At 53.8% G+C, this 71343-nt stretch overlaps 6 protein-coding genes across 6 annotated transcripts; 3 read left to right on the forward strand and 3 right to left on the reverse strand.

Moving 5' to 3' along the window:
- Positions 1–12214: 12214 nt before the first annotated feature.
- On the reverse strand, positions 12215–13711 carry IUM83_13074 (putative secreted RxLR effector protein; the record flags this gene model as incomplete). Its single annotated transcript, XM_067937732.1, has 1 exon — positions 12215–13711. One exon carries the CDS (start codon positions 13709–13711, stop codon positions 12215–12217), a length of 1497 nt encoding a protein of 498 aa, XP_067795689.1.
- A 2699-nt stretch (positions 13712–16410) lies between these two features.
- On the forward strand, positions 16411–20724 carry IUM83_13075 (AAA ATPase domain-containing protein; the record flags this gene model as incomplete). Its single annotated transcript, XM_067937733.1, has 1 exon — positions 16411–20724. The coding sequence occupies one exon, from the start codon at positions 16411–16413 to the stop codon at positions 20722–20724; it is 4314 nt and encodes a 1437-aa protein (XP_067795688.1).
- A 1829-nt stretch (positions 20725–22553) lies between these two features.
- On the reverse strand, positions 22554–23805 carry IUM83_13076 (uncharacterized protein; the record flags this gene model as incomplete). The annotated part of the gene is made up of 4 exons (XM_067937734.1): positions 22554–22655; positions 22736–23399; positions 23504–23720; positions 23790–23805. The coding sequence occupies 4 exons, from the start codon at positions 23803–23805 to the stop codon at positions 22554–22556; spliced, it is 999 nt and encodes a 332-aa protein (XP_067795771.1).
- A 14474-nt stretch (positions 23806–38279) lies between these two features.
- IUM83_13077 (uncharacterized protein) lies at positions 38280–40262 on the reverse strand (the record flags this gene model as incomplete). Its single annotated transcript, XM_067937735.1, has 3 exons — positions 38280–38889; positions 38972–39044; positions 39689–40262. The coding sequence occupies 3 exons, from the start codon at positions 40260–40262 to the stop codon at positions 38280–38282; spliced, it is 1257 nt and encodes a 418-aa protein (XP_067795687.1).
- Positions 40263–41087: 825 nt separating this feature from the next.
- On the forward strand, positions 41088–42116 carry IUM83_13078 (putative secreted RxLR effector protein; the record flags this gene model as incomplete). Its single annotated transcript, XM_067937736.1, has 1 exon — positions 41088–42116. The coding sequence occupies one exon, from the start codon at positions 41088–41090 to the stop codon at positions 42114–42116; it is 1029 nt and encodes a 342-aa protein (XP_067795693.1).
- A 2043-nt stretch (positions 42117–44159) lies between these two features.
- On the forward strand, positions 44160–47465 carry IUM83_13079 (uncharacterized protein; the record flags this gene model as incomplete). The annotated part of the gene is made up of 2 exons (XM_067937737.1): positions 44160–45360; positions 46738–47465. 2 exons carry the CDS (start codon positions 44160–44162, stop codon positions 47463–47465), a joined length of 1929 nt encoding a protein of 642 aa, XP_067795692.1.
- Between the last annotated feature and the right edge of the window lie 23878 nt (positions 47466–71343).

Genomic DNA, 71343 nt, shown 5'->3' on the forward strand with positions numbered 1-71343 from the left:
ACCTAGCGGTACTTCCGGAAGTCGCACCCACAACAGAAGATGTCAAGATTGAAGATCTTCAAGTGGGAGACTCAAGAGTCAACACTCAGGAAGAGATCGACCAGCTACGGAGCATCATCTGGCGCCGGCGGCATTTACTGATAGGCAAAGGCAACGCCTTACCACCAGCCGCAAAAGGGGCGATCTGCGACATAGATGTGGGGAACGCCAAGCCTATCGCTCAACGGGTCAGGAAAGTCGCACCGCAGTTTCGTGAGAAGCTCTTTCAATTGATCAAGGGTCTTTTGTCAGCCAAGATCATCAAGCATTCTACTTCGCCATGGGCATCACCTATTGTGGTGATAATCAAGAAGAATGGGATCGACATCAGACTTTGCATCGATTATCGCGTGGTCAACAGCTTGACACGCCTGATGGTCTATCCCATGCCATTGATCAATGACCTACTCGACGATCTCGACGATCTCGACAAAGTACTATGGTATTGCTCACTGGATATGGCAAGCGGGTTCTGGGTCGTATCTATGACAGATCGAGCCCGTGCGATATCAGCATTTATCACACCATTTGGACTGTTCGAATGGAGCCGAATACCCTTTGGATTGAAGAATGAACCTCAAATCTATCAGCGACTACTTGATAACGCGCTGTATGGATTTTTGAAGATCATAAACGGCCAAGATCAACAAACCCAAGACTCTGGAGATCAGGACCAACCCAACCCGGCAGATCTTTTTCGCGAAGGTGAACCCGACGTGGGGAAGAAGACCTCAGTACTAGGTCGTCAATCTTATATCGACGATATCTTGGTCACGGCAGGGTCGTGGGATGTACTGTGTAACCGAGTGGACAAACTTCTGGATGCCTGTGAGGAGTGGAATATGTCTATTAGTGTGGCGAAGAGCTTTTGGGGGTTGAGGAAAGTTGATTACCTGGGACATAAGGTCTCTGCGAAAGGGATGGAGGCTCAGCCTAAAGACTTGTCGTCCCTTGCTGGCTTGCCCTTCCCAACGACTCTGAGATCGATGCAATCATTCCTGGGTAGCCTCAACTACTATAGCAGGTTCATCGAAGATTTCGCGATCTACGCGTCAATCTTGTACGAACTCCGGGAGGCTGACTTTTTCGAAGCGAGTAAGGTGTCTCAGATCAATACCGCGGTCAACCCGACAGGGTGCGATGACGAGGAGCAAGATAAGTGGGTCCGAGCAACCGAAGCATTCGCGGTACTGAAGAGCAAGATCATCAACGCACCCATCCTGCGACATTTCGATCCCGATCGAGAACCGGTGGTGATAGTGTATGCTAGCAAGTGGGCGATCTCGGCTGCATTGGTGCAAGAACATGATGGCATTTATTACCCAGTGACCTTCACCAGCCGCACGCTCAAGGTAAACGAGATTAACTACGGTATTGTGGATAAGGAAGTGTTGGCACTGCTCAGAATGTTGGATATTTGCTACGCACAACTCGTGACAAGATCGATCAAGGTGTTGACACGTCACTCGACGTTGGCGTGGCTGATGAATTCTGCAGGGTTGCAAGGTCGGTTAGGTAGATGGGCGGCATTGCTTTCGAGCTGGACGTTGGAGATTGTGTAATGTACAAAAGGCGAAGATGAGATTTTGGGTGTGATGGCTGCAAGCATCACGCCCCGAGAGGAAGCCGATTCGATCCTGACCTCGATAGCACCCAGGAAGCAGCCTCGACAAATCATCTCGATGACCCCACCCATAGTGGAAACGGACGAGGAACTGTTAGTGGTTAGTTTCGATGGATCGGCTCGGGTGAAACGCAACGGCGGAGGCTTCAGCGCGATTGTGTGGAGCCTGCCCGGGTGGCAAGTAATCTCAGCCGCCTCGGAATATAAGACTGATCTTACGGTGAATGAGGCAGAATATCACGGCCTGCTCCTATGTTTCGATCTGCTGGCCGATCTACATGTAGACCGGGGACGACTGATAATCTGCTGCGATTCCAATCCGGTTATCAGGCAGATGCGAGGAGAGATCGAACGCAAAGCCCCGGCCTTAAAGAAATTACGCCAAACGGCCATGGAGCGACTACGATCTTGGCCTAATCACGAATTCCTGGATATGATGCGAGATTGGAATCAGAGTGCAGATCTACTGGTGAGCGCAGCCTTACAACGAGAAGGGGGTGATGTGGTTACTTCAGAATTTGAACGCAGCGAGTTGGTGACGCTCAATCGACTCAACGAACTGTTAGTCCCGCGATCTCAGGCGTCGGTAGTCATGGTCACGGCTATAACGCGATCACGACGACGACGAAACCCAGAAGCATTGCAGGAGCCACTGGTGCAACGAATGCGAATAGATCGGATATGCCGAGCACAGGACGAAGAAAAATGGATCGTCGATCTGAAGAAGTATCTCGCTGGGGACGTGCAGGAGCTCTCCGCAACGGACGCCAAGCCATGCGGCAAGATCGCAGAAGACTATGAAGTAGACGAGGCCGGATTATTATTCTATTGCCCCCCATCTAAGCAGTCCTCCGAAGATCGCGATCTCGTGACCAAATTGGTGATCCCCGAAACCTTGCAGGAAGACTGCCTTCACCATTATCATGTGAGTCTCGAAGGTGGACATCAAGGCATTGGAAGGACGTACCAGCGTATCAGGGCGAGGGCTCTACAAGAGTGTGCAACGTTATGTTGGTCAGTGTGTGGATTGCGAAACGGGAAAAGGCAGACCAACCATGGAAGGAGAGTCACCTGACAATCTACAGGTCATTTACCCACTCCAGATTATTGGCATGGATCATATTCCGTCCTTGCCTAAGTCTTACAAAGGCAACACAGAATTGTTGATCTGGATCGATCTTTTCACCGGCTAAGCGATAGCCAACGCAAGTGCGTCTCGAACCGCTCAAACCATCGCTGAGAGTTACGAAGAATGTGTGTTTCGTCGATTTGGCGCTAGCGAAGCCATACGTCACGACAGAGAGCCTGGGTTCATGGCGGATTTTTTCAGATCGTTCAACAAGGTCGTCGGTCAGAAGCAACGTGCGACGATGGCCTACCGGTCACAAGCGAATGGTACAGCTGAGCGTATGGTACAGACGTTAACTCGATCTGTAAAGATGTACGTCTCCGATGTCAATCAACGAGACTGGGATGAATATGCGGAGCGGTTGAAGTTCGCGCTCAATACGGCTCAAGATCGAATACGCGGCGATACACCCTTTTATTTGGTGCATGGGTGGGACCCACGGACCACGTTGGAAGCGATGATTCCCCTTGGGTCAACACGCCGACGAGACTGTGAGCCGCGCCGTTGGCGATATCACGTCCAGCGGCACTATCAACAGGCCGGAGAAGAAGTCAATGGGCGCATACGTGCCGCGATTCAAAGTCGCGCAGATAGACATAATGAGTCAGTTCGTCCCCATGAAATCAAAGCCGGTATGCAGGTGTGGCTGTATCTCGACAGAGTCAAGGATGGTTACGCGCGCAAGTTGGCACACATGTGGTATGGGCCATTCAGGGTGGCCGAAGTGATCAACACCTACGCTGTGCGTCTCGAGATTGCCGGAACCGAGTATCGGCTGTTTCCCATTGTGCATGTCGGCAAACTAAAGCCGGTCCGCAGCTTCCCAGACCGCCCAAGTGTTCGCCTCACGATTGAAGACCAAGATCGACTCGATTTTGACGAAGGATTACTCCCGGAAGATAGCTGGGATGCTGTTTTGGCTGACGACGAATATGAGGTGGAGCGTATAACCGATATGCGATCTGGGCGGCGGACCCGCTATGAACGCACGTTGAGAGAATTTTTGGTGTACTGGAAAGGGTATGACGAACCTACCTGGGTTGATGAAGCTGATTTGAATTGCGGAGCATTACTACATGACTACCTGCGAGGGCAGGCCAACCGGCATCGATTCGAGGTTATGCAGTCACATCAAGATCACTAGGCGTGAAATCGCGGATGAGTTGGTCATTGCGCGAATGTAGTTGGGATGAATGGCTTGTAGGAGGGCTGCAAGTCAGTTGGACCGGTGGTGTATGTGCATGTTTGTATATGGTCAATCTGGGTGTCACCTAAGAGCGACGTGGCGACTACGGTCGCCTAAGAATGAAGTTGATGCAAAGAATATGTGTATTACTATGGGGAAGAACGCAAGTCGATCGCATCGGACTAGTGGAATGGAGATTGTTAATTAGAGGTCGACGACAGCAGTGCCCTGAGGGTCGAGGGTCGAGGAACTTGTCACGAAGACGGGCGATTCTCATGGCTGGATGATTCTGCGGGCACTGCCGGTATTGGAGTCGCCATGGTTCGACGAGATCTACGATCTTGAGCGCGTCAGCGAGCGTTGACACCCCATCAGCAAATTGCGGGAACCAGTGCTTCGGGACGCGCGACTTCGGGAAATGCAAAAAGAAGGGATCGAGCAGAATGTCGAGATCACACTGGCGCTGTCGCAAAGCTGGTATGACATGTTTCAAGAGAAATCTGCGCCAGGCAGCACCCGCCCTGCTTCGCCTCTGACGCCGCTGCTCGTGATAAGCTGCCAAGATCGAATCAGTCTCGCACATTGTGTCCGTGATCGGCAGGAAGTGTGTCGATTCCCAATATGACTGCAGATGCCGTTCTTCAAGCTCCAGATATGCTTGAGCGAAATCAGGAGGCAGCGGTCGACCAAAGAGATGGGGGATGAAAGTCAATGGAGCCTCGTTGTTGTCCAGGTCCGCCCACGGTGGGGAAGGAGTATCCATCAGCGCGGTCACAGTTGCTCCAGTTATCAGTGGTTCGTATGTACGTGGGGAAGGACGAGACTCAGGATCGATCTCTGGAAATAGCCACTCGGAAACGTTCACCAAAAGCGTATTCAAAACACGGAGGTCGATCTGGGCCACATGCAGGTGACTCACGAGATCAACATCCCAGGGGGTAACGTCTGATGCGCGGAACAGTCGCTCCCGACGAAACCCCGGAATCCACAATCTTCGGGGCACCATAGTGGGTGGTAAGGTCGCATCATCAACTCCACCGATCTCGCGAGTAGCCTCCGTAAGATCACGCTCGGCACCTACACCAAACTCTGCCGCTTGATCTTGCCTGGGGGCTGGTTGTCTCGCTGCGCCAGGTCCACCTACGGTCTCGCCAGGAGCAGAAGCAGGAGGTACGTCATCGCCGGGATCAGCGCTGCCGAAATTGCCCGAGGAGCTGCCCGAAGGACTGTCAGGCGTTCTACCAGCGCCGCCCACATCGATAGGTTGGCTGGCAGACCCCGGGCCAGAGGACGATGAGCTACGGCGACGGTCGGAGGAGCGGGAGCGAGACAAGGCGGCCAAAACTTCATCATCAACCTCTTCGTCAGGATCTTCCTCCTCTCTGACACTCCCCGGGCCGACGGTGTCCGGGTCCTGCTGCTCGTCGCGGGCGATGCTTCTCTCGTCCTCGATCTCCGGTATTACATCATCGGAGAATTCGTCCGTGACCTCGATCTCTTCATCCTGGCTCGATCCCGAACAGTGCCGATCTTCGGGCCTTCGACTCGCAAGTCCCGCGACTTCGATGACGACGCCATCACTTGCAGCGTCGAGATTAGCTCCTGTAGGAGATCTGACGCTGGTAGATGTCTTCCGCGTAGGCGATCGAGATCGTGAAGTGGACACATTTCGAAGTGCCGCGGGGGACGCACCTGTGCGTGGAATTTTTCGGGCCCTCCCAATGTGCGTGTGCAAATCATGATGTGTGAATGAGGAGGGGTCCGGGAGACCAGCATCCATGCCCATGACAGCCGCCACAGCTGAGAAGCGGTTATAGGCATCGAGGTAGTCGGTCTGGAGCGAATGGTAGTCGGCGACAACGGCATTGCGATCTTGGGTGGCAGCGTCACGATCCTGGACCGCGGCATCGCGATCTTGGCGATGTAGGTCGGCCTCCTGTTGCGCGACATCTCGAAGTCGCCCGTTTTCAATGCTGGTACTACGCCACTGCGCCATCTGCTGCTCCAGTCGAGCAATAGAAGCCCTCATTGAGGTGACATGCGCCTCTGAAGACGAAGACAACAGGAAGATCAGGGTGAGCATGAGTGCCGAGATAGATCAATGTATCGCGGGGCGAAAACGAACCTTGCGCCTGCAGATCAGCCCGTCGCCTGAGCACCCGCTCGGACTCCATCTTGCGCATGTCCTCCGCCCGATCACGCTGGCGTAAAGCATCCGTCAGTCCATCTTGAAGACTGTCCCTCTCCTCCCGAGGGCGAGATACTCGGCGGCTGCGAGACTCGGTTTGTGATCGAAGCCTGGTGGCAGCCTCGACTAAGGCGATCTCGGACTCCTCGAGTGCCTGACAACGTTGCCGCGCCGTGGTGAGGGCGGTAGCAAGGTCTTGCAGCTCTCGATCTTGGGCCTGCAGTCGGCGCGCCAGAGCTGGAGGTGGGACCGGACCTATGTCGGGGTGATTCGTCACTGCCGTGATCTGGGCCTCAAGATCACGAACATGGTCGCGCAGGTGCTGGATGGTATCATCAGATTCGGATTGCCGCTGCTCCAGCTCACCCCGGCGCTTGTCCACGTGTTCAATCTGCTTACCAAGGGCGTCTACATCCGCCGTGCGCGAAACCAATAACGAGTTCGCCAACTCGAGCTCTTGAATCAGCGCGTCATGGCGATCTTGGCAAAACCGAATGAATGAATGGGCGCTGGCTTCTGCTGAATCAAGGCGGCGGTGCAGCTCGGCTGAGTGACGAAGCGAGGTCGTGTGGGCACGCTGGAGATCGGCGTGTTCATCCTGAAGTTCGCGGGATAGCGCGTCTCGTGCCACGGCGTCTTCCACGCGCCGGATCGAAGCTTGGATAGCTTGGACGGAGGTGCGGATTTCAGCGAGATCAAGAGGGGGTCGATCTACATGCACGGTCGGTGCGCAAGCAGCCTGGGCGCATACAGGACATGATGGCGGGTCTTCCAGTGACGGGTGCTCGTCGGAAGTGCCGCCAGTAGCCTCGGAGCCCACAGCAGCTGCCACCACAAGCAAGCCCAAGCCTGTCGACGATGATCTGGAGCTGGAAGGAGGCACGCGATCTGCGGAAGACGACGGAGGTTGATCCCCGGAGCCTTGATCTGGAATACCTCGATCTGGAGTGCGCTGGCCGCCGATCCATCGCCAGCAAGGACACGAAGCGCGCGAATGGGAGAAGATACTGCAACTGAGAGACGTTGGAGCGTGCCAATACCGTTGTGCGGTGTTCTCTCGTGCAGGGGACGATTGTGGTGGAGCGGGAATTAAATTATACCGCGATCTCAACCCATCGATCAAGGGCAAGGGATGTAATACCTCGGAAGAGTGTCAAGGTCACAAGAGAGGTGTCATGGAAGCCGGCGGCCCAATACCCGGCACATTTGATCAGGATCGACGATATCGATCTTAACAGGGATGACGCTGATCTTGAAGATAGACACTGAATCTCAGTCCCACTGATGACGCAAACACCGTACAGAGAGTCAGCGAGGTCCAAGGAGCCAGTAATAACGCGCCAAGATTAGTGGTGTAGGAGAACAAACATGGCCAGTACTAGGACATGGTAACACATTAAACAGAGTTGATTTTTCCTTCTTCATCACAAGTGGTCTTCGCGCTACCGGGCACGGGATATACTTTGGCCCACCCGACGTCAAGCCAAGTCAGCGACGCCTCCAAGATCGAGTCACCCCGGACGCCAGGATTTCTTGACCCAGCGTCCGTCAACCCTCGTTTCAACCCATCGCTAGAGGAAGCGGCAAGCAAGGAAAGGCAAGACAAGGTCACACACCGACCACAAGGCAACCCCAGGCCAAGATCAACAGCGGCCTACGAGTCTCGATCCAGGTAACCCAAAATCAACGACTCGAACCCATACTGGCGCAGCGCGTAGAAATATCCCCGCTGCTGCCACAAGTTCCCGCTGTCCTTCAGACAGTCCAAGTCTCGGCCGCAAGCGCGTCTTCCGAGATCACCCGAAGAGCGATCCAGCCCACCGACGGGTACACAAGGTGAGGATCAGCAACTTCACGGAAGATCGGAGTACCCCCACCGTTAGTCGGCAGTTCGGGCGCCGTGTGCAAGAGGAACCCCGCGATCTGCAAATTTCGCGGAGCCACTTCGCCACACCACCAGTACAAGTGGGTGCGCAAGTACGTCCGTGCTTGCGAGGTGTGCCAACGCGTAAAGCCTGCGCCGTTTGCGCAAGCTCCGTTACAATCACTACCGACTCCGTCGGAGTGTTGGAAGTCCATGTCATTGGACTTCATCTTTGGTCTTCCCCCGGACAGCGGAGGGAATACCGGTGTTGTGGTCTTCGTCGACCGCTTCAGCAAGATGGTACATCTTGCTGCGGTGCCGCTAGTAGTGACCGCGATGCAGACGGCCCGTCTGTTCGTCGACATGGTGTTCAAACACCATGGCATGCCGACCGACATCGTGTCGGACAGAGACCCGCGCTTCACAGCGCACCTGTGGCAAGAAGTGTTTACACTTCTTGGGAGCCAGCTTTCCATGTCGACTGCGCATCATCCGCAGACGGACGGTCAAACCGAGCGCGTGAATCGCGTGCTCGTCGACATTTTGAAGAGCTACGCTCACTCGTTCCAAAACTGGAGCGAGTGTTTGTTCATGGCGGAATTCGCCATCAACAACTCGGTGCATGCATCAACCGGGCATACACGCTGACCCCCAGAACAAGGAAAACGAGTCTGTGCAGAGCACAGACTCCACAAGGAACAAGGACCACGGGTCTGCGCAGGGCGCAGACTCCGCGGAGAACCACGCAGAGGCCGGGCCTCTTGCGGAGAGCGAGCTGAACGAGTTCAGCTCGGATGCGATTGACTTTATCAATAAAAGACAAGCCGTAATTCGGTTTGTCCAGGACACGATTGCAGCTTCTGTGGATAAACAGAAGCTGAACGCCGATAATATTGGCAGGGGCAACACAAATGAATTCAACGTGAATTTATTGGTTTTGTTATCTACTCAAAACCTGCCCAAACATGCAGTTTCGGATTTCGGAGCAAGCAAGCTTGCTCCGCGCTTCATCGGGCCATTCACGGTGATGGCACGCCACGGTAACGCATACACGCTAGACATACCATCTAGCATGCGGCTGCACCCGACATTTTATGTCGGGCGGTTAAAGCCATACCTCCAGCACGAGCCAAGTGGCTCGTCTGACCCGAAGAGACAGACTCGGCAGGGGAAACCCTCCTTTCCAACGCGTAGTCGCGCTGGAGCAGTTAATACAGTCGGGTCTACAGCCCGACCGGCACGTTCAAGGCGGTCTGGGAGACCGCCACAGCCGGGACACGAAGGTACACAGCGTCAACCTATGCACTCTGAAGGTACTCCACGACCGTCACTTGGTCGTGGAGCAACACGAGATGAAGGTCAACACGGCGTTGACCATCGGGGCGTGTTTCCACCACCTCCGCCACCGCTGCGAGACGCACGCGGAGAAATTCGCTGGATCGTCCAGCGAATTGTTGATCATAGGAAAACAATCCGAGGCCCGGATTGTTTTCGCATTCGCTGGGGAGGTTTCCCTCCCCAACACGACACGTGGGAACCACGGAACGTCCTGATGGAAGACGTTCCGGACATGGTGAAGGAGTACGAAACCCAACACGCACTACCAGCAAGAAGGTAGTGCGAGCGCTGTAGTAATCTACAACGCCTGACGACTCGCGTGCTAGATAATTAGCACGGAGACCATGAAGCTTTCAGGTATACATATAGTATACCTGTTGTGGTCGCGATTGCTAATACGCACCGCCACCTGGACGGACAGTGCGCACGACGCACGGACACCAGCCTCCACCGCAACAGCGTGGAGTTGCTAATACTTGCCTCATTTCGAGAAGGACTCGAAGTGCATTGGCGCTTGCTTACCCGATCACGGTAAGCAACAGAATTTCGCTTAGAGATGTCGACGCACAAGCGCGGTCGACATCGCAGAATCGTACACAGACACTGTGTTGTCTGTTCCCGTGGTAGCGGCGCACCTCGCCCTACCGCGCATGGTACTCAGCAACAGAGAGATTACTCTCTGTTGCAATGGTGGTCTTCAGCTTGATCGTGCTCATTGCGGATGAGTATGGAAATCCCCAGCACAAACAATTGACAAGCAGTCAATATTAATTGACGTGTCGAGACCAACACGTCTAAGCTTAACGGGGGGATGGTGTAACGGGGTTACACACACAAGTGACAACAGTCACTTGTGCATGACAACGATCACAAGTGACAACTGTCACTTGTGCATAACATTTGTCACTTATGGTTTAGCAGATAAATATCTGTTAAAGGTTTTAGATACTTCCTCACCTTGGTGTAAGTCACACCAATGGATACATTGAAGTGGGCCACCACAATTAGTGGTCCACACCTACCCAAAGATCCTATTGGTAGAAAGCAGCATCTTTCTACCAATCAGAGACATGCATATTAGCGGGGCTCTGACAGCCAGCCGCTGCCAACCCCTTTCATAGATGATAAACAGTTTTTAGCATATTTAGGAGGAAGATCAATTTACAAACAATACAGTTCTCATTTTACCTTAAACTACCTATTTGGTGTTTTATTTGAGTTATATTATACTTGTGGACTCAAGTATAATTAATTCAAATTATTAATAAACTCCTACGCTTCCTCATACACGTAGCGCGACGTGTAAGCTAATGTAGTGAGCCATAGTAGGCCCACTACAGCCGGGTCTTCCAAGCCCCTCCCGCTGCTGTACCTGTCATGGCTGACAACAAAGAGAAGCCTTCGCCTGCGCTAATGGACCTCCTCAAACGCCAGTCCGAGCAGATAGATGTCTTGATTCTACAAAACAAACGACTCGACGAGATGATGTTAGCAGTAGAAGCGCAGCTATATATCCTTACCAATGGTACAACATCATCTGAAACGGCGTGCGATGGGGTGACGGACGCAGTAACCGAGCAACAGTCTGCTCAGAACACTCTTGCCTTCTTGAAGGCACACGGCTCCTCAGCGGTCGCAGCCTGAAGGCGCTCCGGCAGATGCAGAAACTTGGAAAGCTGGACAGTCATATCGCACAGCTCCACGAGCGTGCTGAGCGTGGCGATGTAGTCGATCCTACGCCACCTGCAGCTCTACCAGCATTCATTCGACTGAAGCCCGCGCGAGGTTAACCTGAAACTACAGTACACAACATAACATACTGCCACAGACAAAGTTAAAGCACCCTTATAGCATAACACACTTCGCTCATCAAGGGACACCAGCTTAAAGTATTCCACAACACCACAGTCTGCAATGAAGTTCTTCGTATATTGACTTGCACTTGATAGCTACTATATTACAAATAACACTGCCACAACCATGAAGTTAGAAAAGGAATTCACCAGTTAATTGAGCATAATATTTACCAGCATCTCGCGTCCACGCTAGGATCGGTGCAACCTGCGCCATCTTCAGCATAATATTTGCGTCTTCATCGTATCGCGCGAAGCCGTGGCGCTACATGCTATAGCCATCTTCTCTTGCCCGACGCGTCGCCAGCACCTCCTCACAATTGCCTCGTCGGGCATCAACGCTCGTTGCGGGCTTGAAGACCAGCAGCTGCATCACGGTAGGCACGGCATGGTAGGCATCACCATGACGAGCGCCAGTATCCCGCAAATGCCCTTCTCCTCCGAGCGAGTGGCGCTCACACGGAAGCACTACCGATACAGTAGACGTCGGGCTTCACCGGCCAGGACACTTGGCAACGCCATGTGGCCGCGGACGACAAGCCGCTGTCGCGCCGCCTCCGTGGCCTCCACCCTCGTCGCTGTTGCCTTGCTATCGCCGCCCTCCTTGTCTTTCACCGCCACGGGGTCGTTGCCCGTCACGGCTGCCGTCTTCGCCGCCGTTGTCGTCTGAAGGGGGATTTCTTTGTCGCCCCACCAGCCGTCGCAATCCACTCTGTACCAGTGTTTTGGTACACAAAGTACCGGTTCGGGTTGGACGCTGGTCAGACCCGTTGGAATTTTGACGGTATGGCCAAGTTATTACCATCATCGCAGTTAGTACCCAAAAACTTCAATTCTGACACTAAATATTGCGTGTAAATTGCATTAGAGACCTAGATTGCAACATCATATCGCTTCACTGCGATGCAAGATCGCAATGACACATAATCCAACAAACTATCTTTTCCAATCACTGCGCGGACCTATACCAATTACTAGTAGTATTTATACGCGCTAGGCATTGACTTTTGGTTTGTTTGCTTTGTAGAATGCTTTGTATCCGCGCCAAATCTCCGCGTTTGGGTTCGTCATCCACGTAGCCTTCTCCATGTTCAGCATTTTCCAGATCTGAGGCGGCTGCACACCATCCCGGAGCCACTGCCTAAATTGCGCATCCTGGAACTGCTTTGCCACCTTCTCGGTGCTAGGCACCTTCTTCGCAGCCTCTAGCATCTTGGCCAGCTCTTCGTCGCCGTAGAACTTCGTGAACGTTTTGATCATCGTCGTGCCCTTTCCAGGATTCTGCGCATTGAACAGCTTCGCGTAGCTGATCCAGGTCGTCAAACTCGGGTTGGTGAGGAGCTTATCCACCCCATCGTCCAGCTTTAGTAGTTTGAACACATCATCCGTCGACTTCGCGTCCAGCCACTGCTTAAATTGTGCCTCTTGCAATCGTGTCGCCATCTTCTCCGTGTCAGGCACCTTCTTCGCAGCCTCCAGCGCCTTGGTCAGCGCTTCATCACCGTAAAACTTCGTAAACGTCCCAATCATCGTCGTTTGCTTTTCAGGGTTCTTAGCGTTATACCGACCCAAGTAGCCGACCCAGGTAACCAAGGCCGGATTGGTGAGAACCTTGTCCACATCTTCGTCGAGCTTCAGCAGCTTGAACAAGTCGTCGCTGGTTAATCCCTTTCGCACCCACTCCTGGCCCATGGCAGTCTCCAGCTTCATGGAAACCCACCGCATACGCCTGACTCGGGGCTTCGCCCCAGCAAGGAAAATCGCCGCGAGACCATCATCACCGTAGCGGGCTGTCAATGTCGCGATCATCACCGAGTTGGCGTCGTTCTTGTTTGCCATTACCACGTAGTTGTACCACGAATTCAGCTGCGGGGTCTGGAACAGGTCATAGCCGGCTTTGTCGAGCTGCAGCATTTTGAAGACCTCGTCCGAGGTCTTCCCAGCAGCCTTCCAGTTCTGCCTCTGCTGAAACGCCAGCATGGCCGCCATCCTCTTTTGGCTCGGGTCATTCAGCGCGTACTCGATCTTCCTCGCCAGAGCCAAATCGCCGTAGGACTTGGAGATTAACCCAGCCAACGACACCGTCTTGTCGGGGTTCTTCTTATTGAGAAGAGCGATGTACGTGTTCAACGTCTTGAGCTTTGGGTTGCTGAACAGCGTATCCAGTCCGCCGTCGAGCTTCAGTCGCTTGAAAATGTCATCCGCGGATCTTTTCCTCCAGAGCCAATACCGAGCCTGGACGTTGTCTGTGATCTTGGACCCCAGCGATTTCACCCATTTCGTGAACAAGGCAACACTGGGAGCGGGGACGGGGAGGGCTCGCTCTTCAGAGTCGTCATCTCGGAGGAGTCTCAACACAGCGGGCTCTTGGTATTCAGCCCCAGAAACGAGATCGCCTGAGGTTGATTCAAGCTTCCTCGCGACTGCGTCACCGTTTGTCAGCAGGACCGTGGCGATCAAGAGCAGAAGTGCGACGGACAAGAAGCGCATGGCTGGCGCTGGACTCGGCTGGAGATTCAGCTCCGAGTGATGTAGAGCGAATTGCAAAATGGGCAAGAACAAGGTAGGCTGCGCTCACCCACGGGGTGCTTTGGTTGGTCGATTGCGGTGCGAGACTCGCTGACAATGCTTCGAGACGGGAAGCGTCAGACACATGTCGAACTGGTCAAGGTGACAAAATCGCCCAGAACTCCGTTTTCTGCGCAGCCAAATCTCAAGACGGATCCAAGAACGCGATGGTGACTTGCACCTGCCTGCCCACTATGTACTGTATCTAAAGTCCTTAAGGACTTAAAAATCAACAGCCTCCACCCCAGGGAGCATCGAAAAGCTGGAGCCCATGGCTCCCATAGCTTCCGCCATAACCCCTGGACGGGGTCACACTCGAAGAAGCAATACGCAACAGTCTCGATTGCCTGGAAGGGCAGTGTTGACACTGCAATTTGCACCGTTGCCTTTAACCTGTGATGCGGTCTGTTGGTCTCCACGTGCACCCTACTTAATCCACCGCCTTGACCCTTTTGCCTTCCCCATTCGTGCTAGGAGATGTAGAGTGCCGAAAGGTGGAATGAACAGGCAGCGACGCGAATAGACTGCGAGTCCGGAATTAGGCATTTTTGCAAAATAGGATGAGGCATTCTGCATTTTCTCTTCACACACTGCCTTATTTTGAGAGGCCTGGGTGTGTATAGATAGATGATCCTGAGCTGACGTAAGGAGATTCTGCGTGATCCCCTCCTTTGCGACGCTGTAACTGCGGGCAAGTTGCGAACTGAGTTCATTAAATTGTCTAAATTTTAGACACGCAGGTTTTCGTCCTATCCTACTTCGATCTGCCCCGCAACGAGGGCACGCCCTCTAGGGCAGCACGCTCCGGCTCGCAGCACTAATGGCTCTCGATTATGACAATACATGTCATGTTGATTATGTGATGCCGCCGTTGATGCAGTACCTTGCGGCATGTTGTTGCACTCCTCGAGGCTCAGCCGGCCGAGTGCAAACTTGTCAGAGTGAGGAGAGGCGAAGGTTGGTGAGCTGGTAGGGTAGTTGAGGTTGGAGAGTGGAGGAGACTTGTGGACTTGAGAGTAAATGTGAGAATGATTCATTTTTGTTTGGAGCCTGCTATGGAAGCGAGAAAACCTTCAGCACTGCCAGGACATGTAGGAATCTAGCTACTCATACAAATAGACTGTTACCCATTGCACCTACAGGATGCAAACTTGAATTTGCGCAGTCCGGTCCAGCGGTAGATCACATTGAAGTCATCATTTGTGTCAAGTAAATCTTCGATCGCCGAACACATGAGGAAAATACAACACATGTGTCATGGTAAGTGCATGTAGCACCGTCGACGTGGTCCTCGGCGGCGTCGCTGTCGCTGTCGTTGCTCTGATAGTCGTCTTCGTCCATCACATTCGATTTGGATCGACCCTCGATAACTGGCATAACGCCTTCAGTTCTTGCTTTCAGCAAGAAGAGCAAGCAAGCTAAGATAGCGACGTCTAAATGGGAACATCCATTTCAGCAGCAGCATCTCAAAGTGTATCGAACGAGCTCACGCCATGATTTAAGCTGTCGAGAGAATTCGCTCTTAGACCAGCTGCACCTCAGGTATGGCATCAAACCTAACGGCCACCTCATTTTGAAAAGTAAACCCCGCGATTTCTCTGAACGTTGTAGTGATTCAGCACGTCTTCTGTGATCAGCGAACGTGTTCGCTTTTCGAGTTCGCATAGTTCTTTTCACCTCCAGATGGTGCGAGCTCCGCGGCCCGTTTCCCCTAGCACGGCTCCAGGCCAACGCATGACCCACGCGCAGCAGCTCGACCTGTTCAACTTCCGCGAGCGGCGCGAGAACGGCACGGCCGTGTCAACATCCAAGCAGGGGCCGACTACAGCGGGATGAACCGAGCCACCGTGAAGGCCATCTATTGGCACTTCAAGAAAACCCAAGTCGCAGTCGAGGCCGCTGCGACTTGGGTTTTCTTGAAGCGCCAGTAGATGACCTTAGGAGGAGGCGACTGAAGAGGTCAACAACGACCACAAGTTGTAGATTGGTGACGATGCTGAACAGTCGAAACCACTGCCTGCTGTATTGAGACTGTTCGAGTCCCTTGACCCCATTCCTACGTTTTCAAAATGACTCATTTTCAATTTTAAAAAGAAAAAAAAAACTCGCCTCCTGTCTTTCAATGTCGCCACAGTACTTTGCAGCCCGGTATATCTACATGTATTATACTGGGAAATGAGGGCGGGGAGGGGGGAGGGGGGGGGGGGGGGCAGTCCCAACGGATTAACTGCGTGCGCGTAAGTCGCCTTGGCGCAACCTTCGCGCCACATCAGCCTGAATGATGTCGACCCAGCACCTTCGATAGATAATATTACATGGCAGTCGAACTCTGTTGTCACACCAACAACAACTAAAAGAAAAACTGTATCAGTGCCAGCAGCAACCCTTTCCCGCACTGGTGTTCCCAGCCAAGTCGCAGACGACCTACTGTTGATATACCTGCATGGGTTTGCTAGTTGATGTCCGGTTCGACACTTGTCCTGGCCACGTTGAAGTAGCCGCATCTGATACAAATTACAAGATCAACATACAAACGGCAAGTCGAATCTTGCCCTCGCACACGATTGGCCAATCGCAAATCGCACGCGCCATTTCAAAGCCAAAAAGACGCGGGAAACGACATGGCTACAGCGGACGACGCGGCCGCGCAGCTCTGGGCGGCCGTGCGCGGCTTCTCGGACGCGGAGCTGCGGCGCGCGCAGCGCAGCGTCCGCCGCCTCCTCCGCGCGCGTGACGCGCGGGAAGATCCCGCCCCCGACGGCGCCTGTAGCCCCCAGGACGCGGCCGTGGAGCTCCAGCTCGGCGCCAAGACGCAGCGCGTGCGCGCGGACGACTTCGTGCACGTGTTCCTGGACCATTTGCACGGGCAGGTGCAGCAGCACGCGGACGCGCGCGTCTCCGCGGACGGTGGGGGCTCAGAAACCAACATGGCTACACCCGAGAGCAACATGGCTACACTGCAGGACGAGGACCAGTTCCCGCAGCTGATGCGCACGCAGAGCAACGGCCAAGTGGCCCCAGCCAAGACGCCCAAGAGGCGGATCACCACCACTCTGCTGACGCCCAAGGACTCGACGGTGGTGGCTCGACCAGTGCCTGTAGCCATTTCGTTCCCGCCCCTGGGGGCGTCGGAAGGCACGAGACCCCCGGCCTGGGCCAAACAGTCCCTACTAGAGAGACGCATGGGCTCTTCTACCTCTACTTTCAGCACTAGCTCTGCTTCTAGTGGAGCCGCCACGCCGTCGGCGTGGGGGCCGAAAAAATCGGTGCAGCCACAGCAGCCGATGGCCTGGGGTTCCACTAATTCATTGGGAGGTGCAATGAACGCGCCGCCGGTGGCGACGACCATTGCACCCAAGAAGAAGGGGGGCGTGGACTCAACAACGTCACGCCCCCCGCAGCAGCTTTCGGCGAGGAAGAAGTCCAACCAGGTGACCCATTTGCAGCCTCGTAGCCCCAAGAAGAGCCGAGTCAAGTTGAACGAGAACCAGCTAGCAGAAGAGGGAGAAGCTCCTGTGGTCGACAAGAGCTCTTCTGTCGCCAAGAAGGTCGACGTGATGCCGGAACCGGAACGTTCGTCAGACGAATTCCAGGTGAACAAGCAGGCGGCCAAGCTGTACGGGTTCCTCATCAAGGAGCGGTTCGTCAAGAGCACAAGCGCGGAGCTGCAGGTGCTCATCAGTCTGCTGTACCGAGCTGATTGCGCGGCTTGTGGTAAGGGCGGTGGGGGGCAACCGGAGAAGGCGACTTCGTGTGGCGAGCCCTCGGAATTCTGCTGGCGGGTGCACTGCCTTGACTTCGCAGAGATGGTGTTCCTTGAGATCGAGCCGGTGCTGGCTCACCTGGGCACTGATCTGCTGGGACTGGTGAAGCACAGCTTGCGGGACGCGGAAGGCATTTGCTCGTTGATGCTGGAGCGACTGGATGAAGTGTCTCGCCGGCGTGAAGAGTTTCGCGTGGCGGAAAGTGCTCGCATCGGTTGCCAGCTGCCGATCGAGATGAAAGCGAGCGCAGTCCGAGACTTCGCAATCCCGTTCAACGAGGAGACCGACTCGCGCTTGCACTTTCGGACACCCGAGGAATCGCTCCTGTATACCAACCGTGAGAAGGTGCGGGACGGATTCTTGGGTTTGCTACGCCAGTTCCAGCAGAAACAACACAGCCTGGTGGGTATCGAGAACGCAGGAGTTGCGGCGGCCGCCATTGCGGCTGCCCGAGAGTTGCTCTCTGAGGTTTCTCCCGAGAACCGGTGGTGGTTCGCCAAGTTTTTCGTCCAGGAGCTGGTCCAGGTTGGTTCTAACCCCTTCGGCGAAAGCGACAAAGACCTGGTGCTGAAGATCATGGCAGATAAGCTCGTCGTGAAAAACCCAGACCGGCTGCGGAAGCTGCATCGCCGATTCTCGAGCCAGAAGCCGACGAACAAATCCCCTCAAGCGCAGGTGCACGCGACTGGAGGTGGCTCAAACAACAACAATACTAGGCCCAACAGCAAAGTGAACAACAACTCGCTGCGCAAAACCCGACAGGACATAAAGGGTACGACGAGCGAGGACGATGCAACCAAGAGCTTCACAGCGACACTCGACCGCATGCGTAGCTTCTTCACGGATAATCAGCTCTTCTTCTTCCACTTCTTGCACAGTTGCGACAGCTACGAGTTCTCGGAGCTCGTTAAGCACCAGTTGGAACGGCAATTCTACGCCATTCGTGATACTATGCCAGCCTCTGCCGATGCTCGCAAGGACTTCACGGAGGTGGTGTTGAGGCTCAAGGTAGTGGCGAAGTTCCTCGGGTATCTCCGGTTTTCACCTCAGTGGCAAGTGACGTGCTCGATTCGCCAACTTTCTGCGCACAACGCTGCTTTTAAAGCTGTTGAGCGCGAAGGCATCAGCACGTTAGAGGTAGCTCGCGACTCCAGTCTGGACGTCAAGAAGTTGCTGGAAGACAGCATCCTGGAATCATCGATCTCCAAGTGCATCCCATGGCTCTGCGACTACCTGTCCATGCTGTCGCTGGACAAACTCTCGTTCGGGACGACATATTTCAAGCAACTTGTGGTGTTGCTGCATCTTCTGCTCCGCTCATCGCGCTTGAATGCTCTGGGTGAGACTGGATTCTACGTCGCGCTGCAGATCGAGCGCATTTTTCGTGTGCTGAAGCTGGATGCTGGTTTCCTGCTCGGCGAAGATTATCAGTCTGGTGATTTGCTTCCGTCCTCGCCTGTGCGCTTGGCGCTGGCGAGTGAGGACGATCTGTTACCAGAGTCTGGAGCTGGAGAGGACCACTTGCCGTTTTTGTACAGCCAAGTCTTCGTCCAGAGCTGCGTGAGTGAGCTGGAGGATCTTCGCGGATTCATCCAAACTCGCGCACAGCCGACACCGCGGAGGAAGCTTTCGATCGGCTCCGGGACGATGATCACTGGTCACCCAGTCGCGCTGATGCGCAAGCTCCGACCGTTGCAGGTTGTGATAGAGGATGACCACGGTGTCGACAGTACTTCCTCGTTCGTTGCAAAGCACAGCAATGTCGTACGCGCTGCTAGTCCAGGGATGAAGTCACCCGCGACCGGGTTTCCCAGCAGCTTCCCGCCGGTGCTGGAGGAGAACGACGAACTATCCGAGGCAGTTTTTAAGGTGCATCCGAAGTTGAAGACAGTGGTGGAGTTTGTCGTCGGGTCAGTTACGACGGATATCTGTGAGCACGTGATGGCGCACGTGGTGACGCCACGAGCTGATGGTCTCGTTGATCGATGTGCGTCGGAGAGTGGGCTGCTGACTATCGGTCGCAGTCCAGCAGCGGTTGGCGAGGATGCTGCTCTCGCTGCTCGAGCATCGTTCCAGATGATGATCACCTCGAAAACTCGCCACGAAGCGAACTTTGCTGTTGTAGCTTCACTGCAAGAGGCCCTGCGGCTAGGAGAGGAGCGTATCAGCGCTGCGGTTCCTCCGTTCATACCTCCGCCATCGCACCCAACACTGACCAACTCGATTGTGTTTGTGGCGCTGCAGCGCACTCGCGGAGCCTTGAAATCGTTGGTACCGAAAAGCTGTCAGACGGAATTCGTGAAGCGCGTAGCCTTCCGGAACAAGAGTTTGCTGAAGGATCTTGGCGCCGGTTCTAAGGTTGCCGCTGTTGCTCTCCCTTCTACTGCCGTTGGTGCAGCGACATCAAGAAGGAGTGACACCGAAGCTACCAACCTAGAAGATAAACAGCGACGACTAGAAGATCAGCGTCTTGAAAAACTGAAACGATGCAGCGCTGCAATATTCAAGAACGCCAGCTCCAAGAGTGCCAGCCTTGAAATCTGGGAACGCCAGGTGGCAATCCTTTCGCAGTGTTTGGACGATTTCTCCAGCTCATTAAGCGAATGCGTTCAAGCTGGAGATGTGACTCAGTCTGCAACTTCTGCGCTGAAGAGTGAGGCACTGGCGCTCTGGGATCTGGTGTGGCGTGCCGTGACATCGTGCCTGAAGTTTTGGGGCTCGTCGCTGGATGTGTTCGCTGCATGCGAGCTGATTTTGACGAGGGCAAAGCGCGTGCAAACTGTCGAGGGACTTTTCAATGAGTTTGTGGTTGGTCTCACACAGGTTCTCAGTGCAGCGGTGGAGTGCATTGGGGAAGGCTCTGCGGTTTCTCGAGTGCAGTCCACACTGACGTTCGTTTTAGACTACGTGATGGGCCTGCCGTGTCGTCTTCCTACCACACCTGAACATGTCGAGTTAGTCAAGCGATTCGCGGTCCAGGGAAGTTCTCAGGTCGTCATGAATTTGCGTTCAGTGGTATCAGCTCAGGATTCGGATCGTCGACTAGAATTGAACTGGGAGCAATGGGCGGAGCCACGACAATCGCTACAGAAAGCTGCACTCTCTCCTGAAGCGCGGTTTCGATTAGACGTGTGGAACGCCGTCGCGTCCGCTACAACCACTGCCGCGTAGTTGTACGCTAGAAAATAATACGTGTAAACAATTTTGAAACTTTCGAGCGTGCTCGAGTTGTTCGACCTTCGCATGGACCTCGAGTTGCAGGCGCCCGCCAGTTCGCATCTGTCGTGGTCTCAGTGTGTAGTAACTTGGCGCTGTAAGAGAATGAAAATCTACATATATTGCGCTTTACTGACCGCTTCACTCTATCAGGTGAACGAGTATGCCCGGAAACTCCTCATCGTAAGCTATATAGTAGGCGCGCCAAATATCCGCGTTCGGACTGGCGGTCGAGTCCAGCTTCAGTATTTTCTTGTAGATGACGCCCGGGGTATTATTTTCGGACATACAATGCTTGAACTGAGCGCTCTGCAGGTTCTTCGTAAACTGCTCGGTCTCCGGGTTCTTCGTGGCCGCTTGAGTCATTGCCGCCAGTTTCTCCTCACCGTAGATCTTGGTGAACGTCTGGATCTTCGTCGCCTCTGCGAACGGATACTTTTGCCTTCAAGTGTCTGACCCAAATATCGAGGAGTGGATTGATGAAAAGGTAGTCTCCAGCCTCGTCAAGTTTCAGGTGCTTGAACATGTTAGCTGGGTAGTCTGGATTAGCCCGCCATGCGCCGGTACCGTCATCCAATGTACCCAAAAGCTTGACGGTACCCCTTTCTCCGTAGGTCTCCGTGAAGGCTTCCACCTGAGTCATCGCCTTCTTCGGATTCTCCTTGTTGTAAGCCTCTAGGTAGTTCAACCAGGTAGCATACTGAGGACTATCAAAGAGCGCGTCTGTATCCTTTTCCAGCTTCTGCGTCTTTAGTATCGAGACTAGAGTGAAAGAGCGCTTCAATCAACGACTAAGCTGTGCTGCCTCCAGTGTTGCGGCGAGCTTGGGTTCGCTATTGCATCGGCCATCTATTGTGAGAAGACATGACAGCCCAACTTAATAGGCTCTAAAAGTATTAATAAAACAGCTAGCTGAGCTCGTTTTATATGAACATAAAGCGTACAAGTCGGAGATAAAAAATGACATTGGACAACAATCTAACCTTTTTCGACTATAGTTGTTGCAGGGAATACTGGTGACTTCGACCCAACGATCGGATGCTGGAACCTACTAGTACCTGATAGTAAATCACTCCGAAACTCAGTTTCTTTGTTTCCTAGTACCAGTACCTGCACCCAGGTCCCGTAATGTGCATCCACTACATCGCGCTGCTCATCGCTGGTCTCGTTGCGAGCACCGGTACTTGCGCTGACCAGGGCGGATTTTAAAGTAGGGGTTGCTGAGAACTCACAAGCGTCAAGATGAAGAAGAGAGAGCTGGGTTCTTTACGAGCCTCTACCTGGGTCATTGCCCCGGCGAGAACTTCCTCGGGATCTTTTTGATTGGCCATCTTCACCTACCTCCAGCAACTGGGACTCCTTGTATGTCCGCGTGTAGAACCGTGAAGACCTGATCTGGACGCATTGACAGTCTGTCCTTCATTCTTCAACCCGTCAAGAAGAAAATTCACCTGCACGCTGTCGACTTTGATCAGAGTAGGGATGGTGAACACAGCTGGGGTGTACTCCACTTCTGGTAACACGTAACGCAGAACGGATCCGTAATACGTTGAGGGACTTTAGAAACGGGCGAAGTGTCTCTCAGCACTAAAGAAGCGCGGTCAAGTAAAGAACCCCAACATGATTTAAAACTACAAACAGCTTGATAGCGCATGTAGCGCGTTGTTGCTTCGTGGCGTCGATGGAAGTCTTCTGGAATCTTCATCTCTGACGTGCTGTAGTCAAGGGAAAGGATACAACTTTTTCTGGGACACATTCGCCACAACTCAAGTGCCTCGAAGTATCTAGCGACGCGGAGGGATAAGCATGGGTTTGCCTCCGTTTGCGTTAGGCCCAGCGAGTCCCATGTCTGACAGAAATGTATCCATACGTGCGGCCTCCTTGGCCTATCCGTTGACAAAGCAATGCACGCAACATGTTAGCCCCAATCAATCGCAAATATTTCTCTCCGTGAACACACGAGTACCTTAAGTTCCGCGAGTTTTTCCTGCTGCTCGTCCTGCTTGCGGCGCCGCACCGAATCCCGCTGAGCCATCCGACGCTTCAAGTCATCGTCGCCGCCTCCACGTCCGCAACCCATGAGGAAATCATCACTCAGGTCGAGTCCGTCGCGTGCATCCTCTCGATCTCTCGCGGCGCCGTGCAGCTTCACGCCGAGCTGCCGTCGCTTCTCAATCTGGGCCTCTCTTCCAGTTGCCTTCGGCGCCAGCTCCTCCATCACCGCATCGCGGTACTCTCTTTCTCTTTTACGCTCCACTTTGCGTCGTTTCCTGTCCTCGTCCCGGTTGTCTTCGTCCTCTTTTTCTTGGCGTCTATCACGCTTGTTTTCGCTCGTCTCCTCGAAGCGCGATTTCTCACTCTCCCTCGACCTCCCAGAGCTCAGCAAATTCTCCTTCCTGGTGGCCACGCCCACCGAGTCTTTAGCCGTGGCCAGCTCGAACTTCTCCTTCTCCCCAAGTTTGGCAACAAACTCCCAGCGGTGGCGGGTGCGCTTGGTCTGCTCCACGATTGACTCCGGCAGCCCCTCGTAGAACATTTTGGCCAGCTTGCCTCGGTTCCATTTCCTGGCAAACTCGTCGGTGAACAACTCCGTTGCCTCCTCGGTGGACAGATCGTCGACGTACTTGCCCCTACATGATAATAAAACAATAAAATAAAACAATCGATTAGAATAAAAACACGATCAGGTTTCTTTTCCTCTCTCTAAAAATAGAGTCAAGTTTTGAAGTCGCACTTTGATTGGGCTAGCCAGACACGAAATTCGGTCTGGCGCAGGAAATAGTCCTCCTCCGCGACCTGTTTAGCGCCTTTGGGCAACTTCTGCTCTTTTTCGTGATGGCGGCTGCTTTTGTGGCTTTTGGGGCGGGACGACCGGCCCTCGTCGTCCCTGCGGCTGGAACGGCGACTGGAGGAAGACGAGGTCTTCCTCGAGTCCTTACGCTCCTTGTCGCCTGTGTGGGACAGCAGTAGCAGGGTAGATAAGGGTGAGAAGAAGAGGGAGGAGAGAGATGCAGACGCACGGTGGTCTCTGCTCATTTTTGGGCAATACGGCGGCTAATTGCAATATTGAAATATGATGGTATGATGCAAATATATCAATGCTAAAACAAAATTTGAAATCTTCATGCGCTGCTTTTACTCCACTTGGATAAGTTCCCTCCACTCGACTAAGTGCGAACATTAGTGATTCGCCATGACATCCCACGTTTTCTTGCTTAGGTTTTGCTAATTATATTCGGCGTTTTTGAGATGTTCGACTCCCCTATTTCTGGTATTGGGTGTTGTTGAAGAGAGAGAGTAGATGCGGCTCGGTCCACTCCGCTGCAGTCGGCCCCGGATTGGATGCTGACTCTGTTGGTTGCTGCCACCTTCCGGTTTTCGTGTCACTCGCGGAAGTTGAACAGGTCGAGCTGTTGCGCATGGGTCGTGCGCTAGCCTGGAGCCCCCCCGAGGGACAACGGACCGCGGAGCTCGCACTATATGGAGGTGAAAAGAACTGCGAACTTGAAAAGCGAATACGTTCGCAGATATCTCAGAAGACGTGCTGAATCACTACAACACTCATAGAAAACGAGGGGTTACTTTTCAAAAGGAGGTAGCCGTTAGGGTTGATGCCATAACCGAGGTGTAGCTGGTCTAAGGGCGATACTCTCGACAGGGTGTAATACCCCTTGGTGGGCGGAAACGTAAATTTATAGCGATAATTTCAGTTTTTGCAGCTGCAGTAAAATGAGATTTGCTCAAAAATTTACACTGGTTACGGATTTAAGCTAGTTTCCTCACAGAGTGAGTAAATCGGTGAAACGGATGTGCCCATTTAGACGTCGCCATTTTAGCTTGCTTGCTCTTCTTGCTAAAAAGCAAGAACTGAAGGCATTATGCTTGTTATCGAGGGTCGATCCAAATCGAATTCGTTGGACGAAGACGATTATCAAAACAACGGTACCGCCAGCGACGCCACCGAGGACCACGTCGACGCTGCTACATACACTTACCATAGCACCGTATAATGTCATATGCAAGAGTCAATGGTGCCAATGGTCGAGCCGGAGCGTGCTGCCCTAGAGGGCGTGCCCTCATGTGGGGGAAGATAGAAGTAGGATAGGACGAAGAAACCTGTGTCTAATTGAAATCAGTTCGCGACTTGTCCGTAGTTACAGCGTCTCAAAGGAGCCAAAGTGAGGGGATCACGCATCTTAACATCTTAACAGAATGGAAGCTCGTCTTGGGGGAGGGCGTGCGAAACGAAGAGTGCCGCCCCCGCAATGAAAGCTTCTAGAAGCTTCCATAGCCTCCCTATGTCTGCCGATTGTATTTTAACTTGGTTTCACTATACCTACCGTAAAAGGTGAGTCATTCCTATATCTGCCTCCTATTGGTTACTATTTCTACCAATCTGATACACTCACCCCTACTCTGGCTTGCGCGTCCCTTCAGACTTGTCATTCCCGAAAAAGAGCGAGAGCCGCGCTGCTGCATCAGGGGTTCGTCCGACCTGTCGTCCCCCACGCTACGGCCTGGTCGGTGGAGGCTTGGGTAGATCTCTGATGGTGATGGTGGTGCCTCCCGTGGCTACTCCTGTTGCCGGCATTTCGCCGCTTGCTCCTGATCGGCCCGTGTCACCTCCGGCGACACCACTACATGATGTTTCGGCCGCGCTGCCTGCCTCGCCTGGCGCTGCTTGCCGGCAGCACCCGCTGATACCTTGGACCGGTTGCGCCGACTGTGGAACCTGCAAGTCCTGCCCGTGCCCCCAGTGATCTCGACTCCGGGTTCGGTGTAGAAGACGAGTGGATGTGGAAAGAGGTCATCCGCGGCAGCCAACAGCCTGACTTTGCCGTTTCAAGCCTGGTTCCAACAAGTCCGGCTTCCTCGCCTCCAGTGTTTCCTCCAGCGTCGCCTGTGGTTCCGGATGGTGCTGTTGCTGCGGTTCCTGCAGTGTCAGGTGACCTGTCTCCAGTATCGCGCCTTCGTGAGCTGATCTTTGAACTTGAGGTTGAAGGATGGAGCGGTGACGAGATGACGGCTGCTGCTACCGGTTAAGACAGCTCGGCTTCCAGCGCTGAACCAGGGGCTGACAATCCGGCCTCTGCAGAGGTTAGCTCGGGTCTCTTCGATGATAGCGATGATGAAGATGACAGAGTGGTGACGAGACGTCTAGCTGGCATCCACCTATTCCTCCAGCGCCTGACCGCCATCCGTCGAGTAATCAGAATAATCACTGCGATCCGACGGGTCGTGGGACTACAGCGAGATCGTCGACATCGTACGCTTGCTTGATTCTCATGAAGATCCTCCGCATCGCTGTTACTTGGTTCAGTGGAAGGGTCGTCCACTGCAGTTGAGCTGAGTTTGGATGGAGCAGCTCGATAAGCCGTGGCTGCGTCGCATGATGGATCTAGTTGATACTTGGAAACGTGTGGGATCGTCGAAGCCCCTCATGCGTTGGGCCAAAGAGCGTGACGAAGCGTCTGAAGCTGGAACCTGTTTCATGGACGCCTTCCGATCTGCGCTGTACTATCTCGGTCAGCCGGACTTGGTTACCATGGCAATGTGGGATGCATTCGAAGACACGCGTCCCTCATCTATCCAGTTTGGTGTGTCGCGTGAGGATGTGACGGAGTTCTTCAAGCTACTTCAGCGACAAAGTGTGCCTTTGAACTACGACCACCTTCTTCAAAATGTTCTCAAGCTCGAGCGCCAATGTCGCAACGCTTGGTGACTTTTGTCGCGATGTTACCGCTGGTGTTTACATGGTGAGCGCGGGTCAAGATGGCCTTGGGCACTGCTTCGTCGTGGTGAAACGTCATCCTGATCACCGCGTCATTGCTCTCGATAACTTCAAAGCTGGTAAAGACCCACCGATGGACTTGCTTCCTCTGAGCGACCAGCTATGGATTCAGCATGTGAAGTGGATGACTCCAGTGGATCTGCAACCTGGATACAAGTGTCGTCACGACAAGCGCAAGTCGATAACGCAGCGAAAGCGGGAGAAGCGCATGAAGCAACAGGAACAACAACAGTAGAGGATCTAGTACGGGAATACATGTAGGCTGTTGAGCACCCCTTCAATTGCTCGCGCTTCACCGTTTTCGGCGTTTCTTTCGTCCTGTTGCTTCAAACTCCGCGATGAGACCCGGGACTTGCGATAAGTTCTCAATTGGTTGTCAGGTTTGCTTTACCTCGCCCATCCACTCCACAAGATATTGGGTCCGTCGTTTACGAGTGCGTTTTCCACGTAAACCCTCGACGACCTGGCCAATGCTGCCGTCTGCTAAAATAACTATGCTTGGTCTTGACAATCGAGTTGGTTCCTTATACACCTTTAATGACGCAGTTTTGAAGACAGGATATAGCTTCTTCCCAGCTTGGATGTTGAGTTCATACGCGTGGTTGTGGATCTTCCGCACCACTGTGTACGGTCCAATCCATTTCGGTCCGAACTTGGTGGAGTTTGGCAAGTGGGCGCGCTTCGGGTCCAGGTTCTGCGTGCTCAAGTAAATTTTGTCGCCAACCTCGAAGACTCGTTCAACACGGTTTCGATCGCAGACGTCGCGCGTTCGTTCTTGGCCCTGTGCTAATGCTTCACAACAGCGAAAGAGGATGGTTGCTTGTCGCTCGTGAAACTCTGCTCCGCGTCGACTCTTTGGAACTATTGCGAGTTTCTCATATGCAAGTTGAAGCGATTTCAGTGGGATATAGCCTAGATCGGCTTCGAACGGCGCGAGCTTCGTGCTGGAGTTAACAGTAGAATTGACAGCAAACCCAGCATTGGCGAGATGGATGTCCCAGTCATCTTGAAGTGGACCAACGAAACATCCGAGATACTCTTCCAAGGTTCGGTTCATGTGCTCCGTTTGACCGCCTTGGGCTCGGTGTGCTACGGTCATGCTCCGTTTCGTCCCGATGGGTTTGAAGACATTTTGCCAGAAGGCAGACACGAACTTATGGTCGTGGTCGGAGACGATATTTGCCGGCATGCCGTACAGCTTCCAGATTTTGGATGCTCAATAGTTCGAGCAAGCCAGGAGGCTCCGCCAACCGCGGCTTGTTTCTCCGACAAGGCTCACAGTCGGCGACAAACTTCTGGATTGACGTCAACATCTTCGACCAGTACCAATGGCGCGCTAGCGTCAAGTACATGCACTCAGCACCGGGATGGCCACCATAGTTGGTGTCATGACACTCACAGATAATTGTCTGGCGCAACTTCACATCGTTGGGCACGACAATACGTGGAACGTCATCTCCCGGTGTCTGGTACCAGAGCAAGTCGTTCGCTTCGGAGTAGCATCGGTACTTCTTCTGATGCTGGTGCTCGCGCTTCGGCCTCGAGTCGGACTTGCGTCGCTTGAGCACTGTCAAGATTGTTTGAGCGTCACGGTCCTTCTTGTACGACTTCTTGATTCGAGCAACCAACTCGGAATCACCGGTTACCTCGCTGATTGCCAAGCTGAAGGACGTGTCGTCAAAACTCGCAACACTCAAGTCGTGGAAGAACTTCGTCTCTGGCTGCAAGTGTGACCTTCGGCTCAATCGTCGTCGATGCCGTTCTTCGCACCGTGGAGATACGAGAACATCGGCTGGTACTCCGCAAATATATCATACCAGCGCGCGAGTATTCGGTTTGCCATCTTCTGCGCGAACAGTCCTTGGACACGTTTGTGGTCCGTTTCAACAATCGGTGGCTTGTCCAGACAGTAGATTCTCAATGATGTCAACTCGTGTACGATCGCTAGCAACTCCTGCTGCTGGGTTGGGTAGTTGAGTTCCGCTGACTTCTTCTTGCGACTGGTATACACGACTGGACGCTCAACCCCCTCCACAACTTGGAACAGGACTCCACCAACAGCGAACTTGCTTGCGTCAGTACGCAAATGCATGGGCTGGTTGAAATCCGGTAGGTATAGTACTGGTGGGTTGCAGAGTCGGCACTTCAGTTCCTTGAAGTTCTTCAGTTGCTCATCGCTGAAATTGTAACGGGGTTGAACGTACAAGTGGCTACAAACCACTTGTGAATTTAACAGATAGGTTATCTGTTAAACGTTTTGGATACTTCCTCACATTGGTGTAAGACACACCGATGGATACATTGAAGTGGACCACCACAGTGAGTGGTCCACACATACCCAAAGATCCTATTGGTAGAAAGCAGCATCTTTCTACCAATTAGAGACGTGCATATTAGCGGGGCTCTGACAGCCAGCCGCTGTCAATCCCTTTCATAGATGATAAACAGTTTTTAGCAGATTTAGGAGGAAGTTCAATTTACAAACAATACAGTTCTCATTTTACCTTAAACTAGCTACTCGGAGTCTTATCTGATTTAAATTATATTTGCGTGTTCAAATATAATTAACCTAAGTAACTACGAAGTACTTACGCTTCCTCATACACGTAGCGCGACGTGTAAGCTAAAGTAGTGAGTCAAGTTAGACCCACTACACCTGGTAGCACTTTGTAGTCCGTCCAACGACCGACTGCTTGACGTTCGTACGAGGTGTACGAACGCGGAGCCGAGAACCACATGAGCACGGAGGTGCCCACGGAGAGCTCCAACACGCCTGCAACGCATGTTGCACGCGCTGACTGCCCCCACCTGTCTGACCCAGAGTGGGAAGCCCTCCACCGACTGTCGACAGTCATTGGAGAAGCGGCGATAGCTACGATGCTGTGTACGCCGTCGCCGACGGAGCAACATGGTGTTGCTCTGGGGTTCATCATGAAGGAGCAGCGTCATGCTGCTTCCTCAGTGACGGCGTCATCAAGGACGACACCGCGTGCTCAACCATTAAAGTTGAGCGTAAGCAATTACGTGGGAAGAGAGGGCGAGCCTCTCCTCCGATGGCTTGTCGAACTCGACACAGCCATAGCGGCTCGACGCATCGTCGACCCGCTGTCGAAGGTCGCGTTCGCCATGTCCTGCCTTGGTTGACGCGCAAGGAGTTGGGTGTATGGACGCCGACTCTCCGATCCTACCTGCTTCAGCACGTACGAAGTGTTCAAAGAGGAGCTCAAACAAGCGTTTGAACCCCCGCAAAACGAGTTCCGGTCGAGGACGGAGTTCCTCGACCTTCAGCAGGGTAAGCATGACGTCCATGCTTACGCGCAGCGCGCACGATTTGGTATCAAATATCGTGACTAATCCGATTGACGAGGCGACCAAGGTCGTCACGTTCATGAAAGGACTTAGAGATGGGCCTGTGAAGACCTATCTCTTCTGAGATTACCCGAGTACTCTCGAAGCTGCAATCAACCTTGCCATCCAAGAAGAGTTTAGCCTGCGACAGGCTAAACTCCATGCAAATGTACCGAGGCCGCAACCGCGCCCGGTAGCGAGGACGGGAGGTCCGGAACCAATGGACCTCTCGAACGCAACGGCTGCTGGCTACCAGCAGCACGGAAGTACTGTGCGATGATTTCGTTGCGGAAGGATCGGCCACATTACCAGAGAGGGCACGGCTCCCGTGCACTACAATGGTGGCCGTCGTGGCGATGCTAGGCATCGCCACGAACAAACAAAAAACGCGACCATCCAGACGGCGCGGGACGCCCTACTGGTAATGCAGTCACGCGTGCCGACATCGGGCACGCGACACTGAGGACTGCAGCCCCCCAGTGGGGCCAGATCTCGCTGCAAGAAGCAAGATGACAGGCCGAACCTGGTCATCTTGAAGGTAACGTCGAAGAGAGCAAGCGACTCTCTTCGAGCATTGGTAGATTCGGGCGCATCGAACAACTTTGTTCGACTACGGAGCCTGCCGAGTCTCGACTTCGAGGAGGTAAAGGTACCTCGAAGTCTTCTGGAAGTTCGATTAGCAGCAGGTGCCATCGTGAAGACAGAGAAGCGCGTCGTGAACGTGCGCTCCTCGCACAAACAACGAGTGTTTTTCGAACACTTTATCGCCCTGGAACGGGACGATAAATTCGATGTGGTAATGGGCATGCGGTGGCTTGCACGGCATGATCCGGTAATAGACTGGAAGAAACGCACGCTCGTGCGCTTCGGTCGCGACTGCGGTACTGAGAGCGATGGCTCTGTTACCGCAGCGCACGCACCAGCAGGTGCGCGCGACTCGCCAGTCGAGACAGCGCTTAATGCCGCTGTCCCGGAGTGCCCAAGGGGTGCGCGAGGATGCGCACAAGTGGGATCCACGTCGGCGGTGCTGCCGACATCGGAAGATGAGGGTGTGTCGGTTCCGGGAACCAACACTCGCGTTCAAGTACGCATGGGACAGTCCTTGACCCGAAGAGGTCAGGTCGGCGACGACGCGTCGACTCCGGGAGTCGACGCATCCTCGGTGATGAGGGGCTCCGCCAATAACTGGCGCTAAGGTGACAAAGGCGTGTCAACTCCGGGAGTTGACGCTGCAAACAGTACGGACGGTTGCAAACGTACCGCACTGACGCAATGTGCATGCTGTCGTGCAGCCGGGCTGCACGAAGGAAAATGCGGTCAAGCCGGGCTTGATATCGCGCGCCCGCAGACAGGGTCTGCCGGCGAAGGGAAACATTACCGTGCAGCCGGGCTGCCCGAAGGAACATGCGGTCAAGCTGGGCTTGGTACCGCACGCCCGCGGATAGCGTCCGCCAGCGAACAACTGTCCACGGCCGGGCCTGGATCAGAAGAACCACCGTACAGAGCCGGGCTCCGCACAACAAGAAGACGGCGCACGCGAAGTACGCTGCGCGAGTCTCGGTCCGGGACCGAGACGCAACAAGAGCAGTCTGCTGGGTAGACTGAGGCGGTGACACCGGACGTGGAGACGCTAAGCGTCTTGACGCCCACCGATACTGAATTCCAGTATCGTGAAATGGAACTCGATAATCCTCCGACGACGGCGTCGGAGTTAACTTCGCTTCCAGTCATGAGCTAGAAGCGCTTCACGCGCGACTTGCACGATGGACGCATCGATCAGGTCTGCGTTCTTTCGGACAGCGAAAGACCGAAGAGCGAGAGCGAAGAGCTGAGGCAGCTCTTCATTGGGAAGTACCACTGAGAGTGAAGACACTCTCAGTGCGAAGACGAAGCGAGAGCGCTTCGAGGAACAAGGTTGGGACTCGCTGAAGTCGAGTCCCTATTACGAATTATTGAAGGAGTACAAAGACGTACTCCCGGAAGAGATTCCTGCGGAGCTTCCGCAGGATAAGGGCATTCAGCACGAGATTGATCTCGTGTTGGGCACGAAGTACGGTGTCACGCGGCAGTGGCCACTGCCGCGAGAGCAAGTAAAAGCAATCGACGACTTCTTTGAAAGTCGTCTCAAAGCTGGACAAGTGCGGGAATCAAAGTCCCCGCACAGTGCTCCGACGTTCTGTGTCAAAAAGCCACAGGGCGGATGGCGCATCGTTCATGCGTATAACAAGCTGAACGATGCGACGGTACCGGCGCAGACGCCGATACCGCGAAAAGATGTTATTATCGATTCGATGGCTGGGAGCACCGTTTACAGTGCTCTCGACTTGCGAGACGGATTCTATCAGATCCTAATGCGTGAGAGCGATATCCCTCTCACGGCAGTGAGCACGCCAAGCGGCATGCTCTGGGAATGGCTAGTGATGCCACAGGGGCTTAAGAACGCCCCTGCGACTTTCAACAGGTGCGTGACGCACTTGTTGCGCTCGGTGCGCGACTTCGCACCGAGCTACTTCGATGATGTATTCATCCACCGCCGGGCTGTGGACGGGAAGACCGACGTAGAGATGCACAGGGTGCATCTCCGGAAGCTACTTGAGCTTATGCGAAAGCATAAGCTCTACGCGAACCTGAAGAAGTGTATCTTCGGGGCGAGCGAGATACCCGGGTGTCTCGTAGGGAAGAATGGTGTTCGCCCTGACCCGGAAAAGGTCAGAGTGATTGATGAATGGCCAACACCTTCCAGTGGCAGGGAACTGAGGCAGTTCCTTGGCTTGGCCACGTACTTGTGCAAGTACGTGGAGGATTATGCGGGCAAGATCCGTCCGCTATCACAACTTCTTAAGAAAGAAGCTGTGTGGAATTGGACAACCGATTGCCAAAAGGCATTCGAAGCAGTCAAGCGGGGCTTGACTGAGGCGCCGATTTTGGCAGTGGCTGACCAAGATCGTCTATTCCACGTCGTATGTGACGCATCCGATTTCGCGATCGGATGCGCGTTGATGCAGCACGATCACGAGGGCCGTGATCGTGTCGTCTACTACCAATCGCGTCAGCTGAAGCCAGCTGAGCGCAACTATCCGGTGCATGACAAGGAACTCCTTGCCATGAAGTATGCACTCGCAAAGTTCCGAGTGTATCGACTTGGAAGTAGACCGTTTGTGGTCTACACCGACCATGCATCACTGCGCACTGCAGTGAAGTCACCACACATATCACAAAGAATGGCGAGATGGCTCTCATTCTTTGTGGAGTATAACTTCCGGGTCGAATACAAACCCGGAAGATTGAATGTGGTGGCCGACGCGTTATCACGTCGGCCGGACTACGCAGAAGCTGCTGACGTCAATGCCATTGACGCCATGCGATCGAGCAACCCCACATCGTCTCTGTTGGACGATGTGAAGGCCGCGTACGCGCACGACGCGGACACGAAGCTCTTGCTGGCCTATGACACAGCACCTTCTGACAAGACTCGTCAGAAGCTGCCCGAGCACCTTCGTGCGCGTGCACACCGATATCGGGTGCACGACGGACTGCTTCTTTATAATGCAGTCGACGACAACGCGATCCGCGTTGTCGTGCCGAACGATCGTGACCTGCGACTCAGGATCATGTACGAGTATCATGATGCCCCGACTGCGGGACATCTCGGACGTGAGAAGACTTACGTCCTTCTCACGCGCGACTTCTACTGGCACCACCAGTACAAGTGGGTGCGCAAGTACGTCCGTGCTTGCGAGGTATGCCAACGCGTAAAGCCTGCGCCATTCGCGCAGGCTCCGTTACAATCACTACCGACTCCGTCGGAGTGTTGGAAGTCCATGTCTTTGGACTTCATCTTTGGTCTTCCCCCGGACAGCGGAGGGAATACCAGTGTTGTGGTCTTCGTCGACCGCTTCAGCAAGATGGTACATCTTGCTGCGGTGCCGGCAGAGGTGACCACGAAACAGACGGCCCGTCTGTTCGTTGACATGGTGTTCAAACACCATGGCATGCCGACCGACATTGTGTCGGACAGAGACCCACGCTTCACAGCGCACCTGTGGCAAGAAGTGTTTACACTTCTTTGGAGCCAGCTTTCAATGTCGACTGCGGATCATCCGCAGACGGACGGTCAAACCGAGCGCGTGAATCGCGTGCTCGTCGATATGTTGAAGAGCTACGCTCACTCGTTCCGATACTGGAGCGAGTGCTTATCGATGGCAGAGTTTGTCATCAATAACTCAGTGCATGCCTCGACCGGGCATACACCGTTCCACGTGAATGCCATGCGGCAACCACGCCTACCGAGTTTACACTTCTTTGGAGCCAGCTTTCAATGTCGACTGCGGATCATCCGCAGACGGACGGTCAAACCGAGCGCGTGAATCGCGTGCTCGTCGATATGTTGAAGAGCTACGCTCACTCGTTCCGATACTGGAGCGAGTGCTTATCGATGGCAGAGTTTGTCATCAATAACTCAGTGCATGCCTCGACCGGGCATACACCGTTCCACGTGAATGCCATGCGGCAACCACGCCTACCGAGTTTACACTTCTTTGGAGCCAGCTTTCAATGTCGACTGCGGATCATCCGCAGACGGACGGTCAAACCGAGCGCGTGAATCGCGTGCTCGTCGATATGTTGAAGAGCTACGCTCACTCGTTCCGATACTGGAGCGAGTGCTTATCGATGGCAGAGTTTGTCATCAATAACTCAGTGCATGCCTCGACCGGGCATACACCGTTCCACGTGAATGCCATGCGGCAACCACGCCTACCGAGTTTACACTTCTTTGGAGCCAGCTTTCAATGTCGACTGCGGATCATCCGCAGACGGACGGTCAAACCGAGCGCGTGAATCGCGTGCTCGTCGACATTTTGAAGAACTACGCTCACTCGTTCCAATAATGGAGCGAGTGCTTATCGATGGCAGAGTTTGACATCAACGACTCAGTGCATGCCTCGACCGGACATACACCGTTCTAAGTGAATGCCATGCGGCATCCACGTCTACCGAGTTTACTCGGAGTGATGGCTCCCACTTTGAGTGGGGAAGGATCTACGACTGCAATACAACAGCCGCAGAAAACCGCTGACACTTACACAGTGTCAGCTGCAACCATGGACAAACCACATGAGTCTGCGCAGGGCGCAGACTCCTCTACCAACAAGGACAACGACCACGGGTCTGCGCAGGGCGCAGACACCGCGAAGAACCAGGTAGAGGCAGGGCCTCTAGCGGAGAGCGAGCTGAATGACTTCAGCTCGGATGCAATAAACTTCATCACCAAAAGACAAGCCGTAATTCGGTTTGTCCAAGATGCAATAGCAGCTTCTGTTGACCAACAGAAGCTGAACGCAGACAATGTGGGCAGAGGCAACACAAATGAATTCAAAGTTAGTTCATTGGTTTTGTTAGCTACGCAAAACCTGCCTAAACATGCAGTTTCGGATTTCGGAGCAAGCAAGCTTGCTCCGCGCGTCATCGGGCCGTTCACTGTGTTGGCACGGCACGGCAACGCATACACGCTAGACATACCGTCTAGCATGCGCCTCCATCCGACCTTTTACGGCGGACGACTGAAGCCATACCTGCAGCACGAGCCATCTAGCTCGGCTGACCCGAAGCCTCGGCAACGAGCAGCCTCTCCTCCAGCGCGCGGACGCGCTGGAGCAACCCCTTCGTCTGGGTCCCCAACTCGACCTGGATATTCGAGGCGGTCTGCGAGACCGCCGCGACTTGGGCCTTCTGGTTCGCCAGCTCCTGCTACAGGGTGGCGAACTCAGCGCCCTGCAGACGCCCCACGGCGGTCACCCGGTCGTGGAGAGGCGCATACTGATCAGCCCGGGGCTGATCATACCTGGGGCGTGTTCCCACCCCCGCCACCGCCGATCCGTGACGCCCGCGGCTCAACCCGTTGGATTGTTGAGCGGATTGTTGACCATAGTATCCCGAAAACGAACCCTCAAGGGGCTCGTTTTCGTATTCGTTGGAGAGGATTTCCTCCCCATCAAGATATATGGGTGCCGCGGAACGTCTTGCTGGAGGACGTTCCGGAAATGGTGAGGGCGTACGAGGAGCAGTACGCGCTGGCGCAGCGGAAGTAATACGAGCGCTGCGATCATCGCTAGCGCCCGAACCCTCACGTGCTAAGAACTTAGCACGGAGCGCTTTGAGACTCTCGGGCACACGGAACGACGTGTACCCGTTCAGGTCGCGGTCGCTCAAGCGGACCGCGCTTGGGAAGCACTTCGTGCACTGAAAGCCCTCGGGCACAGCGCACGGCACATTTGCCTCCTCCGCAGCAACGTGGAGTTGCTCCAGATTTCCACGCTTCGAGTACGTCTCGAAGCGATCACGCGCTTGCTTAATCCGATCACGGTAAGCACTCGGCTTCTTGTTGAAGTTCTCAACAAAAGCATTCAAACTTTGACAAAGTGCCTGCCACTCGGGCACTTTGCTGCGAGAAGAGGTCTTCTTGCTTTGAAACCATCGGAGCTCATGGAAGAGTCCGATGTAATAATCGCGCCTTTGATGCGTTTCTGCACCAAAGTGCAGCTCGGCAGCCACGGCGTCATCTTTGATGGCGCTGCATACGTACAGCGGCACCTCATTCGGAGGTACCGAGTTCCCATACCGGTCCGTGATCTCGGACGCGGGCGGCATCCACGGATCGTGCGCTGCGCCTGCAGCGCGCGGGGAGCCTTGAGCTTTGAAATCACGCGCTGCTGCTGCAGCGCGCGGAGTACTGAGAGCCCCAGCGGAAGCGAGTGGGGTATCGCTCTCAGTTCGCGAACGCTTCGAACTCGAAGCGTCCGATTCGTCCCCTTCACGCGGGCGAATGTTTTTCGCATGAGGGTCGAGCGATTCGCTCGGCACTGAGTCTTTACGCTTAGAGGACGAGTTCTCCTCGTCCTCCATGTCTTCGTCGTCGTCGTCGAAGTCGACGACGTCGCCGTACTTCGCCTTCTGGCGTTCGAAGTAGTCATCGATGGAGAGATGACTCTCCACCGACTTCGGGGTCTTCTTCTCTTGAGGCGCGCTTATCGTTGAATGAGCGCGGATTTCTTCTCCAAACGCGGAGAATTGACGAATTGTCAATTCCAAAGATTGACGTGCGGAGACCCCGCGCGTCTAACCTTAGGGGGGGGATGGTGTAACGGGGTTACACGTACAAGTGGCTACAAGCCACTTGTGAATTTAACAGATAGGATATCTGTTAAAAGTTTTAGATACTTCCTCACCTTGGTGTAAGGCACACCAATGGATACATTGAAGTGGTCCACCACAATGAGTGGTCCACACCTACCCAAAGATCCTATTGGTAGAAAGCAGCATCTTTCTACCAATTAGAGACGTGCATATTAGCGGGACTCTGACAGCCAGCCGCTGTCAACCCTTTCATAGATGATAAACAGTTTTAGCAGATTTAGGAGGAAGTTCAATTTACAAACAATACAGTTCTCGTTTTACCTTAAACTAGCTACTTGGAGTCTTATCTGACTTAAATTATATTTGTGTATTCAAATATAATTAACCTAAGTAATTACGAAGTACTTACGCTTCCTCATACACGTTAGATCCACTACAAAAATGATTCTTGGCATTCCGCCTGTTCTTCTTCTTCAAGAGTGTGAACATGGCTGCTGTCACTGGTGCATACTCCGGGCAGAATCGGTGAACGTAACCAGTCAAACCGAGAAATCTATGAAGCTCCTCCTGCGTCCGCGGTACGGACCAGGCCTTGATTGTCTGCACCTAGTCTGGGTCCATTTGGACTCCATTACGCCCTACGAAACCTCCGAGACACGGGATCTCGTCGGAGCAGAAAACACACTAGGACAGCTTGCCACACAACTTGTTGTCACGCAATATGTACAGCGTTTTACGGAGTGCGTCCAGATGATCCTCGACGTTCCGTGACTTGGTGAAGATGTAAATGTCGTCGTAGAACGACTTCGTGTTCTTCAAGTCTCGAAACAGCTTCGATGTCAATCTGTGCATCGTTGGTGGCGCGTTACAGACGCCCATTGGAAGAACGAGATACTCCCAGAGTCCGTTAGGCTCTTGAAACCCAGTAAACTTGATGTCTTCCTCTCGTATGCGCACTTGGTAGTATGCGGACATCAGGTCCATCGTGGAGAACCAGTACGCTCCGGACATGGCGTCCAAGACGTCCTCCTTCCTGGTCATCAGAATACTTTGTCGTACTGTGTTCGAATTCAAGTACCGGTAATCGGTTACGATGTGCGAACCGACAGGCTTCCGGACGCAACATGTTGGAGCAGCGTGAGGACTGTATGAGCTTCTTCTGCACCATGTCTGCTACCCATCGCACGATCTCGCGTTGCTGTTCCGGTGACTGTTGCCACTGTTGCCACTGTTGCCACTACATGGCTAGATTTGGATCCTTCACGCCGATCCGGTATTCGATTTCACGCTTCTCTGGTAAACCTTCAGGCAGCTCGGAACGGAACACGTTGTCCTTGTACCCCGTTAAAAGGTCAAATGCAGAATTCTCCAGGAAGGTGTCCCAGTCTGTTTCCAGATTGCGCCGTGCTTTCGCACTCCCAACGTTGTCGGGTTCATCGCACCGTTGCAGTGAACGCACGACTTGCTTGATCGTCTCGATCGATAGCACCAACATCAAGTCAGGCTCATCGATCTTCTTGGTCTTGATTCTCAGGAACTTCCGCGGTTTCTTGCGCGTGATATATTTGGTCTGCACACCACTTTCGTCAACAAGACCCATCGTGAACATCATCTCCACGACGGTATCTTTGCCCCTGGTACCGCTGCTTTCGTCAGTTGCTCGTGCGGTACTCTCGCGCTTCGACGTCGCAACGCCACTTTGTCCAGCTGAATCCTTGCCAGCCTGCGCATCCTCTTGTTGCCCGCGGACAACACTTAGGGTCTTCTCTTTCTGCACTGCGTCGCCAGCCGTTTCAACCTTAAGCTTCACATCCGTTTCCAGCGCGGCACCTCGACAGAAATCGGGTCTTTTCACCGACAGGCCTTTCGCCTCTACAGATCTCCGAAGCCGGGAGGCAATCACCGGTCTGCCTTCCTCGATCGGCTTACAGGTCTCCCCAGCTCACTTCCAGTGCAGAGTCTTCGTTCTCCTTCCTTCGATTCGTCGACTCCTCCAGTCGATCTGCGGTTGCATGTCATCAAAGAATGGTATTCCAAGGATACATTCGAGTTCACGTGGGATCTGGTAGACTACAGCACACATCTGTAGGCATCGTCAAGTCCAGAAGCCAGAATCACCATCGACAGATCTTCCAGCCCTGCCTCAACGATTTGATTGTCTCCCAACTTGACACGAATGCTCTTGTCACAGAATTTCGTTGTCTGAAGCTGATGTGCCTCGACCCAACGTTTTGACACGTAGATTGTGGTGACTCCACAATCCAATAACATGCTTCGTGTGGGGAGACGCTTATCGCCAGCGCTGAACGCTCCAGTTACTGAGAACAGCGGTCGTGACTTGTACACCATAGGGTGTTCACTCAGAACGTTAACGCTGATATTCTCAAACGGAAGTTTTCCTACGATTTCCGCCACACCAGGACCCTCATTCACTGACATGGTTGCCCGTTTCGCTGCGTCTCGTGCTCCTTCTTCTAGATGAAGCAGTTGGCTTTGATGTGGCCAGGCTTCTTGCAGTGAAAGCAGGTGCGATTTTCGGTGCGCGTGGAATCAGGCTTGAAGCGCCCTTGGTTACGAAAGGTTTCCTCTTAAATGGCTTGACGCCTTTGGTAACTTGGCCGGCTGAGATCTTCCTCTTGCCTTGACGAGACGGTCGGTCGCGCACGTCTTCGACGAAGTGCATAACTTCGTACTTGACGGCCAGGTCCATGGCTTCACTCAGAGTCTTGGGGTTCTCGAGCTTTACGTAGCTACGGGTACGAGACTTGAGACCGTTCGTGTAGCTCAGGACTTGGTCGAGTACGCTCATGCCTTCAACCCGAAAGATGGGAGTAGTACTCGCCGTTGTAGGTCTCGATATCCGCCGGCTGCTTGAGTCGTTGAAGCTTCTCACGCAAGACGGCCTGGTCGTTCGACGCTTCGAAGTGTTGGAGCACATGCTCACGGACAATCGCCACGTGTACTCCTCGCTTCTCGTCGTCGAAGACCAGTGCAAGAACCACCCGGAAGCCGGCTTCTCCATAGCCGATAGACGCACGCTTGCGTCGTCGATCTGGATGCCGTTGATGCGGCAGGCGTTCTGGATCTGGAACAGCCATTCGCGGACGTCATCGCCCCTATTGCCAGTGAACTTGGGCAGATTGCTCGGCACTCGCGTCCGCTCTGCCATCGCTTGATTCAGCCGGTCGATCTCGGCAAGTAGCTGGGCGTTCGTCGGCATGGGCTCCTTGTGGTCAGGTTGCTGGGACCAACAAGTGATACCAATTGAACGGGATGGAAGCTCGTCTTGGGGGAGGGCGTGCGAAACGAAGAGTGCATCCCCGCAGTTTAGACGGATGGAAGGTTCTAGAAGCCGCCCTTTGTCTGCCGTATGTATTTTAACTTGTTTTCACTATACCTTCTGTAAAGGTAAGCCATTCTTATATCTACCTCCTATTGGCTAAATAGATAAATCATCTGTACACATCTTAGCCTTCGAGAGCAGGCAGGCAAGTGCAAGTCACCATCGCTTTCTTTCGCTTTCTTTCATCCGTCTTGAGATTGTTAAAATTGAGTATCTACGACGTGCTGATGCTTTGCAGGAGAACATGGGACTCGTTCCCTGAGCTGTCCCGAACAATGTCGACCATTTATTTAGTTGCGGTTATCTCTCCCATCAGGGACCACCAGTCCTCACTCCGTCTTTTGACCGATAATACACAAGCACCTCCGGGCATCCGTCCACCTCCAAGACCCCTTCCTTCGGCACCTTCACGCTGTCCTCCGATGTTCTGTTTCTATGCGGTTCTTTTCTCTAACAGGTACGATTTAAAAACTTGACAGTGATTTGATTGCGCAGAAAACGGAGTTCTGGCGATTTTATCACCTTGACCAGTTCCACACGTGTCTGACGCTTCCCGTCTCGAAGCATTGTCAGCGAGTCTCGCACCGCAGTCGACCAACCAAAGCACCCCGTGGGTGAGCGCAGCCTACCTTGTTCTTGCCCATTTTGCAATTCGCTCTACATCACTCGGAGCTGAATCTCCAGCCGAGTCCAGCGCCAGCCATGCGCTTCTTGTCCGTCGCACTTCTGCTCTTGATCGCCACGGTCCTGCTGACAAACGGTGACGCAGTCGCGAGGAAGCTTGAATCAACCTCAGGCGATCTCGTTTCTGGGGCTGAATACCAAGAGCCCGCTGTATTGAGACTCCTCCGAGATGACGACTCTGAAGAGCGAGCCCTCCCCGTCCCCGCTCCCAGTGTTGCCTTGTTCACGAAATGGGTGAAATCGCTGGGGTCCAAGATCACAGACAACGTCCAGGCTCGGTATTGGCTCTGGAGGAAAAGATCCGCGGATGACATTTTCAAGCGACTGAAGCTCGACGGCGGACTGGATACGCTGTTCAGCAACCCAAAGCTCAAGACGTTGAACACGTACATCGCTCTTCTCAATAAGAAGAACCCCGACAAGACGGTGTCGTTGGCTGGGTTAATCTCCAAGTCCTACGGCGATTTGGCTCTGGCGAGGAAGATCGAGTACGCGCTGAATGACCCGAGCCAAAAGAGGATGGCGGCCATGCTGGCGTTTCAGCAGAGGCAGAACTGGAAGGCTGCTGGGAAGACCTCGGACGAGGTCTTCAAAATGCTGCAGCTCGACAAAGCCGGCTATGACCTGTTCCAGACCCCGCAGCTGAATTCGTGGTACAACTACGTGGTAATGGCAAACAAGAACGACGCCAACTCGGTGATGATCGCGACATTGACAGCCCGCTACGGTGACGATGGTCTCGCGGCGATTTTCCTTGCTGGGGCGAAGCCCCGAGTCAGGCGTATGCGGTGGGTTTCCATGAAGCTGGAGACTGCCATGGGCCAGGAGTGGGTGCGAAAGGGATCAACCAGCGACGACTTGTTCAAGCTGCTGAAGCTCGACGAAGATGTGGACAAGGTTCTCACCAATCCGGCCTTGGTTTCCTGGGTCGGCTACTTGGGTCGGTATAACACTAAGAACTCTGAAAAGCAAACGACGATGATTGGGACGTTTACGAAGTTTTACGGTGATGAAACGCTGTGTAAATTAGTGGAAGCTCGGTTTTGAAATGGGCAAAATGAAATGTGATATGGTAACCTAAATCCCGTACTCTCTTGTACTCTAGACCAGCTGCTCGCCTCTTGACCACATGCAACTGTTGGTTGACGGGCCGCCCCGTAAACCTCACCTAGAAACCGTCCCGTGAGTTGTCCCGTAATACGTATCGTAAATTACCACGAAAGTATGAGTACACAGTAATAAATTAACATTACGGAACCGGTAATGTAATAACGCAATACCCCGTTTTGAAAAGAGGCAGCTTGAGGTTAAACCTGTCTAACTCCACCAAAACAGTAGTAGTTTTACTATACAGTAGTAAACACTTTTGCTCGCGCCAAGTATCCCCGGCTTCAGTAACACTTTCAGGCAAATTGTGGATGAACAATAATATATACGCGTGTTGTAATTATTTATATATTGGAAAATGCGTCAAACTTGAGGTCAAGGGGCCCAATTCACACATATTCCATTACAAACAACACAGTATGCAGTGGCTCACTATCGAACCTTTACGTTAGACGAGCTGTGTCTCCATACTACACTAGCAATAAACGCATGCATTAGTACAATATATGGATAAACCATGATCTAACCTTTGTTTTTGTCTGTGTAACAAAATGCAGGCGACCTATGCGCCCTTTCGGGGACGTGTAATCCACCTGTGTATTTTCACGACAGAGTATTTGAAAAACATAAGGTACATGTACGTGCGACTGCGATATGAAAGAGACAACCGTACGATGTCCGAGATTCCCAAGCTATTTACTGTACAAGTAAGTGCACCTCTAATTAGACACCAGTATAAACGCATCATTTCAGATAACCAATATGGATATGAACCCTTTTCAAGTCAAACAAAATCCCAAGCAACTAGCAAATTTGATTTCGAATATGAGCCCTGTCGAATTAGAGGTGCATGTCTGTATTGTACACCTGGATTGACGCACACCACCAGGTATAGGTAATCCTCTCATCGACGATAACTTCATACTGTGAGGAAGAACCACATAAATGCACACGGCTTTCAGTAATAAGCAATTACCATTTACTGTACCGAGAGCGAATATTTCCAACGACACAACCAGGGATGGCAAAAACAATGGAAGGATTTATTCCAAACAAAAATATCAAAAATATGGTATTTTCATTTTTATGAAATGCTTACCATTTTTATACATCAAACCCCGCTGAAACGGATCACCTGGATCACCGTATAACACAATAGTTGGCCTCATCGCAATACAGACGTCCACGACCCATCGAAGCTAAAGTAGCACTGTGGCACCGGCCCACCCCCGACTATACCGATCGAGCTGAGTACCCCCGAGGAGTTCAACGCCGCCATCGGCGGGAACAGCTGGCCGAGGTCAGGGCGCAGATTTACTGGGAGCTCACTGAACACAACTCTATCGCCTTGTACAAAGCATAAAATACAAAAAACGCTAGTGTTAGAGAATAACAGGTCTTTCTCAGCGTCTTCCACTACTGCTGTCGAAACCCACCTCAAAATGATAAAAACGGATTGGGTTATAGATGAACGAACTTACACGGCTAAGTACATTTGCTTTGATGAACGAATTTAATAATTACTGGGTCAGTACTGCATTTGTCCGCACTCACTGGGAAACAAAACAGTAGTTTTCTACTGTATTATCTAAATTCCTCCGACAAGCGCGCAGCATCATGGGAACTGCTCACCGGCCAGAAAAGGGAGGCGGTTAGGGTTCAGATTTACTGAGCATATGTATTAATAGAGCTATCGCCTTGTACGGGGGTTTACCACACCACGGATTGTACCCAGAGCCGTTATTTTCAACGACACAACACCTGCTTCCTAAATCCCAGCGCAGAAATGATCAGCAAACGATCTGTTTCTAAATCCCCAGCGATCGCACAGTTAGTCAATGCCACTGGATAGCACTCACTTCTCAATAACCGTTCAAGCCCCACTACCGTGTACATACAACGAAGCCTCATTCTATGCGTGTTCGCAACATTACACTGGCGGTCGCGATCTTTGTTGCCAGCGCTGGCGCTACCTCGACCTTGATGACGTCCTCCCCAATTGTGGCTCGTGGCCTCACTTACCAGGACGCTTCCTCACCTAAACGGCATCTGAGAACACACACGACTATTGACGCTGAAGAGGGTGAAGAGAGAGCGGTCTTTGGTATCAACTTCGTCGATGACATTGTCAGCGGCGTGATGAAGAAAATAGACGACATCAGCGACAACGTGCACGTGACGAATCTGCTCAACGGCATACGGAAGCAAGAAAAACGCCCGGACCAGGCCTTCAAGGTACTAGAGGTGGGCAAGGTGGAAGGCAATCTTCTTGCGAGTAAGGAGTTCCAGTTGTTGGATAGATACGTGAAGATGACCGATCATAAATACCCCGAGGAGACTCTCGCCGGGGCAATTACGGCCAACCTAGGCGGTGATGTCTTCTCACAGAAGATGGCTGAGGCGATGAAGAATCCAAACACCAAGGAACTCGCCACATCACTTGAGGCAGCACAGCTTAGTCGTTGGTCGAGGGAAAATTACTCCCCAGCGAAGTTAATGAAAACGCAGAAGCTGGAAAAGGCTACAGATGGGCTCTTCGATAGTCCTCAGTATGCTACGTGGTTGAACTACCTGAAGGCTTACAACAAAAAGAATCCCAGGAAGGCGATGACTCAGCTGGACGCCTTCACGGAGACCTACGGAGAAAAGGGTATCGTTAAGCTTGTGGGTACATTGGATGACGGTCCCGGAGCCACGAAGTTTAAGGACGAGATGATGACGAGCTTGCTGGATAATCCAAACCACCCAGCCATGGTAACGTTTTTGGGTAAATTAGATGACGGTCCCCAGGCAACGAAGTTTAAGGACGAGGTAGTGACGAAGTGGCTGGCTGATCCAGATCACCCAATCAACATTTTCAAGCGCCTTAAACTTGACGAGGCTGGAGATGATCTCTTCACGAATCCACTGTTGAATATGTGGACCAATTACCTGACGGCGTTCAATAAGCAGTATCCGTTCCAAGAGACAACGATGATCCAGACGTTCACCAAGGTCTTCGGCGAGGAGAAGCTGGCGACAATGATTCAAGCGGCCATGAAAAACCCGGAGATGGAGCAGTTCGCGAAGAACCTGCAGAGCTCTCAGTTCAAGCAATGGATGGTTGAAAAGAAAACCCCAGATGACGTCTACAAGAGAGTACTGAAGCTGGACTCGACCGACAGTCCGAACGCTGACATTTGGCGTGCGTACTATAATGCGTACGACGAGCAATACCCCGGCAAGCTTTTCTCATTCAAACCGTAAAATACCGAAGCACTGCCAAATAGATCCGTACTGCATTGTGTTCAAACCCCGTGTAGCGTAATCTATTCGTGATGAAGATCCTCTGCAAACGTGCACCATATACTAACCAGCTAAGTAAGTGTAGTTTGCATACGCGTTAGGCTCTAATATTGCCTCCATATCAGCTCCGAATTATTTGTCCGATGTCATTACTTAAAGTAGTATCTACCTCATACTTGAGTAAGGTTATCTCTCCCTCCTGGAGGACGATGCGCACAGTCATCAGAGGCATCCGTACCAAGTGCAGCGAACTTGATCTAAAAGCATGTTCAGATGTCTCCCAAAAAGTTCTTGTGGGCTAGAGAGAGCTACAGGTCAAATCCGCCTAAGTAGTCGGCGTTTTGCTGACACGCTGCATGCAGTTTCCTGGCAGCACCACCGGCGGGCACTCCAGGGCTGGAAAAAAATTATTGCAATCATCAATACATTGTGATAGTTAGATGGAAATTACAGGAAAGGATGGGGCGGTCGCTGGGTAGAGGGAGCGGAAAACGCAAACTGCCTCCCCCCGTGTGCGGGCGGTAGAGCCAGATCCGACTCCACTGCTCGACACATGCATATTAATCAGTCTGTAATGGTACTGCTAGCTACCACCCTATTGGCTACTATTGCGCACTATCTACCAATCCGCATACACTCACCCTTCGCCACACGAGCACCTTGCACAGAGGAAGTGTGCTAACGAGAGTATACAAACTCTCAGTGAACGGCAATTCACGTGTCCCTAGCCTAAGGGGACGGATTGATCAGAAGTACGGTAGATCTAAGACTGAGTGTATTTATAGGTTTGTACAGATTTGGCCTGCATACAAATCCGAAGTTCCCTGTAGTTTATCCTATATAAAATGTATCGGTTGGCTCTCACGCGTATTGTGTCACTACTCAGGGGAGTGACCTTTTGTAGCCACCCCTGAGTAGTGCCAGGGTCACTATTCCATGTAACTCCGTTACATCCTCCCCCACTTAGATTCGATCATATCGACCAATCAGAGCGAGGGTACGGTGGCGGCTCACATTTCTCGAAATCCATCGCGTGAGCTCTTGCGCCTCGACTCTCGGGTCCCAGAAAGCAACTGGCGCATCGCCGAGCAAGCCCCACGGTCTCCACGTCGACCGGAAGTATGCCTCCCAAGCCCAGCTCGCGCAGTGCGAAAGCACCTTCGAAAACCCGGGCCAAGAGTGCGGCCCGCATCGGGACTGGTATTCACCCTAGTTCAGCTGCACCAAGTCGTGTACTCCGGTGAGAGCTCACAAGAGGAGGAGACTACCTCCTAAGGCAGCACGCATGCCGCCAACGACAAGAAGCAGGCGGAGGGCGAAGTGCTCAACGCCCCGGCTGACCCGGCCACCCAGGCCGAGGAGCTGTCGAGCGACAAGACGGGCACTGAACCCATGGCAGCTCCGCCGGTCAAGAACCTGGTCCTCGCGGAAGGCCTCGCGCGCGCCCAAGCTTCCAAGGTCGTCGCTGCTGTGGAGGGCGACGCGCCCGGTGGGAAGAAGCGTGCCGCCTCTAAGTCGCCGCCCCGCGACGACTACAGGGGTCTGTTCGATGACCCCGAGTTTGATGTAAGGACTGTCGACGAGCCCCGTGTGGTCTCTAATGACCTCGATGAGCAGCAGGCGCAATACTACAGCGCTGGCCCGGCCGCCCGTGCGGGACAAACAACGGCGCCGGCCACGGCTACTGCAGGCCCTCTTTCTGGCGGGGGTGCTGCGCGTCCAAAGGGCTATTACCCACCCGATGACAGCACAGGTGCTCTACAGCTCCTGGAGAAGCTCACGCCTCTTCGTGGCTTTGTCAGCGGCTACACCTCGAGGGGCGCCCATGAGCGCGCTCTGGTTGAGACACAGCCGCTGTTTGTCAGCGACATTGAAGCCGATTGGTGTGTGCTCTTAGCACCACACAAGATCCCTTTGAAGGAGTTCACCAACGTTCGTAAGAAGGCGGAGGACAACTCCATCCGGTGTGGGGTTATCCCTGAGTCAAACCTTTCGAGGCTATGATCTGGATTGAGGTGGAAGACCTCTTCTGGAGATACGTATCTCGCAAAGGGTATTCCGGCCAGGAGTATAAAAAACTCCATGAGGACCGATTGCTGTTCGCTATACTGTCCCAGCGCGACCTCCACGTTGAGTTCGCCCACCTCGTGTGCAAGCGCAAGTTCTACCCAATGATAGAGGAGCTCAAGCAAAAGGCAAAAGTCAAAGCACGTGAAGAGCGCGGGCGCGGGCGCGGTGCGACTGCGTCTGCTACCGTGCCCCGCACGTCGGCCAAGAAGCCAAGGCCTACTTACGAAGCGTCTGCGGCTTCTCGTCCCAGATCGCAACAACCTTTGGGCAGTCAGCCTAGAGCTGTTCAACAGGCTCCCACGGGTTTTCTGCCGCTGGATAACCCCTCCACTTCACGAGAAGTTGGCGCTTGCCGTGGAGACGGCGCTCCTGGAGGACCCGCTCCAAGTGGAAGTGGAGCTCCCCATTCCGGTCAAGGAGATCGGGCGGTGGCCTCGCACGACCACAGCTACGGGCCGGAGTCGTTGCCGCCGCGCTCTGAAACCCCGAGCCAGGTAGTGGCCCTTCAGCGAGAGAAAATTCGCCTTCTCCGAGAGCGTGTGTACTCGCTCGAGATCGCGTTGGGATTGGCCTTGGCGGCGAGGCTGCCTCTCGGGCTGGTCAGCCCGGCACCGTGGATCGGCTTCGCGAGGATGTTAGCTCACTGTTCCGGGAGGTTCGCGACTTCCATGCTCGGGTTGAGCGTCGGACTTACGCGTCGGACTCGAGTCCCTGCGTAACGATCTTGCGGGATTTCGGGGGCGAACATCGTAGCCGCACGCCCTATCAGGAGCTGCAGCATTTCCCATACCCGGCTCCGTATGGCCACGTCTCTTACGGGGGCCCTTATGGCACGCCTCGTCATCCTACGAACCGGGGGCGTGGCAGCCGCCTTATCGCGAGCCGACGCCCCACTTCGAGGAGCTGCACCCTTCTCCACATGGCCGCCCACCGCTTCCTGCGGGGCAGCCTGAGCTTGAGGGTCGTGGTACCACTTCAGATGACCAATTTAAAACGTCGGGTGAGTCGTCATCGACTTAGGCAAGTCTATGGTGTACGCAGCACCATGTCGGCTGAGGACCGTGAAAGGTCCAATGAAGCGGTGCTTCAGTTTGTCGCTCTCGACCGAGCTAACTGTGTTTAGCGGTAGGTTTCTAGTATCTAGGAGAACTAAGTCCCCAACCTTAAACACGTTTAAGTTTCCTCGTCCCTTTTGGTCTGAGTACTCCTTTTGTTTATCTTGGGCTTGTGCCATTGCATCTCTAGCCCTGCTGATGATATTCAGCCTGTCCTTGACAAATGAGGACAATTGCTTCCGCAATTGGATGTTGGGCTTACATCCGAGACCTGGGAGGAAAGGTTTTTCCGAGCCTCTCCTCTACTTACGACAGAAGCTCCGGTACCGCCTTGTAAGGTGAGTGGCACCTGAGGGTGTCGTAACCCATTGAGGTAAAAGGGGGTGAACCCCGTCGACGCGTGCACCGCGTTGTTGAGAGCAACCTCAACCATGGGCAATCGTTCAGCCCAAGAGCGGGGATTCTCCGCGCAGATACTGCGGAGGGTGTCCTCGAGCACTCTATTGACACGCTCTGTCTGGCCGTCCATCTGCGGGTGATCCACCGTAGACATCAACAGCCGAGTGCCTAGAAGGCGGAACAGCGTTTGCCAAAACGCGGTGAACCGCGGGTCTCGATCAGAGACGATGGTCTCGGGAAAGACCGTGGTTTCTAAAGACACAGTCCATGAATAGGCGAGCTACCTCGTCGCCAGTGACGGTGTCACGGACTGGTGCAACGTGAACCATCTTGTTGAGACAGCACACAAAGGCTACAACACCGGTGTTGCCACGGTCATCGGCTGGAAGACCGAACCAAAGTCGAGACTCATCGACTTCCAGCAGTCCTCTGTGACCGGCAGGATCTGTAATGGAGCCGAGGCATGACCAGCAGGCTTCACCCGCTGGCACGTCTCACACGTGCGGACGTAGGTGGCGACCCACTTGTACATGTGGGGCCACCAGAACGTCTGAGAGACTGACGAGTACGTCTTTTCACGGCCGAGGTGGCCACTGGACGGCGCGTCGTGCGCCTCTGTGGTGGAGCGGAAAATTGAATTATGCCGCGATCTCAACCCGTCGATCAAGGGCAAGGGATGTAATAACTCGGAAGAGTGTCAAGATCACAAGAGAGGTGTCACGGAAGCCGGTGGCCAAATACCCGGCACATTTGATCAGGATCGACGATATCGATCTTAACATGAATGACGCTGATCTTGAAGATAGACACCGAATCTCAGTCCCGCTGATGACGCAAACACCATAGAGAGAGTCAGCGAGGTCCAGGGAGCCAGTAATAGCGCGCCAAGATTAGTGGTGTAGGAGAACAAACATGGCCAGTACTAGGACATGGTAACACATTAAACAGAGTTGATTTTTCCTTCTTCATCACAAGTGGTCTTCGCCTTCGCGCTACCGGGCACGGGATATACTTTAACCCCCCCGACGTCAAGCCAAGTCAGCGACGCCTCCAAGATCGAATCACCCCGGACGCCAGGATTTCTTGACCCAGCGTCCGTCAACCCTCGTTTCAACCCATCGCTAGAGGAAGCGGCAAGCAAGAAAAGCCAAGGCAAGGTCACACACCGACCACAATGCAACCGCAGACCAAAATCAACACCGGCCTACGAGTCTCGATCCAGGCAACTCAAGATCAACGACTCGACCCTACACCGGCGCAGCGCGTAGAAGTATCTCCGCTGCTGCCACAAGTTCCCGCTGTCCGCCAGACAGTCCAAGACTCGACCGCAAGTGCGTCTTCCGAGATCACCCGAAGAGCGATCCAGCCCACTGACGGGTACACAAGGTGATGATCGGCAACTTCACGGAAGATCGGAGTACCCCTCCGTTAGTCGGCAGTTCGGGCGCCTTGTGCAAGAGGAACCCCGCAATCTGCAAATTTCGCGGAACCGCTTCGCCACTATGGTGCGCGTGCCCGGATCATTGAGTGACTCGGGATTTCACCATGAGTCCCCTCAAGAGGATGCGCAAGGCGAATTTTGACAAGGGAATGAGGTGTCGACGGAGATCGGATCACCGACGGCACCGCTGAATCAAAATCGATCCGCGGAGCGGTAGAGTTCTGGGAGGAGATCTACCGACGGAACAGAGGGAGGTCCCGCTACGGACCTCGAAGATAAATCTCAGCCTCCTCCCCAGGTACCCTCGGGGACCCCTGCGGGTCTAGATTCGCATCTAGACCCGTCGAACGAAAGTCCACCGGCGAAACCGGAGCACGATCATCCACTCAACCACCTAGTGCGAAATCGACAGTAAAGAAGAAGACTGCTAGACCGAAGTCCTCGCGGAAGAAGATCAAGGCACCAGATTCCGAGACAGAAGATCGTGGTGATCTCACCTCGATCGTGTCCGAAGATCAGTTGGCGGTTGCGTACTACAGGAAGGAACTGCATGGCTTCTTGATCCAGGACACCGTGATGCTTGTCCTTCGACCGAAGATTCTTGGCGAGCTCCGAGGACCCGTGTCGCAACCAGTGCCTGGATCGAACAAGCTTACGGCAGCTAAGGCACTGATGCATCTCTTAAAAGAAGCTTACGGCAGCTAAGGCACTGATGCATCTCTTAAAAGAAGCTGGAATAGTTGCGGTGTTATTCGCAGCGGAAGATTTATTCGATCTGAAACTCCGCGAGATCGAACACACCGAGCAGAGCCTGTTCACACTGCTGACACCGCTAGTTGGCGAAGCGAAGCGATCGCAGGAGCAATCGGCCCGATCAAAGCCGATTACAATCGCCGGTTACGCCCTGGGAACGAACCGCAACGTCATCGCCTTAGGTGTCCGCCACTGAGGATATCGAGTCAGACAGTTCGGAAGACTCGCCGCGCATGACACTAGGGCCTTCTGGTGCAGCCACGTTACGACATCTAGTTGACCGTGGAGACCGAGCGACGCCTACGTCCAACAGAACACTCAGGGAGGCATCGACAAATTCAGAGCGTCACTCACCAGCGAAACTGGAGTCGTTCTTCCAGGTAGCAACGAAAAGGTTTCTGAAAGAACAGCGTGTATCCCACGGGCAGTCGAAGTCAAGATCGACGGGAGATCAGGATGTCGAAATGGAGTCCGTTGGGTCACCAAACCAACCCGCCTCGTCCGGGGAATACGACCCCGACGACCTCGATCTCGGCCAACCAGCCCGAGCGACAGTCGCTACTGCGACGACCACTACAAGCGGACAGACACTGTTCACACCACGTATTCGAGTGTCAGCGATGTCCGAACTGAAGGAGTTATCTGGGAAGGACGGCGATGAAGATCGAACCCGATCTTGGATAAGCAAGGTAAAATCGGCATTCGTCCGCGACCAAGCACCAGATGAAGAAAAGTACCTGGTGATCGGAGATCTTCTCACGGGACCAGCACATAACTGGTACCGCCAACTGAGCCGCACTACCCGTAGATCGTGGAAGGAGCTACACCAAAGCTTTCAGATCCAATATTGTGGTCGAGGTGTCTTTGTAGCACGGCAGTACTATCGTGCCCGAAAGCGATCTGATGAGTCGCCCCTGGAGTACCTGCATCGCCTTAATGTCGTTGGCCTTCGTGCTCGTATACAAGTTAAGGATGGTTCGCCTGATGTTAGGCGCGAGCACGTCGAACATTTTATCGAAATGCTTGACGACCACGATCTAGCCGACCGGTTAGCCCTGCTGCGAATCCCTGACGCTGACACACTGGAAGAAGTCTTGCGACCTCGCCAGCGCGCGAAAGCCAGGCGGAGTAAGACCGTGTATGGATCGATCAAGCCCCACCAGTAGACCGCTGCTGCAGCCGCTGGTACGCGGGCGGTATGAGCGATCCACGTACCCTGTGACAGCAGCGACTCTGATGAAGAGTCAGGTGAATCGGCGGACGTGAGCTTGCACCGAGTATATCTGGCGGCGACTACGCGACAGGAAAGATCACAAGATCAACGTCCTCGAGACCAAGCACAAGATCTCTGAAAGCAAGATCGCCGGCCGGAACGGAACATTAGATCGACAGACGAGGGGACGCCGCCTCAGCGGTGTTCGCATTGTGGGCCGAGGAAGCATGACGAATCTTGGATGTTGGAAACGACTGACCTGTGACAAGTTTGGAAAGAGAGGCCATCCATCAGACCGATGCCTACTTGTACGCAAGGCGTGTGGCGAGATTTACGAAGCCGGCGAATGTCCAATGGATGAATTTTACAACTTGATCTGTCAACGGTATAATCCTACCAAACACGGGGGAATGCTGCCGGAATCGGAGGAGAAGATGTTAAACTAGGACGCTCGCCGGGTTGGAACGGTACGAGCCGAGCGATCTAAGTTCTGCATCTATGCATATGTCGAGAGGCAGTCGGAAGCGACAGTAAACAAGGTGATCGACAATACATGTGGACTTCATGAGAAATTGACTGCTGCGGTGGCAAGCCTTCACAAGACCGATGAATACTCCAGATCAAACGTGAAAATGGCGCTGGACATCGCGCACGGAGAATCACGAGGATATTGGAAATACCATGTGCCTGACAAGAAGTTTAAGCAGGCCAAAACTATGGGGAAGATCAACAATGAGAAAGCGACCTTGTTGTTTGACAGTGGTGCCGAGGTGTCTATTCTAGATGCCGCCTGTGCTCGTAAGGTGGGGTGCTACGTGGATAATAGTCAAGCATTAGAATGTGAGGGCGTGGGAACATCGCCGTACATGACGGAAGGACGTACCCGTCTCAAGATCACGCTTGCTGGGTCGTTGGTTTACTTTTTCGATGCTTGGGTGGGTCCGCCGACCGGCGGCCAAGACCTCATCTTAGGCATGGACTTCATGGTACCTGCCAGTATCCGGCTTGATTTGGTGAATGGATCGATTTGTCTGCCAGATAAAGTCCGAATTGAACTCGCTGGACGACGCCCTCTCTATGGAGCCAAAGTGGAACAAGTAACCTTGGATAGACACTGCGAGATCGACGTTGGTGGATCAACAGAGGTGAAGCTACATACCGTGCCGTCGGATCGCTAGAAGCTATGGGTCCCTCGTGGAGGTCGCTGGGTGCCTACTGTCGCTGCTGGTCCCGGTAAGATTTGCTACCTGCAAATAGTTAATGTGCGTGATCACAAGCTAGTGCTCCATCGAGATACAAGGATCACAGTGTGGCTAACTGGGGATCGCATACCCCGCATACCTGGATACATCTCGGTCGGGTCGCGACGTTGCGCTGAGTGGCAGAACTTGGCCTACCAGGCAACTACCGATGCAGATGACGCCACCCCAGATCTGGAAGTTGTGCACGGACCGGCCGTGGATCGTCCACTGTACAAGTTGCCAACCGCGATTTTGAAGCGCCCACCGAGTCGATCTGGAGAGGTGGCGATCGTTGCCCCAGACGATATAAATAATGTCTCACCACAAGCGATTTCCATGGCACCTACACGCTGAAAGGTGGTTCCGCCACGCCGACGAACAAGAAATGCGCTCGAGCACTGATATCGCAAGTATGCAGTGCTACAGAAACGGTATGTGACACTGCGTGTCTCGCAAGAAAATTCGGCCGACAGTTTAGAGGGGCGTAAAGATGCACCCACCGATGATTACGATCTGAACAAACATTCAGTATACATTGAACATGGGGACGAATAAGTCTGCATCAAGGAAGGCGGTGATCTCTACGCGGAAGAAGTCGAGGGACACCTAGCGGTACTTCCGGAAGTCACATCCACGACAGAAGACGTCACGATTGAAGATCTTCTGGTGGGAGATCCAATTGATAACATGCAGGAAGCGATCGACCGGCTACGGAGCATCATCTGGCGCCGGCGGCATTTACTGATCGGTAAAGGCAACGCCTTACCACCAGCCGCAAAAGGGGCGATCTGCGACATAGATGTGGGGAACGCCAAGCCCATTGCTCGGCGGGTCAGGAAAGTTGCGCCGCAGTTTCGCGCGAAGCTTTTCCAATTGATCAAGGGCCTTTTGCCAGCCAAGATCATCAAGCATTCTACATCGCCATGGGCATCGCCTATTGGTGTGATCATCAAGAAGAATGGGATTGACATCAGACTTTGCACCGAGTACCGCCTGGTCTCAGCTTGACGCGACTTATGGTCTATCCTATGTCATTGATCAACGACCTACTCGATGATCTCGACAAGATACTCTGATATTGTTCGCTGGAGATGGCAAGCGGGTTCTGGGTCGTATCTATGACAGATCGAGCCCGTGCGATATCAGCATTTATCACACCACTTGGACTGTTCGAATGGAGCCGAATGCCCTTTGGATTGAAGAATGCACCTCAAATCTATCAGCGACTACTTGATAACGCGCTGTATGGCTTCTTGAAGATCACAAACGGCCAAGATCAAGAAACCTAAGACTTGGGAGATCAGGACCAACCCAACCCGGTAGATCTTTTTCGCGAAGGTGAACCCGACGTGGGGAAGAAGACCTCAGTACTAGGTCGTCGATCTTATATCGACGATATCTTGGTCACGGCAGGGTCGTGGGATGTACTGTGTAACCGAGTGGACAAACGTCTGGATGCCTGTGAGGAGTGGAATCTGTCTATTAGTGTGGCGAAGAGCTTTTGAGGGTTGAGGAAAGTTGATTACCTGGGACATAAGGTCTCTGCGAAAGGGATGGAGGCTCAGCCTAAAGACTTATCGTCCCTTGCTGGCTTGCCCTTCCTAACGACTCTGAGATCGATGCAATCATTCCTGGGTAGCCTCAACTACTATAGCAGGTTCATCGAAGATTTCGCGATCTACGCGTCAATCTTGTACGAACTCCGGGAGGCTGACTTTTTCGAAGCGAGTAAGGTGTCTTAGATCAATACCGCGGTCAACCCGACAGGGGACGATGACGAGGAGCAAGATAAGTGGGTCCGAGCAACCGAAGCATTCGCGGTACTGAAGAGCAAGATCATCAACGCACCCATCCTGCGACATTTCGATCCCGATCGAGAACCGGTGGTGAAAGTGTATGCTAGCAAGTGGGCGATCTCGGCTGTATTGGTGCAATAACATGATGGCACTTATTACCCAGTGACCTTTACCAGTCGCACGCTCAATGCAAACGAGATTAACTACGGTATTGCGGATATAGAAGTGTTGGCACTGCTCAGAGTGTTGGATATTTTTCTACACGCAACTCATGACAAGATCGATCAAGGTTTTGACACACCACTCGACGTTGGCGTGGCTGATGAATTCTGCAGGGTTGCAAGACCGGTTAGGTAGATGGGCGGCATTGCTTTCGAGCTGGACGTTGGAGATTGTGTAATGTATAAGAGGCGAAGATGCGATTTTGGGTGTGATGGCTGCAAGCATGACGTCCCGTGAGGAAGTCGATTCGATCCGACCTCGATCGCAACCCAGGAAGCAGTCTTGCCAGATCGGTTCAATGCCCCCACCTACGGTGGAACCTGACGAGGAACTGTAAGTGGTTAGTTTCGATGGATCGGCCCGGGTGAAACGTAACGGCGGAACCTTCAGCGCGATTTTGTGGAGCCTGCCCGGGTGGCAAGTAATCTCAGCCGCCTCGGAGTATAAGACCAATCTTACGGTGAATGGGGCAGAATATCACGGCCTGCTCCTATGTTTCGATCTGCTGGCCGATCTACATGTAGACCGGGGACGACTGATAATCTGCGGTGATTCCAATCTGGTCATTAGGCAGATGCGAGGAGAGATCGAATGCAAAGCCCCGGCCTTAAAGATATTGCGCCAAACAGCCATGGAGCGACTACGACCTTGGCCTAATCATGAGTTCCTACATATGAAGCGAGATTGGAATCAGAGTGCAGATCGACTGGCAAGTGCAGCTTTACACCGGGAAGCGGGTGTGGTTGTCACTTCAGAATTTGAACGCAGCGAGTTGGTGACGCTCAATCGACTCAACGAACTGTTAGTCCCGCGATCTCAGGCGTCGGTAGTCATGGTCACGGCTGTAACGCGATCACGACGACGACGAAGCCCAGAAGTATTGCAGGAGCCACTGGTGCAACGAATGCGAATAGATCGGATATGCCGAGCACAGGACGAAGAAAAATGGATCGTCGATCTGAAGAAGTATCTCGCTGGGGACGTGCAGGAGCTCTCCGCAACGGACGCCAAGTCATGCGGCAAGATCACAGAAGACTATGAAGTAGACGAGGCCGGATTATTATTCTATTGCCCCCCATCTAAGCAGTCCTCCGAAGATCGCGATCTCGTGACCAAATTGGCGATCCCCGAAACCTTGCAGGAAGACTTCCTTCACCATTATCATGTGAGTCTCGAAGGTGGACATCAAGGCATTGGAAGGACGTACCAGCGTATCAGGGCGAGGGCTCTACAAGAGTGTGCAACGTTATGTTGGTCAGTGTGTGGATTGCGAAACGGGAAAAGGCAGACCAACTATGGAAGGAGAGTCACCTGACAATCTACAGGTCAGTTACCCACTCCAGATTATTGCCATGGATCATATTCCGTCCTTGCCTAAGTCTTACAAAGGCAACACAGAATTGTTGATCTGGATCGATCTTTTCACCGGCTATGCGATAGCCAACGCAAGTGCGTCTCGAACCACTCAAACCATCGCTGAGAATTACGAAGAATGTGTGTTTCGTCGATTTGGCGCTAGTGAAGCCATACGTCACGACTGAGAACCTGGGTTCATGGCGGACTTTTTCAGATCAGTTAACAGGGTCGTCGGTCAGAAGCAATGTGCGACGATGGCCTACCGGCCACAAGCGAATGGTACCGCTGAGCATATGGTACAGACGTTAACTCGATCTGTAAAGATGTACGTCTTCGATGTCAATCTACTAGATTGGGATGAGTATGCTGAGCGTTTGACGTTCGCGTTCAATACAGCTCAAGATCGAGTGCGCGGCGATACACCCTTTTATTTGGTGCATGGGTGGGACCCACGGACTACATTGGAAGCGACGATTCCCCTTGAATCAACACGCCGACGAGATTGCGAGCCGCGCCGTTGGCGATATCACGTCCAGCGACACTATCAGCAGGCTCGGGGAGAAGTCAATGGGCGCCTACGTGACGAGATCCAAAGTCGCGCAGATCGACATAATGAGTCAATCCGTCCGCATGAGATCGAAGCTGGTATGCAGGTCTGGTTGTATCTCGACAGAGTCTAGGAAGGTTATGCGCGCAGGCTGACGCATATGTGGCATAGGCCGTTTAGGGTGGCCGAAGTGATCCATACCTATGCCGTACGTCTCGAGATTGCCGGTACCGAGTTCCGGCTGTTTCCCATTGTACATGTTGCTAAACTGAAGCCGATTCGCAGCTTTCCAGACCGCCCAAGTGTTCGTCTCACGATTGAAGATCAAGATCGACTCGATTTCGATGAAGGGTTACCCCGGAAGATAGCTGGGACGCTGTTCTGGCTGACGACGAGTATGAAGTGGAGCGTGTAGCCGACATGCGATCTGGGCGGCGGACCCGCTACGGGCGCACATTCAGATAGTTCCTGGTGTACCGGAAGCGGTATGATGAACCTACATGGGTTGATGTAGTCGATTTGAATTGCGGAGCATTGCTACATGACTACCTGCGAGAGCAGGCCAACCGGCATCGATTTGAGGTTATGCAGTCACATGAAGATCGCTAAGTGTGAAATCGCGGGTGAGTTGGTCACGAACGTGGTTGGGATGAATCGTTTGTAGGAGGGCTGCAAGTCAGTTGGAAACGGTGGTGTATATACGTGTTTGTATATGGTCGATCTGGGTGTCACCTAACATTCGACATGGCGACCACGGTCGCCTGAGAAGGAAGTTGATGCAAAGAATATGTGCGTTACTACGGGGAAAAACTCAAGTCGATCACAACGAAGTAATGGAATGGAGATTATCAATCAGAGATCGACGACAGCAGTGCCCTGAGTATGTCGAGGATCGAGGAACTTGTCAGGGAGACGGGCGATTCTCATAGCCGGATGATCCTGCGGGCTCTGCCGGTACTGGAGTCGCCATGGTTCGGCGAGATCGACGATCTTGAGTGCGTCAGCAAGCGTTGTCGCCTCATCCGTAAATTGGGGGAACCAGTACTTCGGGACACGCGATTTCGGGAAGTGCAAAAAGAGGGGATCAAGCATAATGTCGAGATCACGCTTGCGCTGTCGCAACGCTGGTGTGACATGCTTCAAGAGCAATTTTTGCCAGGCAACACCCGCCCTGCGTCGCCTCTGACGCCGCTGCTCGTGATAGGCCGCCAAGATCGGATCAGACTCGCACAATGTGTCCGTGGTCGGCAGGAAGTGTGTGATTCCCAATATGACTACAGATGCCGCTCCAGATATACTTGCGAGAAATCGGGAGGCAGCGGTCGACCAAAGAGAAGGGGGATGAAAATCAATGGTGCCTCGTTGTTGTCCACATCCGCCCACGGTGGGGTTGACGTATCCATCAACGCCTTCACAGTTGCCCTAGTTATCAGTGGCTCGTATGCACGTGGAGGAGTATGGAATTCAGGAGCGATCTCTGGAAATAGCCACTCGGAAACGTTCACCAAAAGCGTATTCAAAACACGGAGGTCGATCTGGGCCACATGCAGGTGACTCACGAGATCAACATTTCAAGCCGTAACGTCTGACGCGCGGAACAGTCGCTCTCGAGGAAACTCCGGAATCCACAATCTTCGGGGCACCACGGAGGGCGGTAAGGTGGCATCATCAACTCCGCTGATCTCGCGAGTAGCCTCCGTCAGATCACGCTCGGCACCTACATCAGACTCTGCCGCTTGATCTTGCCTGGGGAGTGGTTGTCTCACTGCAGCAGATCCACCTACGGCTTCACCGGAAACAGGAGGTACATCATCGCCGGGACCAGCGCTACCGGAATTGCCCGATGAGCTACCCCAAGGACTTGCAGGCAATCCACCAGTTCCGCCCACGTCAATGGGTTGGTCGGCAGGTCCCGGACCAGAGATCGATGAGCTACGGCGATAGTCGGATGAGCTAGTGCAAGACAACGCAGCCAAAACTTCATCGTCGACCTCTTCGTCCGAATCTTTCTCCTCTCTGACACTCCCCGGGCCGACGGTGTCCGCGTCCTGCTGCTCATCGCGGTCGGTGCTTCTCTCGCCCTCGAGCTCCGGTGTTGCATCGTCGGAGAATTCGTCCGTGACTTCGATCGCTTCATCCTGGCTCGATTCCGAGCGTCGATCTTCGGGCCTTCGACTCGCAAGTCCCGCGGCCTCGGAGGCTGCGCCATCACTTGCAGCAATGAGACTACCACCCATAGGGGACCTGATGCTGGTAGATGACTTACGCGTAGGCGATCGAGATCGTGAAGCGGGTAAATTCTGAGGTGCCGCGGAGGACGCACCAGTGCCTGGCGTTTTTCGGGCCCTCCCAATGCGCGTGTGCAAATCATGATGTGCGAACGTGGAAGGATCTGGAAGACCAGCATCCATGCCCATGACAGCTGCCATTGCTGAGAAGCGGTTATATGCATGGAGATAGTGAGTCTGGAGGGAATGGTAGTCGGCGACAACGGTATTGCGATCTTGGCCGGCAGCGTCACAATCCTGGACAACGGTATCACGATCTTGGTGATGTAGGTCGGCCTCCTCGTGCGCGGCCTCTCGAAGGCGCCCATTTCCAATGCTGGTACTACGCCACTGCGCCACTGCACCACTTGCTGCTCCAGTCGAGCAATAGAAGCCCAACATGCGCCTCTGAAAACGAAGATGACAGGAAGTTCAGGGTGAGCATTAACGCCGGGACAGATCGATACGCCGCGGGGCGAAAGCGAATCTTGATCCTGGTGATCAGCCCGATCACGTTGGCATAAAGCATCCGTCAAGCCATCTTTGACGACTGTCCCTCTCCCCCCGGAGGCGAGACACTCGATTTGCGATCGAAGCCTGGCAGCAGCTTCAACTAAGGCGATCTCGGACTCCTCGAGCGCCTGGCAACATTGCCGCGTCGTATTGAGAGCGGCAGCAAGGTCGTGCAGCTCTTGATCTTGGGCCTGCAGTCGGCGTACCAAAGCTGAAGGTGGGATCGGGCCTATATCGGGGTGATTTGTTACTGCTGCGATCTGGGTCTCAAAATCACGGACACGATCACGCAGGCGCTGGATGGTGTTGTCAGATTCTGATTGTCGCTGCTCCAACTCACCCCTGCGCTTGTCGACGCGTTCAATTTGCTCCCCGAGGGCGTCTACATCCGCATTACGCGCGACTAGCAGCAAGTTTGCCAACTCGAGCTCCTGGATAAACTCGTCGTGGTGATCTTGACAAAATCGAACGAATGAATGGGCGGTGGCTTCTGCTGTATCAAGGTGACGGTGCAGCTCAGCTGAAACGAGGTCGTGTGGGCACGCTGGAGATCTGCGTGTTCATCATGAAGTTCGCGGGATACTACGTCCCGTGTCACGGCGTCTTCCACGCGCTGGATCGAAGCTTGGATAGCTTGGACGGAGGTGCGGATTTCAGCAAGATCAAGAGGGGGGGCGATCTACACTCACGGTCGGTGCGCACGCAGCCTGGGCGCATCCAGGACACGGTAACTTGTCAGCTGGTGACGAATGCTCGTTGGAGGCGCCACCATCAGCCTCGGAGCTCACCGCAGCCGCCGCCAACAAGCAAGCCCAAACCTGTCGACGACGATGTTGAGTTGGGAGGAGGCGCGCGATCTGGGGACGATGACGAGGTTGATCCTCGGAGCCGGGACCTGGACTGTGCTGATCGCAGGACACGCTATCACTTCGATCCATCACCGGCAAGGATACGAAGCGCGCGTGTCGGCGAAGATACAGCGACGGGAGTAGATGCAGCGATCAGACGATGCAGCGAGCGAATACCGTTGCGCGGTGTTCTCTCGTGCAGGGGACGATTGTGGAGGAGCGGAAAATTGAATTATGCCGCGATCGCAACCCATCGATCAAGGGCAAGGGATGAAATAACTCGGAAGAGTGTCAAGATCACAAGAGAGGTGTCACGGAAGCCGGTGGCCCAATACCCGGCACATTTGATCAGGATCGACGATATCGATCTTAACATGAATGACGCTGATCTTGAAGATAGACACCGAATCTCAGTCCCGCTGATGACGCAAACACCATAGAGAGAGTCAGCGAGGTCCAGGGAGCCAGTAATAGCGCGCCAAGATTAGTGGTGTAGGAGAACAAACATGGCCAGTACTAGGACATGGTAACACATTAAACAGAGTTGATTTTTCCTTCTTCATCACAAGTGGTCTTCGCCTTCGCGCTACCGGGCACGGGATATACTTTAACCCACCCGACGTCAAGCTAAGTCAGCGACGCCTCCAAGATCGAGTCACCCCGGACGCCAGGATTGCTTGACCCAGCGTCCGTCAACCCTCGTTTCAACCCATCGCTAGAGGAAGCGGCAAGCAAAAAAAGCCAAGACAAGGTCACACACCGACCACAATGCAACCGCAGACCAAAATCAACACCGGCCTACGAGTCTCGATCCAGGCAACTCAAGATCAACAACTCGACCCTACACCGGCGCAGCGCGTAGAAGTATCTCCGCTGCTGCCACAAGTTCCCGCTGTCCGCCAGACAGTCCAAGACTCGACCGCAAGCGTGTAACGGGGTTACACGTACAAGTGGCTGCAAGCCACTTGTGAATTTAACAGATAGGTTATCTGTTAAACGTTTTGGATACTTCGTCACATTGGTGTAAGACACACCGATGGATACATTGAAGTGGACCACCACAGTGAGTGGTCCACACCTACCCAAAGATCCTATTGGTAGAAAGCAGCATCTTTCTACCAATTAGAGACGTGCATATTAGCGGGGCTCTGACAGCCAGCCGCTGTCAATCCCTTTCATAGATGATAAACAGTTTTTAGCAGATTTAGGAGGAAGTTCAATTTACAAACATTACAGTTCTCATTTTACCTTAAACTAGCTACTCGGAGTCTTATCTGATTTAAATTATATTTGTGTATTCAAATATAATTAACCTAAGTAATTACTAAGTACGTACGCTTCCTCATACACGTTGCGCAACGTGTAAGCTAAAGTAGTGAGTCAAGGTAGACCCACTACACCTGGTAGCACTTTGCAGTCTGTCCAACGACCGACTGCTTGACGTTCGTACGCGGTGTACGAACGCGGAGCCGAGAACCACATGAGCACGGAGGTGCCCATGGAGAGCTCCAACACGCCTGCAACGCATGTTGCACGCGCTGACTGCCCCCACCTGTCTGACCCAGAGTGGGAGGCCCTCCAACGACTGTCAACCGTCATTGGAGAAGCGGCGATAGCCACGATGCTGCGTACGCTATCGCCTACGGAGCAACATGGTGTTGCTCTGGGGTTCATCATGAAGGAGCAGCGTGATGCTGCTTCCTCAGTGACGGCGTCGTCAGGGACGACACCGCGTGCTCAACCATTAAAGTTGAGCGTAAGCAATTACGTGGGAAGAGAGGGAGAGCCTCTCCTCCGATGGCTTGTCGAGCTCGACACAGCCATAGCGGCTCGACGCATCGTCGACCCGCTGTCGTAGGTCGCGTTCGCTATGTCCTGCCTTGGCGGACGCGCAAGGAGTTGGGCGTATCGACGCCGACTCTCCGATCCTACGTGCTTCAGCACGTACGAGGTGTTCAAAGAGGAGCTCAAACAAGCGTTTGAGCCCCCGCAAAACGAGTTCCGGTCGAGGGCGGAATTCCTCGACCTTCAGCAAGGTAAGCATGACGTCCATGCTTACGCACAGCGCGCACGATACTTGGTCTCAAATATCGTGACTAATCCATTTGACGAGGCGACCAAGGTCGTCACGTTCATGAAGGGGCTTAGAGATGGGCCTGTGAAGACCTATCTCTTCCGAGAGTACCCGAGTACTCTCGAAGCTGCAATCACTCTTGCCATGCAAGAAGAGTTTAGCCTGCGGCAGGCTAAACTCCATGTAAACGTACCGAGGCCGCAACCGCGCCCGGTAGCGAGGCCGGGAGGTCCGGAGCCAATGGACCTCTCGAACGCAACAACTGCTGGCTACCAGCAGCAGGGAGGTAACGTGCGATGCTTCCGTTGCGGAAGGATCGGTCACTTTACACGGGAGTGCACAGCTCCCATACCCCCTGGAGGTGGCCGTCGTGGCGATGCTAGGCATCGCCGCGGACCAACAAAAATGCGAACATCCAGTAGGCGCGGGGCGCCCTACTGGTAATGCAGCCACGCGTGCCGACATCGGGCACGCGACACTGAGGACTGCAGCCCCCAGTGAGACTAGCTCTCGCTGCAAGAAACAAGATGACAGGCCGAACCTGGTCATCTTGAAGGTAACGTCGAAGAGAGCGAGTGACTCTCTTCGAGCTTTGGTGGATTCAGGCGCGTCGAACAACTTTGGTCGACTACGAAGCCAGCCGAGACTTGACTTCGAGGAGGTAAATGTACCTCGAAGTCTTCTGGAGGTACGACTGGCAACAGGTCCCATCGTGAAGACCAAGAAGCGCGTCGTGAACGTGCGCTTCTCGTACAAACAACGAGTGTTTGTCGAACACTTTATCGCCCTGGAACTGGACGATAAATTCGATGTGGTAATGGGCATGCGGTGGCTTACACTCGTGCGCTTCGGACGCGACAGCGGAACAGAGAGCGATGGCCCTGTTACCGCAGCGCGCGCACCAGCAGGTGCGCGCGGCTCACCAGTCGAGACAGCGCTTAATGCTGCTGTCCCGGAGTGCCCAAGAAGTGCGCGAGGGCGCGCACAAGTGAGACCAACGTCGGCAATGCTGCCGACGTCGGAAGATGAGGATGTGTCGGTTCCGGGAACCAACACCCACGTTCAAGCGTGCAAGGGACAGTCCCTGACCCGAAGCGGTCAGGTCGACAACGACGCGTCGGCTCCGGGAGTCGACGCACCCTCGGTCATGAGGGGCTCCGCCAATGAATGGCGTCGAGGTGACGAAGGCGTGTCAACTCCGGGAGTTGACGCTGCAAACAGTGCGGACGGTTGCAAACGTACCGCACTGACGCAATTTGCATGCTGTCGTGCAGCCGGGCTGCACGACGAAGCGCCATGCGATCAAGCCGGGCTTGATACCGCGCGCCCGCGGACAGGGTCCGCCGGCGAACTACTGTCCACGGCCGGGCCTGGACCAGAAGAACAACTATGCGGAGCCGGGCTCCGCACAACAAGAAGACGGTGCAAGCGGAAAACGCTGCGCAAGTCTCGGTCCGGGACCGAGACGCAACAAGAGCAGTCTGCTGGGCAGACTGCGGCGGTGACGCCGAATGTCAAGACGCTAAGCGTCTTGACGCGCACCGATACTGGATTCCAGTATCGCGACATGGAACTCGCTAGTCCTCCGACGACGGCGTCGGAGTTGACTTCGCTTCCAGCCATGAGCTGGAAGCGCTTCACGCGCGACTTGCACGATGGACGCATCGATCAGGTCTGCGTTCTTTCGGACAGCGAAAGAACGAAGAGCGAGAGCGAAGAGCTGAGGCAGCTCTTCATGGGAAGTACCACTGAGAGTGAAGACACTCTCAGTGCGAAGACGAAGCGAGAGCGCTTCGAGGAACAAGGTTGGGACTCGCTGAAGTCGAGTCCCTATTACGAATTGTTGAGGGAGTACAAAGACGTACTCCCGGAAGAGATTCCTGCGGAGCTTCCGCAGGATAAGGGCATTCAGCACGAGATTGATCTCGTGCCGGGCACGAAGTACTGTGTCACGCGGCAGTAGCCACTGCCGCGAGAACAAGTGAAAGCGATCGACGACTTCTTTGAAAGTCGTCGTAAAGCAGGACAAGTGCGGGAATCAAAGTCCCCGCACAGTGCTCCGACGTTCTGTGTCAAGAAGCCACAGGGCGGATGGCGCATCGTTCATGCCTACAACAAGCTGAACGATGCGACGGTACCGGCGCAGACGCCGATACCGCGAAAAGATGTTATCATCGATTCGATGGCCGGGAGCACCATTTACAGTGCTCTCGACTTGCGAGATGGATTTTATCAAATCCTAATGCGTGAGAGCGATATCCCTCTCACGGCAGTGAGCACGCCAAGCGGCATGCTCTGGGAATGGCTAGTAATGCCACAGGGGCTTAAGAGCACCCCTGCGACCTTCAACAGGTGCGTGACGCACTTGTTGCGCTCGGTGCGCGACTTCGCGCGGAGCTACTTCGATGATGTGTTCATCCACAGCCGGGCTGTGGACGGGAAGACCGACGTAGAGATGCACCGGGTGTATCTCCGGAAGCTACTTGAGCTTATGCGAAAGCATAAGCTCTACGCGAACCTGAAGAAGTGTATCTTCGGGGCGAACGAGATACCCGGGTGTCTCGTAGGGAAGAATGGCGTTCGCCCTGACCCGGAAAAGGTCAGAGTGATAAATGAATGGCCAACGCCTTCAAGTGGCAGGGAACTGAGGCAGTTCCTTGGCTTGGCCACATACTTGTGCAAGTACGTGGAGGACTATGCGGGCAAGATCCGTCCGCTATCACAACTTCTTAAGAAAGAAGCTGTGTGGAATTGGACACCCGATTGCCAGAAGGCATTCGAAGCAGTCAAGCGAGGCTTGACTGAGGCGCCGATCTTGGCAGTGGCTGACCAAGATCGCCCATTTCACGAAGTGTGTGACGCATCCGATTTCGCGATCGGATGCGCATTGATGCAGCACGATCACGAGGGCCGTGATCGTGTCGTCTACTACCAATCGCGTCAGCTGAAGCCAGCTGAGCGCAACTATCCGGTGCATGACAAGGAACTCCTTGCCATGAAATACGCACTCGCAAAGTTCCGAGTGTATCGACTTGGAAGTAGACCGTTTGTGGTCTGCACTGACCATGCATCACTGCGCACTGCAGTGAAGTCACCACACATATCACAAAGAATGGCGAGATGGCTCTCATTCTTTGTGGAGTATAACTTCCGGGTCGAATACAAACCCGGAAGATTGAATGTGGTGGCCGACGCGTTATCACGTCGGCCGGACTACGCAGAAGCTGCTGACGTCAATGCCATTAACGCCATGCGACAGAGCACACCCACATCGTCTCTGTTGGACGACGTGAAGGCCGCGTACGCGCACGACGCGGACACGAAGCTCTTGCTGGCCTATGACACAGCACCTTCTGACAAGACTCGTCAGAAGCTGCCCGAGCACCTTCGTGCGCGTGCACACCGATATCGGGTGCACGACGGACTGCTTCTTTATAATGCAGTCGACGACAACGCGGATCGCGTTGTCGTACCAAATGACCATGACCTGCGACTCAGGATCATGTACGAGTATCATGATGCCCCGACTGCGGGACATCTCGGACGTGAGAAGACTTACGTCTTTCTCACGCGCGACTTCTACTGGCACCACCAGTATAAGTGGGTGCGCAAGTACATCCGTGCTTGCGAGGTATGCCAACGCGTAAAGCCTGCGCCATTCGCGCAGGCTCCATTACAATCACTACCGACTCTGTCGGAGTGTTAGAAGTCCATGTCTTTGGACTTCATCTTTGGTCTTTCCCCAGACAGCGGAGGGAATACCGGTGTTGTGGTCTTCATCGACCGCTTCAGCAAGATGGTACATCTTGCTGCGGTGCCGGCAGAAGTGACCACGAAACAGACGGCCCGTCTGCTCGTCGACATGGTGTTCAAACACCATGGCATGCCGTCCGACATCGTGTCGGACAGAGACCCGCGCTTCACAGCGCACCTGTGGCAAGAAGTGTTTACACTTCTTCGGAGCTAGCTTTCCATGTCGACTGCGAATCATCCGCAGACGGACGGTCAAACCGAGCGCGTGAATCGCGTGCTCGTCGATATGTTGAAGAGCTACGCTCACTCGTTCCAATACTGGAGCGAGTGTTTATCGATGGCAGAGTTTGCCATCAACAACTCAGTGCATGCCTCGACCGGGCATACACCGTTCTACGTGAATGCCATGCGGCATCCACGCCTCCCGAGTTTACTCGGAGTGATGGCTCCCACTTTAAGTGGGGGAGGATCTACGACTGCAATACAGCAGCCGCAGAAAACCGCTGACACTTGCACGATGTCAGCTGCAATAATGGACAAACCACATGAGTTTGCGCAGGGCGCAGACTCCTCCAACAACAAGGACAACGACCACGGGTCTGCGCAGGGCGCAGACACCGCAAAGAACCACGCAGAGGCCGGGCCTCTAGCGGAAAGCGAGCTGAATGACTTCAGCCCGGATGCAATCAGTTTCATCGCCAAAAGACAAGCCGTAATTCGGTTTGTCCAAGACACAATAGCAGCTTCTGTTGATCAACAGAAGCTGAACGCAGACAATGTGGGCAGAGGCAACACAAATGAATTTAAAGTTGGTTCATTAGTTTTGTTAGCTACACAAAACCTGCCTAAACATGCGGTTTCGGATTTCGGAGCAAGCAAGCTTGCTCCGCGCTTCATCGGGCCGTTCACTGTGTTGGCACGGCACGGCAACGCATACACGCTAGACATACCGTCTAGCATGAGCCTCCATCCGAGCTTTTACGTCGGACGGCTGAAACCGTACCTGCAGCACGAGCCATCTTGCTCGGCTGACCCGAAGCCTCGGCAGGAGCCGAGGCAGAAGCGGAGGACTTGGCCTCGGCGACGAGCAACCTCTCCTCCAGCGTGCCCGCACGCTGGAGCAACCCCTTCGTCTGGGTCCCCAGCTCGACCTGGATATTCGAGGCGGTCTGCGAGACCGCCGCGACTTGGGCCTTCTGGTTCGCCAGCTCCTGTTTCAGGGCGGCGAACTCAGCGCCCTGCAGACGCTCCACGACGGTCACCCGGTCGTGGAGAGGCGTATACTGATCAGCCCGGGGCTGGCCATACCCGGGGCGTGTTCCCACCCCCGCCACCGCCGATCCGTGACGCCCACGGCTCAACCCGCGGGATTGTTGAGCGGATTAGTGACCATAGTATCCCGAAAACGAACCCTCAAGGGGCTCGTTTTCGTATTCGTTGGAGAGGATTTCCTCCCCATCGAGATACATGGGAGCCGCGGAACGACTTGCTGGAGGACGTTCCGGGAATGGTGAGGGCGTACGAGGAGCAGTACGCGCTGGCACAGCGGAAGTAACACGAGCGCTGCGATCATCGCTAGCGCCCGAACCCTCACGTGCTAAGAACTTAGCACGGAGCTCTTTGAGACTCTCGGGCACACGGAACGACGTGTACCCGTTCAGGTCGCGGTCGCTCAAGCGGACCGCGCCTGGGAAGCACTTCGTGCACTGAAAGCCCTCGGGCACAGCGCACGGCACGTTAGCTTCCTCCGCAGCAACGTGGAGTTGCTCCAGCTTTCCACGCTTCGAGTACGTCTCGAAGCGATCACGCGCTTGCTTAATCCGATCACGGTAAGCACTCGGCTTCTTGTTGAAGTTCTCAACAAAGGCGTTCCAGCTTTGACAAAGTGCCTGCCATTCGGGCACTTTGCTGCGAGAAGAGGTCTTCTTGCTTTGAAACCATCGGAGCTCATGAAAGAGTCCGATGTAGTAATCGCGCCTTTGATGCGTTTCTGCACCAAAGTGCAGCTCGGCAGCCACGGCGTCATCTTTGATGGCGCTGCATACGTACAGCGGCACCTCATTCGGAGGTACCGAGTTCCCATACCGATCCGCGATCTCGGACGCGGACGGCATCCATGGATCGCGCGCTGCAGGCGCAACGCGCGGAGAGCCTTGAGCTTTGAAATCACGCGCTGCAGCAGCAGCGCGCGGAGTACTGAGAGCCCCAGCGGAAGCGAGTGGGGTATCGCTCTCAGTACGCGAACGCTTTGAACTCGAAGCGTCCGATTCGTCCCCTTCACGCAGGCGAAAGTTCTTGGCGTGAGGGTCGAGCGATTCGCTCGACACTGAGTCCTTACGCTTTGAGGGCGAGTCCTCCTCGCCCTCCATGTCTTCATCGTCGTCGTCGAAATCGACGACGTCGCCGTACTTCGCCTTCTGGCGTTCGAAGTAGTCGTCGATGGAGAGATGACCCCCCATCGACTTTGCGGACTTCTTCTGAGGCGCGCTCATCGTTGAATGAGCGCGGGTTTCTTCTTCAAACGCGGAGAATTGACGAATGGTCAATTCCAAAAGATTGACGTGCGGGGACCCCGCGCGTCTAACCTTAAGGGGGGATGGTGTAACGGGGTTACACGTACAAGTGGCTGCAAGCCACTTGTGAATTTAACAGATAGATTATCTGTTAAACGTTTTGGATACTTCCTCACATTGGTGTAAGACACACCGATGGATACATTGAAGTGGGCCACCATAATTAGTGGTCCACACCTACCCAAAGATCCTATTGGTAGAAAGCAGCATCTTTCTACCAATCAGAGACATGCATATTAGCGGGGCTCTGACAGCCAGCCGCTGTCAATCCCTTTCATAGATGATAAACAGTTTTTAGCAGATTTAGGAGGAAGATCAATTTACAAACAATACAGTTCTCATTTTACCTTAAACTAGCTACTTGGAGTCTTGTCTAATTTAACTTATATTTGTGTATTCAAATATAATTAACCAAAGAAATTACTAAGTACTTACGCTTCCTCATACACGTTGCGCAACGTGTAAGCTAAAGTAGTGAGTCAAGTTAGATCCACTACAAAGCGCGTCTTCCGAGATCACCCGAAGAGCGATCCAGCCCACCGACGGGTACACAAGGTGATGGTCAGCAACTTCACGGAAGATCGGAGAACCCCCTCCGTTAGTCGGCAGTTCGGGCGCCTTGTGCAAGAGGAACCCCGCGATCTGCAAATTTCGCGGAACCGCTTCGCCACACCTCCATCAGGATGTCGTACTTGAGGACCTCGTCGTTAGAAACGACAATACGGGGAGGATCCTCAGGCTCCACCCTATAGTGGAGTAGGCCATCAGCCCAAGCATAGCGGTGAAGCCGCGCGCGCTAGCGAGGTGTAAGCCACTCGGCCTTGGTATCCGGGCCAGCGGCTAAGAGTCGCGCAAGAGGTCCAAGGTTGGCATCATCAAGATCCGCCCACCGGATGCGATCGTAAAGATCCGTCGTGGCTTGACTAATATGAGCGAGCTAATAGTCGGGTCGGCGCGACAGCGCGTCGGCAAGTACATTCAGCTTGCCCGGCTTGTACTCGACGCGGAAGTTGTATTCCGCGAAGAAGGACAACCAGCGCGCCATCCGCTGGGATAGGTGCGGCGTGTTGACGGCTGTCCGCAAGGACGCGTAGCCTGTATAGACAACAAAGGGCGTAGAGCCCAGTAGGTGCACCCGAAACTTGACAAGCGCGTACTTGATTGCGAGTAGCACCTTGTCGTGAACGGGGTAGTTCCGTTCGGCAATTCTAAGCTGCCTCGACTGGAACGAGATGACCCGTTCGTGGCCATTATCGTCGGCCTGTAGGAGCGCACAGCCAATGATGAAGTCAAATCCATCACATATGACATTGAAAGGCTTCGTCTCGTCCGGCATGGCCAGGACTGGGGCGCGCTGTAAGCTAGCTTTGATGTCGTCAAAGGCATCCTGGTGGCGACGCTCCCAACTCCAGTCGGCATCCTTCTTCAGGAGATCCGACAGCGGCCGTGCTAGACCGGCATAGCCAGCACTGTACCGGTGCAGGTAGTTGGCGAGGCACAACCACTGGCGTAGGTCTTTCTGTGACCGGGGTGGCGGCCAAGTTGCAATGGATTTCACCTTCGTCGTGTCCGCATGGACACCAGCGCTGCTAACGAAGCAGCCAAGGCCCTTAATCTCCTCAGCTGCAAACACACACTTGTCGATGTTGGCAAACAGCTTGTTCGCCCTCATGACTTCAAACACACGTCAGAGGTGCTGGAGATCAGTGCTCGCAAACAGAGGTTCACTGTTCACCCTGCCCACCCGACTGGTGTGCTGAT

This window comes from Phytophthora cinnamomi (assembly GCF_018691715.1).
Source record: "Phytophthora cinnamomi strain GKB4 chromosome Unknown Contig19, whole genome shotgun sequence".
Classification (NCBI taxonomy): Eukaryota; Oomycota; class Peronosporomycetes; order Peronosporales; family Peronosporaceae; genus Phytophthora; species Phytophthora cinnamomi.